Source organism: Lactuca virosa, chromosome 7 (genome assembly GCF_052849685.1).
Source record: "Lactuca virosa cultivar CGN04683 chromosome 7, Lactuca_virosa_CGN04683_v6, whole genome shotgun sequence".
Classification (NCBI taxonomy): Eukaryota; Viridiplantae; Streptophyta; class Magnoliopsida; order Asterales; family Asteraceae; genus Lactuca; species Lactuca virosa.
In genome coordinates this window covers 119,410,962-119,483,050 of record NC_136432.1, presented here as the reverse complement: position 1 = coordinate 119,483,050, position 72,089 = coordinate 119,410,962, and the positions used below count along the sequence as shown (strand labels likewise).

Below are 72,089 nucleotides of genomic sequence, written 5' to 3'. Positions count from 1 at the left end.
TTTCATCTGACGATGAAATTGCTGATGTCTTTACTAAGGCATTAGATGAAACCAAATTTAACGGTTTTCTGAACAAAATGGGTATGATGATGCCTGATCCTCAATCCTTTTACCTGTCTTTTTGACTAATTGTCCCTTGAGTTTTTAAGCTGTACAGTTTATTCTCTTCTTCACGATTATCAAGATCAACCATCATCCAGATCACCATTTCAGAATTCACTCCGGAAATTTTCAAAGTGCACCGGAATTTCAAACTTGCTCCGGAATTTCAAACTTGCTCCGGAAATTTCAATTTGCTCCAAAATTTCAAACTTGCTCCGGAATTTCAAACTTGCTCCGGAAATTTCAATTTGCTCCGGAAATTGTCAAAGTGCTCCAGAATTATCAAAGTGCTCCGGAATTTTCAAAGTGCTCCAGAATTTTTAAAATCTTGCTCCGGATATTTCAATTTGCTCCGGAATTTCAAAGTGCTCCGGAATTTTTAAAATTTGCTCCGGAATTTCAAAAGTGCTCCGGAATTCTCAAAAATGCTCCGGAATTTTTAATTATGCTCCGGAATTTTCAAAATTGCTCCGAAAACCCTTTTTTATCATATATATTCCAGAACATTCCTTTTATCCTCCGGATCATGCACTGTCCGAAACAATCCATCCGGAATACCAAGAGGTAATAAGGTGAAAAGGTTTTCTCAACGGTTACTTTTTAGAAAGATCCTTATCCAATCTTCCTCGATTTGCGTGACACGATTGCACGTCCTCTAAAATGGAAAACGAATTGACGGTTACATTCCCCTCTTTTAGACCAATTGCCTTGCCCTTTCACCTCAATTGTCTAATCTCAATTTCCCAACATTAAATGCGACCCGATGGATCTCGGATCCTCATCATTACCTTTTTCGACCCGACCCGTATTTCCCTACCTATAAATACTTTACCACATTTACCATTACCACTTTACGATCTCTCAACTCTCAAACCTTCCAAAAACCCTCACAGTTCTTCGTGCTCTTCAAGTTTTCATCATATTCTTCAATGGAGTCCTCCAAGAACCCAGCTTCTACTGCTCAAACTCCCAAGAAATCCATAGCCAGGAAGAAATCATCCAAAGGATCGAAGGGATCATCATCGTCTGCAAATCAAGAACCCTTTCTTAGGGACACTACCCAACTGTTTTCCTTAAGCCCCCTTGACTACGACGAATCAATCAGGATAATGATTAAGTTTCTTGCTCATCATCCTCTCTCCATTCCACTTACCAAAATTCCCGATCCTCCACTCCCTCTTTCTCATCTTCATCGTGCATTTGCTAGCATCAAACTTGAAGATGATGTTCTGTTAACCTCCATTATCGATGATCGCACCATTCTCGTCTACAAAGCAACCTTTCTCAAGGCCATTGGAATTTCACCAAACCCTGCTGGTTTCAAAGTGGTGGAACCAACAGCTGAAGAGTTCCAGACGTTTCTCAACTTCATCGGGTACAATCAAGACTATAGGGCTAAAGATTTCAAGAAAACTGCAGTTTCAGGGCTCTGGACCGTCCTTATGCATTTTATCATCCGTGGACTATCGGGCAAGCACGACGGTACTGATACCCTAAGGAAAGACTGGCTGAATGTGGTATTCAGCATCTATTCCGGACGCAACAATGTTGTCGACCTTCCGGAAGTATTATCGCAAGACTTTCGCAAATTTGCCATCAAGAGGAAACCGAACGAGATTTCGAGCCCTAGATTTTGGTCCCTGACGGTTGAACAGATCTTCAAGGAACTTAACATCCCCATTCCAGTGAGCACCATTCCTTCGGAGGTATGTGTATCTTTCCAACTGGTTAAGACTTACAGATTCCGGACCAATCATCTTTTGGTCCGGTCAGACGAGTTCCAGACAATCTGTTGGCCCTCATTCCTTCTGCATCCCCATTTTTGAAACACCATCTTGAGACCTCGGTTGTGTTCGACACAACACAGCCTACCCCGGTCTCAGTTGAGCCTACTCCGGAAGAGGCCACTCACACTAAGTCCGGACCCAAAGTTAAGCAACCAACCAAACGAAAGGCCTCTCCCACCAAACCTAAGGCCAAAAAGAAATCCAAAGTCAGTGCCCCCTCTCAACAGGAGGGAACCCATGACATTACGGCTAATTCTGGCCGTCCGCACACCCCTCCTGCCCACTCATCTGAGGTACCCCTCAATGTTTCATCAACATAAGCACACACTCACGGGGAGTCCACACATATTCCACCCTCACCCTCCCAAAAGGGTGATGTCGGTGTTGAACAAAGTTCCTTCCAGCCCCCTGGAACACACCCACGTGTCACATTTGATAATCCCATTATTTCTTCCACACACACACACTCCGGAACCGTTGTTCCGGAACCCAAGCATCCGGAAGGAGGAGCAGTCTCTCCAACTTCCGATGCCACAACTGGTCTGATACCCGGAAGGCGTACAGGACGACCAGGTTCTAATGATCCTTTGTGGGAAGATTATGTGAACAGGGTTGCATCAAGGCGTCCGGACCTGACTCGTACTCAAGTTGAATCCACTCTCATCTCCATGAGGAACCGGGCTATCCAAAGCAATATGCCCTATGTCCATCCCTCTAACGATGACGCCATCAAAGAACTCACTTCCGAACTACCCCCAATCATCATTCATCAAAGCATCTTCCACACTGATCCAAAAGAGGAGATCTCAGAAGAAGTTATGTTGGAGGAAGAAGCAACAACAGTTCCGGATGCTCATCTCATGACCTCCATTCACTATCAATCCAAAGCATCTGTATCCAAGTCTGCCTTTGACTTCGGATCTTCCTCCACTACCACTCCGGACGACGACTACAACTCAAATCTTCAAGAAGACAATGATGCTGCCAAACCAGGTCCCTCCTCAAATCCAGATGCTCACCAACCTCCTCCACAACACTCAGATTCTGATTTCGAATCCTCTGCTGGTGACCATGTCGACCCATTTGCCTTACTGGAGATCCGCAACAATGTCTCAGACACTATGGCTAAAGTGTCATCTGTAGAGACATCCGTAACAGAGCTGAATTCGAAACTGGATCAAAACGTCTCCGGACTTGATTCAAAACTTGATGCCATTCTTCAGTCTCTCTCCCAACAGTCCGGACCAACCGTAGCAGAGAGAGAAGCTCAACTTGACCAGTTGATTTCCATCCGGCTGAAACACACTGTTGTGCAACTTGATTCCAAGTATGATGCTCTTGTCGACAATTATCTCAACACCATCTCTTCCATGCTCAAGGTTCATGACGATCTTGTGTCTGCTACCAACGACCTAATCAAGCAGACTCATGTTCGTCATGAGAAACAAATTCAACGCTTAGAGAAGGAGATCCGGAAGAAGGATGAGATGAATCTGATCATTCAACAAGTCCTCATCAAACTCCTGCGCTCAACTTGGAACATTGTGTATGTTCCGAACAGGAAATTTGATGAGATGATTGAAATCCTTAGCAGCACATTCAAGCATCTCTCCGAACAAGCTCCCACTTCCGAAGCCTATGACACTCTTACTCTTCAACTCTCCACCGGTCTTCAGAAGGTGTTCTCCCGACTTGACGATATCAAGGATGACTTATCGCTTGCACCGGTTTCAAGGGTCACCAATGAAAGAGGGGGAGAAGGCCCAAGCAGAAGATGGAAGCCAGCCTCGGAATTCACACTCCGGGATGAGGACCTCGATTCCGAAGAAGACGATGTCCAACTTGTCTCCCGAATTCTGGGTATTACTGAAGGAATAGAAGGAGATGAAGATTATGAAATTTACATTCCGAATGAAGCTCCCAAAGGAATTCTTGGTCTTCAAGCTCCAAAGCTGACTGCTCCGAAAGTGTTATCAGAAGAACAGAAGAGGATACGGTCCGCTGTCTCATGGCCATCCTCTCTTCCGGACGCTTTTGAAATGGCCGTCAAAATGGCTAAGGCAAAATCTTTCCTTACAGCTCAAGCCTTCCGAGCCACTACCTCCATGCTGCCTCCTACTCCTATTCCGGAACCAAAAATAGCCCCAATTTATCAAGGCTCTCCTCTCCGTACTCCAGATGAAATTCTGGAAGAACCGCTTCCAAATCCTACTCCGGAATTCGTCATTGACGAGAATATTAAGATGGTTATTGATGCTCTTTAGAGAGACAAAGGGAAGAAACCGATAACTTCCGAACCATAAGCCTTTCACTCTGGACCTCCCCTCAAACAAAAATTTGGATGGTCTGAGGAAGAAATTCAAAAGGCACTAGAGGACATCATCCAGATTCAAGCCTTAAAAGACCATCCTGATCCGATGCGTGGTATTTCTCCTCTTTGCCGTGAAGGCATACTTCAAGCAAAGGAAATCATCCCAGCACTCTTCTATGAACTTCCCTCAAATGATGTTGATCAACTGGATCTTCCTCTCTCTTCTTTTAGCAAATTCTACACGAAGTTTGCTCCGCTCCACCCAACCGATGATCCGGATGTGATCATCCGGACAGAGCGTGAAAGGCTCAAAACCTTTTACGACAAGAATGCTCAACCTTTCAAGGAAGTATGGACAAGAAAGAGGATCACCAAAGTTCATGGCTTTGGAAGAAAATTTTGGGTAAAATTCGAGCTGCACTGTCCTCTGTTCCGTTTCCATCTCCTCCGAAACAAACCTGCTCCAAAGACTGTTACTGATGCGGATTTTCCTTCAATGAATCTGAACGACATCCTTACTCTTGCTGCTTACTCCAGAGAAAATCAAAAGGATGACATCAGTATGGGTGCCTATCACGCAGCTCTCAGCTTTCTCAAGGACTATGTTGCTGAGTTCTGCCGCTGTGATTACGAACTTGCTCACCTCTACGGAACCGAACAATTTGTTGCCAAAATAGACTTTGTTCTTCCGGAAGCTGAAATTCTTGCAGATGGTCTAATCGGAGAACCAGTTCTAGGGTTTGTCTACACCACCAGAAGAACAAACAAGAAGGACTTCTTCCGAGTCCTTGACAAAAACCTGGTTCCTACCAAAGCTCTGCAGAAGTTCATATCCCGAGCGTCCAAGTCTCATGCTCCGGAACAGGTTAAGGCGAAGTTTGTAAGTCAACTGACTTGGTACATTGCGATGCGAGAATGGTTGTTCCGAGCATACACCTTCATCAAGGAAGAAATGAACTAAGCTCGATGGATTGCTAAGTTCACTTAGGGGGAGATTGTTGGAACCTGAAAGTGAACCTCTAGCAATCCTAACTACATATTCCGAAGGTTGTTGGTTCCGAAGGAAGATGTGATCCGGAACTTGTCCGGAGCTGGAGAAAAGGAGTGAAGTATTTTGAAGAGGAACACATTCCGGAGTAGATCCTAGATTCCAGAATGCTTGCTGATCCGGACCAAAGTTTCATCTCCGGAACATTACTTGTCCGGAATGAAGTTGTTTTGTCTCTTGTGCATTTATTACATTTGTCTCGTATTTTGATGTAACGTTTCATAGGACTTAGTCTAAAGTAGATTTAGGACAATCAGAATGTCATACTTGTATCTTTTGTCCGGTCCTATGTAAACACTTGGGTTAATTCGCTGTAACATTCTCTCCTATATATAGGAGCATTCAATACAAGTCAATAACGGATCTTTCACTCAGTTTTGGCATTTACTCTTATCTCATTTAAAACATTCTTCTTGCTTCTCATTTATTAACTTTACCTTGATCACTATTTACTTATTCTCAATTTATGTCTTGATCATTTGTTGAATTGATTATCTAAGACTTGACTGGTCTTTCCAGTCTCGACTTGAACATCCATTATTAAGCAGACATTGATCTCAAGCATTCACTCAAGGTTTGAGTTCTCAAACCTTGTCCCTACGCAAAGATCTTGTACTCACACTTAAGCACACCAAGAACACACTTTTTAGTTCAAACACCCTCTTAAGCGACTAGGGTTTGCCAAAAACGACTCAAAGGGTATGGAGGCAGAAAAGGTGGGGTGAAATGAGCCATAATGATGCTTATATACCACCCAAACCCTAAAAGTTAGGGTTTTCTCCTGACAAGAGTACGCCCCGCGTGCATAAGTGTACGCCCAACATACTAGGGCACGTCGTAGTACGCTCAGTGTACCCTCATGTACGCTTAGCGTACTCATCCTGCTCAAATTACCAAACTGCCACTAGACTTCAAGGCTCATTCTCATGGACTTAGGGATGAATTTAGAAGTACTTGAATCGGGATGTTACAAGGGATCTTCAGGAATTGCATGATGGAATTGCCTGATGTTTGATACCTGATAGCCTAGGGTTACTTCTTGTATGAATTTGAAATCATTATTATAGTTGCTTAGTGTATGCATCATGGTTGTACATAACTATGATTTTATAGCCTGAGAATGTTTGGTTTAGCCTTTTTCATGTTCCTTGTTTGGTTGTGGGCTTAGGATTACTTCTTGTATGAATTTGGCTTAGCCTTGTTTGGTTTACCCTATTCGACTGTCTATAGGATCCAGAGATATGTATGATTAGCATATGCGAATGTTGCAGGGTTGGTGAAAGTTTCATGGATGAGTATATGTGTGAGCAGTTGGTCGGATGTGGAATGTTTAGCCACTCTCGAGATAGTAAGGATAGGATGTATGCGTATCCTAGTTGTGGTAGTTGTGTTGGGCGGTTGTGATAATCATTGATACAAATACGGATAGTTGTGGAAGGTAGTATGGGCATGTACTACTGAAAGAACAAGACCTGTATGCATGACAAGGAAGTCACACACCCCAAGGTTTTAGTCTTGTCTCATGATTGTAGAAATGTGCATTGTGGCTTTTCTGATGTGTTTTGGTTCAATTTCAAAATCGTGGTGCCGAGAGGATCAGGGTTTGGAGCGGTTGGCCAGGATAGGTCAGGATTGACTGATGATCAGATTCGGGAGATCATCGCCACTGAGGTGGCTGCTGCTTTCTGGAGGTCTATCTCAGAGACGTTCGGGTCTATCAAGAGAACTATGATTGAGCTCTTTGATGATCGTTTTGTTGTTCTTTCTGAGGCTGCTGTTCTGGCAACTACCACGACTGTATCTAGGTTGGGGATTTGAGATAGAGATCATTCCAGTACCAGGACTTCGACAATACGAATCCCCCAGAGTTTGATGGGTTCAGGGACCCAATTGCGGCGATGATGTGACTTTATGATGTGGAGAGTTGTTTCTTCACATGTTCTTGCCTTGCTGACTAGAAGGTTAAGTGCGCCCTGAACCTTCTTTGGTCTGGGAAAAGGATTAGTGGATTAGTGGTTAAGTGCGCCCTGAACCTCCTGAGCAGAGAGCTGCTGTTACATGGGAGCATTTTTCTGAGATGTTTCGCACGAGGTATGTTCCCTTGGTGGAGAGGGAAAGGTTGGTTTAGGAGTATCTGGATCTGAGGCAAGGGATAGAGACGGTGATGGAGATCACCAAGATGTTTACTGAGAGGGCTCTTTTTTGCCCTGAGTTTGTTGCTTCTGAGGAGGCTCAAGACGTATACCCAATATTTTATGTCCACTCAATATTATGGTTCCCTCGCTGAGCTTCAGGAGGCCATGAGGAGACGGGAGCTTGAGATAGAGCTCCAGTCGAGGGAGTTGAGCCAGGCTCCTGTTCAGTCTCAGCCTGCGGAGAAGCGGTTCAAGCCCGCTGATTCGAGATTTGGGGGACAAAGGGGCCGCACTTGTGGGAAGTGCGGCAAAGCATGAGGGTGTTTTTTGGTCTTCTTCTTCTGCATGCCACAGTTGCGGCTGGGAGAGACACTTTGCGAAGGACTATCATCAGCAGACACCTCCGCTAACCAGCAATATATGCTATCATTGTGAGTAGGTGGGCCATGTGAAGGCCCGATATCCCTTACTTACCGCCAGGCCTGTGTAGGCGCTAGCTACTGCTACCTCGAGGGTTACGGATGGACAACAAGGTAGGGCGGAGCCCCTGAGGGCTCGAGGACGTGCATTCCATCTCACTACAGAGTAGGCCAGGGCTGCATCGGACGTTGTTACTAGTATGTTTCCACTTATTACTCTGTTATTTGTTTTAAGGTATGCTTACGTTTATGATTCTGCTAGGTACCTTCTTAGTTAATTCCTTGTCTGATCTTGTGCTTTTTGACTCGGGTGCGAGTCACTCCTTTGTATCTCAGTCTCTTAGTAAGGGTTTTGATATGAATCTTGGAGAGTTGGAGTGTCCGTTTCAGGTTTCTATCACCAACGAAAACGGGATATATGCATCGAGCGTTTACCAGGGTTGTGTTTTGGAGATTTTTCGGGTGCCATATTTGTTTGATCTGATTCCTATCCCCATGGGGGTTGTATGCGTGATAGTAGGAATGGATTGGTTGAGTAGGTTTGGGGATATGATTGACTGCGAGCGTCAGCGCGTGGTTGTTCGAACCCCAAATGGGGGAGAACTGGTTATTTTTTGGAGAGGGTACCAGGATTAGGTCAGCCTTTTACTCTACTATCAGGGCTCAGCAGTATATCCAACATGGTTGTATCGGCTATCTTACGTATGTGGTTGATACTTGAGCTGGGAAGCAGGTTTCGGTTTCAAATGTGCCTGTTGTTAGAGAGTCTGCGGATGTGTTCCTGGAGGAGTTACCCGGTGTGCCTCCCAAGAGGCGGATTGAGTTCAGGATTGATTTTGTTCCTGGTGCAGCTCCAATTGCCAAGGCGTCGTATTGTTTGGCATCGCCTAAGATGTAGTAGTTGGCCTCTCAGATTCAGGAGCTATTGGACAAAAAGTTTATGTGACATCCCCTAATTTCTCGGCCAGAAAAGACCGATTTAATTTATGCTTTTTAAAATAAAATCAGAGAAATCTTTTCAAAAGATGTTGCGGAATTGGTCCCCAAACAACATATGATAAAAGTTTATCAAAACCCTTCTTTAAAAAGGTATATATTTCCCATATATATATCAAAAATCGGGATGTCATGTTCCGATACAGATCAAAAGCATAAACAAGACATTATAAGCCTTTCAACAGTTATTTACAACTACTGGCCTATAATCAAAAATCTCTCATCGTCCTCCGACTATGCTCGGGGTCCACTACCTGTAATCATAAAAAGCTGAGTGGGTCAGGCTTGGGAGCCTGGTGAGCATATAGGGTTTTCAACCCACAATAATAATAACATATTAAGTTCACCAATCAACAATAACCCTGATTACCCATTCCCGTTGTCCTCACTTTACGTCCCTAAACACTTAACACAAGGGACTTAGCCTAAGGAATATCATCGGGTTGGACACTACTGCTAAGGGGATTCCTCAGCCATACATGTCCTAAAGGCAACCATGAGGGGGATTGGAGTACACCAATGATCATTTAGTTCATCAACGCCTACAAGTTGCGAACTTGCTAGTGTACCACTGGACTGTCTAGAAAGGTCCGTGATCGTCATCTATACTCCGCTAGACGACTACAACGATAACACCAACAACAACACCGACACCGAGGCCTCTCATCATTTTTAACACCCACCAACTATTTTGTCTACCCATGATTTGCCCAACATATTTGTAGATAAAATACATATACAGTTTAAAACTTGTATAAAACATCAATTCAACAGTCACCTCAAATAAACAATTAACATATTTACACATAACACGTATTTTAAGGTAAATACTTCATATCTATGTGTAAATTGAAAGTAACTACACACTCACATGATTTGATGATAATCGGGCAGCAATTCGTTTCCTAAAACGTTCGTTTCTAATAAAACCAGGAGTTTTATTGAGAAACCGGGCTCTGCAAAAAGTCGGGCTTCGAAACCGAAAAGATAAATTTTACGGGCTTCACGGGCACTTCGTGGCGTATTCCGGGGCTTATAATTGATATCGGGGCTTCGGGGGATGATAATATGAAAGAAATATGGAGAAAGGGGCTAAAAATGACAAGTTTTCAAAATACCCCCGGGAGGTCTCGCACCCCCCTATTTATACGGGCCGAAGCCCCTGATCCAACCGCTGAGAAGAGGCCACGCGTCGCTGATCCGGAGTTCGCAGGGGAAGGCTCGCACGAGGCTCGCACCTGCGAAGGCTTGCTGGCAGCCTCCTACTGGACCGAGGTCTACTGGTCTGAAGTCGGTTCTGGTGGTAGGGTCCGCAGGCGAGGGTGCGCAGATGGAAGCACGTGCGAGGGCCTCGGTGGCAGTTTCTGATTGGACCGAGGACTCATGACCCATGTGCGAGGCTCGGAGGCTAGGCGGTGCGAGGTTCGGTCCATGTGCGAGCTTCAGATTGGGCCTCCCTTCGGTCGAATGAAAATCCGACATGCAGCCGCTGTTCATGCGAGGATCACACACCAATTTCGGACACGTGGCACCTTCTAAGCGAGGGTGACGTGGCAAATCGTGACTATGCGAATTTTCTTGGTTTTTGTGCAAAAATTTCTAAAATCCATAACTTTCGTATACGAGCTCCGTTTTTGACGTTCTTTATATGCACGCGTAGGTAAAATTACGCTCTACCACTTCCGTTTAGACTTCGTCGGCTAATTTTGACTTTAATTTTTATATTATTATTTTTAACAGACCGGGACAGGAAATCCGTTAAAAATTCATAACTTCTTCATCCGACGTCCGTTTTCATCAGACTTTTTACCGTTGTGCTACTATTTACGAGACCTTCGATTCTTGTTTAGGTCTGTCGGCTAAAAATCACTCGATCTAAAATTCGAGTTTTTAGCTGTCTACTGCTAAGCTGAAACTTTGAAAAATCATAACCTCCTCATACGAAGTCAGATTTGGGCGTTCTTTTTTTCGAACTTCTCAGTTTAACGAACACTACGAGTTTCGTTTAGATCACTAAGGCTAAAAAGTAGTTTATCGAAAACTCACTTTTTACGACATTCAGCACCGAGCCGGTTTTGTCGTGAAACTTCGACAGGTCATAACTTCTTCGTTATAACTCGGATTTCGGCATTCTTTATATATCCGTAATCCTTGTGACGACCACTACAACTTTCTTAATAGATATCGACTTTATCTAAAATTTAATTTTTGACGCTCATTTTTATTCTTATTTAATTAACTCCTAGTAATTAAGCATAAAACACGTAAAACACATAGAATTCACATAATTCCTTTTTCATTTCTTCAAAATGAGTTACAAAGGTTAACCTAGACTATCACCTTAATATTAATGCGTAGGTTAGAAACACGAGTGTTACAATTCTCTCCCCCTTAGGATGATTCCGTCCCCGGAATCACACATCACCAAACAACTGCGGGTAGCGACTCATCATGTCACTCTCCGTTTCCCAGGTGAGATTTGGTCCATTCGTATGTTTCCAACGCACAAGCACTAAATCAACCATCTTGCGTCGCAACTTCATAGTCTTATGGTCAACTATTGCCTCAGGTTCTTCAATCAACCTTTTGTTTTCATCCACCTTTAACTCAGAAATCGGAATTATGTCGGGCACATCTCCCGTGAACTTCCTCAAATAACACACATGAAATGTGTTATGAATACCCTCCAGTTCTTCTGGTAATTCTAGCTTGTAAGCTTGATTCCCTATCCTCTGAAAAACTTTAAATGGTCCAATAAACCTTGGACTCAACTTTCCCCTTTTACCAAATCTTATAAGTCCCTTCCACGGCGAGACTTTAAGTAAAACCGAATCTCCAACTTCGAAGGATATCGGTTGTCTTTTTTTGTCAGCATAGCTCTTTTGTCGATCTTGAGCAGCTAACATCCTCTCCCTTATCACTTTCAACTTTTCAGCAGTTTGATGGACTATTTCAGGTCCCATAAACTGCTTTTCCCCAGCTTCCAGCCAACATGATGGCGTTCGACACTTTTCCCCATAGAAAGCGTGATAAGGTGCCATCTTAATGTTTGAGTGGAAACTATTATTATAGGAAAATTCTACTAGAGGTAAGTGTTCATCCCAGTTACCTTGGAATTCTAGGGTACATGCTCTCAGCATATCCTCCAATGTTTGAATCGTTCGTTCGCTCTGACCATCGGTTTATGGATGGTAAGCTGTACTCAAACACAACTTGGTACCCAATTCCTCTTGTAGACTCCTCCAAAACCTTGAGGTAAAACGGCTGTCACGATCGGATACAATCGTTAACGGAACACCGTGTAGCCTCACAATTTCCTTCACATAAGAATTCGCAAGTTTATCCATAGACCATTTCTCGTTAGCGGCTATGAAATGCGCACTCTTAGTGAAGCGATCAACGACCACCCAAATCATGTCGTGACCGTTCCTTGTTCTGGGTAGTTTAGTCACAAAATCCATGGTAATGTCCTCCCATTTACCCATGGGTACTGGTAAAGGTTCTAAACTCCCATACGGTTTCTGATGTTGTGCCTTAACCCTAGCACAAGTTACACACTCAGCCACATACTTAGCAACATTGAGCTTCATCGTCGGCCACCGGTAATAGGGTTTTAGGTCCCTATACATTTTCGTATTGCCGGGATGAATCAAGTACATGGTTTTGTGAGCTTCTTCCATCAAAAGACCTCTTACTCCTCCCGTCTTAGGTACCCAAATCCTATCTTTGAATACCTTCAATCCTTGACCGTTTGTATCAAACACCAACGTTTTACCCAAACGTTCCTCCTTCCGGTCATTTTTCTCTAAAGCTTCCTCCTGAGCTTTCTTTATACTTTCCACAATTATAGAGACAACTTCAATCTTCAGCGCTCTTGGCCTTCTCTTTTCAAGATTTACCTTCCGACTGAGAGCATCAGCAACAACATTTGCTTTACCAGGGTGGTAAAGTATCTCACAGTCGTAGTCCTTGAGTAGTTCCAGCCAGCGCCGCTGTCTCATGTTCAATTCCTTCTGATTAAAGAGATATTGAAGACTCTTATGATAAGTGAAAAGTTTACACTTAGTACCATAAAGATAATGCCTCCATATCTTTAAGGCGAATACTACCGCTGCCAACTCCAGATCATGAGTTGGGTAGTTCTTTTCATGCTCTTTCAACTGCCTCGATGCATACGCTATCACTTTATCCCTTTGGGTCAGAACACATCCTAACCCAACTCCAGAGGCATCACTATAAACTGCAAAGTCATCAACTCCTTCAGGTAACGAAAGAATCGGTGCTTCACACAATCTCTTCTTTAACTTCTCAAAGGCTTACTTATGCTTCTCATTCCAAGCATAAGTAGCTCCTTTGTGGGTCAAAGCTGTTAATGGAGTAGCGATCGAAGAAAAGCCTTGGATAAATCGGCGATAATATCCGGCCAATCCTAAAAAGCTTCGAATCTCCGTGGGACTTTTTGGTTGTTCCCACTTCATCACAACTTCAATCTTTGCTGGGTCAACCATTATTCCATCTTGGTTAACCACATGACCCAAAAATTGGACTTCTTGAATCCAAAATTCACATTTGGAGAACTTTGCGTACAACTTCTCCTTTTTCAAAACTTCTAGCACTTCACGCAGATGCTTCTCATGCTCCTGCTTGCTTTTCGAATAGATCAAGATATCATCTATGAATACTATCACGGATTTATCAAGGTATGGTTTACAAACCCTGTTCATCAAATCCATGAAAGCTGTTGGGGCATTGGTTAATCCGAACGACATAACCAAATATTCATAGTGTCCATATCTTGTTCTGAACGCGGTCTTCTCGATATCCTGCTCCCTCACCTTTAGTTGATGGTACCCCGACCTAAGATCGATCTTCGAAAAATAGCTCGATCCTTGCAACTGATCGAACAAGTCATCGATCCTCGGCAACGGGTACTTGTTCTTTATCGTCGCTTTATTCAGCTCTCTGTAATCGATGCACATTCTCATGATCCCGTCTTTCTTCTTTACAAATAGCACAGGGGCTCCCCAGGGTGATGAACTAGGTCGAATGAAACCTTTGTCCAATAACTCCTGAAGTTGTGTCATAAGTTCTTTCATTTCGGTTGGCGCTAATTGATAAGGTGCTTTGGCCATTGGCGTCGTTCCTGGTAACAAGTCGATACGGAATTCTACTTGTAGATCAGGGGGCAATCCGGGAAGATCTTCGGGAAAGACTTCCGGATAATCACACACCACTGGAATATTCTGCACCTCCTTCTTTTCCTTCTGAGCATCGATCACGAATGCTAGATATGATGTACACCCCTTGGCCAAACACTTTCTGGCTTTCATTAAGGAAATGATTCCAGAATTTACTCTGCGTTTGTCTCCATACACCATAAACGACTCTTTCCCTGGCGGGTTTACTTTTACTATCTTCTTTCTACACAATATTTCGACATCATTGGCGCTAAGCCAATCCATTCCTAAAACTATGTCGAAACCATTTAACTCGATAGGCAATAATTCCTCGTGGAACTTATTCCCATCCAAGTCAATGATGATGTTTTTCATACGATAGCTAACAGGTACAAACTTGCCACTAGCAATTTCGACTAATAAAGCATTAACTAGTCTATCAACAGGCAAAGCTAGTTTTCTACCAAATTCATGCGATATAAAGGAGTAATTGGCTCCAGAATCAAACAAAATTTGGGCGGGCAATTCGTTTACGAGAAAGGTACCTGAAGCGACATCGGCTTCTTCTTTCGCAGCTTCGAGTGTCATCTGAAAGGCTCTCGCCTTCGGCTTTGGTGGCAGATTGGGTTTCGCTGCGTCCTTCTTCTTCGGGCAATCCCTCAAAATATGCCCTTCTTCATGGCACCCATGACAGACGTTATTAGTGAAGGTGCAATTATTGGCATAATGCCCTGGCTTTCCACACTTGTAACAAGTGATTTCCACGCTACACTTCCCAGCATGTTTCTTCTTGCACCTGTCACACCATTTGGCTTCGGCTCCTCCTCCGAATTTTCTCGAACCAGACTTCGAGAATTTGTTCTTTTTATTGGAACCTGACGTTCCTTCAAACTTTCTCTTTTCGCCAACTTCAACCTTGCTGGCGGCTCTCCCCTTGATCATATCTTCAACAGACTTGGCAGCCCAGATAGATGCCTCCAAAGTAAGTGCCTGACGTACTGGCACCGCATAGTCCCATGGAAGTCCCTTTGCGTACCTGTCAATTTTCGCCAGCTCATCTGGGACAATACGCAAAGCAAACTCCATTTTGTCTGTGAAGTTATTCGTATACTCGTCAACAGTCATACTCCCCTTCTGCAACGTTAGAAATTGGTTTTCTAACTCAAATACGTTTTGGGCCGAGCAGTACTTGCGCTTAAAGGGCACCAAGAACTCTGCCCAAGTCATTTGCAATGGCTCATTAGGGCTTAGGGTTTTCCCCAATGTGTTCCACCAACGAGCAGCACTACCCCTGAACTGACGTACTGCAAAGGTAGTTTGTAACTTGCCTTGGCAATCACAAGTCATGAAAGCCAACTCCATTTCCGAGATCCAGTCCATAACTCCGACAGGATCTTCTTTTCCAGTGAAGGTCGATGGCTTGCAAGTCATAAAGTCCTTATACTTGCACCCATTTCTCTCCACTCTACCCTCGTGGTTATTCCTCCCAACCACAAGCGGTTCACTATGACCAACCGATCTGCTGTTGTTCCCTTCTTCAGATCGATCGTCATTTAGTTCACGTTGTTCAACAGGAACTGAAGGTTCATCCCTGTTGTTCAGCAACATTTGCCTCAACTCCTCCCTCTGATCAGCCAACATGGTCTGAATCATAGTTCGTACTCCAGCCATAGTGATGGGTTCTGGTGCACCTCCTACTATAGGCACCTGTTCCATCACTTGGGGTTGAGGTTGTTGGTTTGCATTTCCCGCTCCACTTCGAGTTCTTGCCATTACAATCTATATACCGAATAAGGCGAATTTAGGTCTTTATCCTTGTTAGACATGTCAATTCCCTTATCACTCTGAAACGTTTACATGTTAGTTCTAATCTCGTAATCATACGCTTAGAATCCCACACACAAAAGGTTTCCAGATCCGGTCGTCAACAGACCATAGATCCAAACAAATAATGGCATATATGGCAACATATAGCATTTAGCACATAAAGGCATTTTAGGCACCTTTCCTAAAATAAACTAGTGCTCATGTCTAAAATATGGTAGATACTCACCTCACAATCATCACTTAGCATTCTAAGTTTAAGTCTAGAAATCGTAGGATATTTCTTAGTTCGCTTAAACTAATGCTCTGATACCAACTGTGACATCCCCTGATTTCTCGGCCAGAAAAGACCGATTTAATTTATGCTTTTTAAAATAAAATCAGAGAAATGTTTTCAAAAGATGTTGCGGAATTGGTCCCCAAACAACATATGATAAAAGTTTATCAAAACCCTTCTTTAAAAAGGTATATATTTCCCATATATATATAAAAATTCGGGATGTCATGTTCCGATACATATCAAAAGCATAAACAAGACATTATAAGCCTTTCAACAGTTATTTACAACTACTGGCCTATAATCAAAAATCTCTCATCGTCCTCCGACTATGCTCGGGGTCCACTACCTGTAATCATAAAAAGTTGAGTGGGTCAGGCTTGGGAGCCTGGTGAGCATATAGGGTTTTCAGCCCACAATAATAATAACATATTAAGTTCACCAATCAACAATAACCCTGATTACCCATTCCCGTTGTCCTCACTTTACGTCCCTAAACACCTAACACAAGGGACTTAGCCTAAGGAATATCATCGGGTTGGACACTACTGCTAAGGGGATTCCTCAGCCATACATGTCCTAAAGGCAACCATGAGGGGGATTGGAGTACACCAATGAACATTTAGTTCATCAACACCTACAAGTTGCGAACTTGCTAGTGTACCACTGGACTGTCTAGAAAGGTCCGTGATCGTCATCTATACTCCGCTAGGCGACTACAACGATAACACCAACAACAACACCGACACCGAGGCCTCTCATCATTTTTAACACCCACCGACTATTTTGTCCACCCATGTTTTACCCAACATATTTGTAGATAAAATACATATACAGTTTAAAACTTGTATAAAACATCAATTCAACAGTCACCTCAAATAAACAATTAACATATTTACACATAACACGTATTTTAAGGTAAATACTTCATATCTATGTGTAAATTGAAAGTAACTACACACTCACATGATTTGATGATAATCGGGCAGCAATTCGTTTCCTAAAACGTTCGTTTCTAATAAAACCGGGAGTTTTATTGAGAAATCGGGCTCTGCAAAAAGTCGGGCTTCGAAACCGAAAAGATAAATTTTTCCGGGCTTCACGGGCACTTCGTGGCGTATTCCGGGGCTTATAATTGATACCGGGGCTTCGGGGGATGATAATATGAAAGAAATATGGAGAAAGGGGCTAAAAATGACAAGTTTTCAAAATACCCCCGGGAGGTCTCGCACCCCCCTATTTATACGGGCCGAAGCCCCTGATCCAACTGCTGAGAAGAGGCCACGCGTCGCTGATCCGGAGTTCGCAGGGGAAGGCTCGCACGAGGCTCGCACCTGCGAAGGCTTGCTGGCAGCCTCCTACTGGACCGAGGTCTACTGGTCCGAAGTCGTTTCTGGTGGTGGGGTCCGCAGGCGAGGGTGCGCAGATGGCAGCATGTGCGAGGGCCTCGGTGGCAGTTTCTGATTGGACCGCGGACTCGTGACCCATGTGCGAGGCTCGGAGGCTAGGCGGTGCGAGGTTCGGTCCATGTGCGAGCTTCGGATTGGGCCTCCCTTCGGTCGAATCAAAATCCGACACGCAGCCACTGTTCATGCGAGGATGACACAACAATTTCGGACACGTGGCACCTTCTAAGCGAGGGTGACGTGGCAAATCGTGACTATGCGAATTTTCTCGGTTTTTGTGCAAAAACTTCTAAAATCCATAACTTTCGCATACGAGCTCCGTTTTTGACGTTCTTTATATGCACGCGTAGGTAAAATTACGCTCTACAACTTCCGTTTAGACTTCTTTGGCTAATTTTGACTTTAATTTTTATATTATTATTTTTAACAGACCGGGACAGGAAATCCGTTAAAAATTCATAACTTCTTCATCCGACGTCGTTTTCATCAGACTTTTTACCGTTCTGCTACTATTTACGAGACCTTCGATTCTCGTTTAGGTCGTGTCGGCTAAAAATCACTCGATCTAAAATTTGAGTTTTTAGCTGTCTACTGCTAAGCTGAAACTTTGAAAAATCATAACTTCCTCATACGAAGTCAGATTTGGGTGTTCTTTCTATCGAACTTCTCGGTTTAACGAACACTACGAGTTTCGTTTAGATCACTAAGGCTAAAAATTAGTTTATCGAAAACTCACTTTTTACGACATTCAGCACCGAGCCGATTTTGTCGTGAAACTTCGACAGGTCATAACTTCTTCGTTATAACTCGGATTTCGGCATTCTTTATATATCCGTATTCCTTGTCACGACCACTACAACTTTCTTAATAGATATCGGCTTTATCTAAAATTTAATTTTTGACGCTCATTTTTATTCTTATTTAATTAACTCCTAGTAATTAAGCATAAAACACATAAAACACATAGAATTCACATAATTGCTTTTTCATTTCTTCAAAATGAGTTACAAAGGTTAACCTAGACTATCACCTTAATATTAATGCCTAGGCTAGAAACACGAGTGTTACAGTTTATTAGACCGAGTAGTTTGATGTGGGGAGCACCGATTTTTTTCGTCAAGAAGATAGATGGGTCACACCGGATGTGCATTGATTACTGGATGTTAAAAAAGTTGACGGTGAAGAACCATTATCCCCTTCCACAGATTGATGACCTCTTCGATGGTCATTACGAGTTCGTGGTGATGCTGTTTGGGCTCACCAATGCGCCTGCAACCTTTATGAATTTGATGAATCGGGTATGATTGTCGATGCTCGATCGATCAGTTATTGTTTTATTGATGATATCTTGGTATATTCCAAGACCAGGTATCAGCATGAGGAGCACCTTCGAGAGCTTCTAGGAGTTTTGAGGTGAGTTCGGCTGTATAAAATGTTCTCGAAGTGTGAGTTTTGATTACGAGAGGTCCAGATCTTGGGGCATCTCATTAACCATAATGGGATTTTGGTCGATCCTACCAAGATCGAGGTTGTGATGCAGTGGGAGGTTTCAAAGTCTCCCTCGAAGATCAGGAGTTTCTTGGGTTTAGCAGGGTATTATCGTAGATTTATTTAGGACTTCTCTAAGATTGTGGTACCCCTCACTTGTCTGACGAGGAAGGGCGTGGATTTCAGTTAGGGGCCTGAGCAGCAGGTTGCATTCTAGACAATACGATAAAAGTTGTGTGAGGCCCCAGTGTTGACCCTCCCTGAGGGTGTTGAGGATTTTGTGGTATTTTGTGATGCATCCATCACCGGCCTAGGGGCAGTTCTTATGCAGCGAGGGAGGATTATTGCTTATGCTTCTCAGCAGATGAAGCCGCATGAGGGTCGTTATTCGACTCATGATTTGGAGTTGGGAGAAGTGGTGTTTGCTCTCAAGATTTGGCGGCATTATTTGTATGGGGTCCGGTATACTATCTACATGGATCATAAGAATTTGAGATATCTCATTGATCATCCGAATCTGAATATGAGATAGCATAGGTGGCTTGACGTGATCAAGGATTATGACTGTGAGATTCTATATCACCCAGGGAAAGCGAATGAGGTCGCCGATGCTTTAAGCCGCAAGACAGCTAGTTCTGCTATTGAGGGCCTATGTACGAGGATTTTAATTGATTCGCCATTTTTGGATTTGATTAGGGAGGCTCGGGTTGAGGGAGTCAAGAAGGAAAATTGGAAACCGGAGAGACTCAGGGGTGAGATTGACAGGTTTGCTACTGACAGTCGTGGATTATTGACCCGTTATGGACGGGTTTATGTGACAAATTTTGGTGGGATCAGGCGTATTGTGCTAGCAGAGGCGCACAAGTCCAGGTTTTCAATACACCCATAGAGCCACCAATATGTACCGGGATTTGAGACTTAGTTACTGGTGGACGTGCATGAATAGAGAGATAGAATGGTATGTTGAGAGGTGCTTGACATGTTGGATGGTCAAGGCCGAACACAAGAGGCTGCATGGCAAGTTGCAGCCATTGGAGTTTCCCATGTGGAAATAGGAACATATTACTATGGATTTCATCACCAAGTAACCATGGATGGCTAAGGGATTCGACGCGATATGGGTTATTGTGGACCGTACGACCAAGAGCGCTCACTTTCTAGCCATTCGAGAGAGTTCTTGGGCCGAGAAATCGACCAAATTGTACATGCGCGAAATTGTTGCTCGACATGGTATTACAATCTCCATTGTATCTGATCAGGATTTTTGGTTCACATCTTATTTTTGGCAGAAGTTCCACGAGGAACTGGGTACGAGGTTGCATCTTAGCACTGCTTATCATCTGCAGACTGACGGTCAGAGTAAGCAAACCATTCAGACACTCGAGCACATGTTGAGAGCTTGTGTCATAGACTTTGGTGGGATTTGGCACTCCTACCTTCCCTTAGTTGAGTTTTCTTAAAACAGCCGTTATCACTCTAGTATTGGCGCGTCTCCATTCGAGCTTCTCTATGGGAGGAAGTGTCGTACTCGAGTTTTATGGGGAGAGATTGGTCATAGAGTCATGGGAAAGACTGAGGTAGTCCTTTAGACGACATATCTTATTCAGCAGATTAGACAGAGATTTCAGACAGCTCAGAGGTGGCAGAAGAGTTATACCGACAAGCGTCGATCTGAGTTGGAGTTTCAGGTTGATGACATGATTTTGCTGAAGGTGTCACCCTGGAAGGGTGTTATATGCTACAGGAAGATGGGCAAGTTGGGGCCCCAATATATTGGGCCATTTCGAGTGATATCTAGGGTTGGAAAGGTAGCTTACAGATTGGATTTTCCTAAGGAGCTTAGTCATATTCACAACACCTTTCATGTATCTCAGCTTAAGAAATATGTGGTTGATGATTCAGCGGTTGTTCCTATGGATAATATCCAGGTTGATGACCGCTTGAACTATGTTGAGAGACCAGTGGTGATTTTGGATCAGAAGACGAAGGCCTTGCATAACAAGGTGGTGTACTTGGTCAAGGTTCTGTGGCAGCATCAGAAGGGTTCTGAATGGAGGTGGGAACCCGAGTCAAAGATGAGTGAGCATTACCCTATGTTGTTCACAGTAGCGGACTTTGAGGATGAATTTTAGATCAAGTGGGGGAGAATTATAACATCTTGATATTGAGGTATTTTCATTTTAAACCCTAAGTATGAGAATTTATTTCATTTCAGACCATAGATGTGAATTAATTGCGAAACTAGAACAAAATGGCATTTTTGTAATTTTGGGAGCTGGGTACGTACGTTGGGCATTCCCGTAGGAACGTTGGGCATAAGTTGGTAGAGTGCAAACCCTAATTTATAGGGTTTGGACCCTATTTAAGCATCCTTAAGTCCCCAACCTGCATTCTTTCATCAGCCTCCAACCTACTTTCATACCCAAGCAAACCCTAATCCATTCTAGAGTATTCTTAAGCATTTTGTGTGTGTTTTGGAAACCTTGAAGGAGAAAATAAGAAGAGAGTATCATCTTATATGAGTGGCACTCTTTGGATCCAGAATAGCAACATCATTTGACATCATTTAGAGGTAAAAAACTATGAACTTGATTAAGAGTTGTTTAAATCTTGTTTAGTTATGAAATGGTATTCTTTTGGTCCTATAAGCTTTGTATTATGAGTATAGTTTACTATAATCCATATAAGTTGTCCTTTCAGGCGTTTTGGAGCATCGAGAAGCATAAAAGTTTAATCTTGGTTGTTAGATTCCTTCCATGCATGAGTTACAAGGTCTGAATGGGTTAAGTAGTAAGGGTTATTGTGTTTGGGCACGTAATGTCCATGAAAGACCATAAAGTTGTAAACTTTATGGTTATGGACGTTATTTTAAGGTTAGATCTAGAATATGGACAAAAGAGCTTAAGGATTAAGCTCTTAATAAGAAAGGAAAGAAGTACGTCCCCAATGTTGGGCGTAGCCCAGGAACGCTTAGCGTTTATGGTCAACTCATCCCGTTTTGGTCAATGCTCGTGTACGCCAAGAATACAAGCTGATTACACTGGGCGTACTCAGCTGTGTTTACCAAGTTTGACTTTTTGAATTTGACCTGTTTTGACCAAGTTTGACATAAGGGTATTTTGGGTATTTTGAGTGGTATTTGAGACTGGTCATTATTTGATGAATAGGTTACCGTTTGAGCTGATATTCGGAGTTGTGTCCTGTTCAACGATCTTTTTCAGACTGAGATGTAAGTTTTCCTCGTTGTACTTGTGGGCCGAAGGCACCAAGGCCAGCCTATTGGACTTCTATCCTGATATATACTAATTGATGATATGCTGAGTATGTGGTAGATCTGCATGATTGTATGATTGTTGCTGATATGCGTTAGGCTGGTAGATCTGTAGGACTACCTGTGATTTTTGTATGTATAATTATTTGTCTGCTGAATATGCCTGTTATTTGTTATATGTTGACATGTTATGTTGGGGTTGAGACTACTGCTTTGTGTTGTTGGTGAATAGACTGGGGCAATCCAACCGGGAAGTTGTAGGCCTGGGTAATCCAACTGGGAGGTTGCGGGCCCATTACGTGACATGCATGGCAATCCAACCGAGAGGTTGTGGGCCATGGTAAGCGAACTGGGACGTTGTGGACCCAACATGTAGGATTGTATATGTTATGTGTTGTGTGGTGGTACATTGGGGGGGGGGGGGGGAACTCACTAAGCTTAGGCTTACAGTTTCAGCTTATGGCTTCAGGTACTTCAAATGATCGTGCCAAGGTGAAGGCATGATTGTGCACATCCTTCGGTTTGATGTTATTTGGATTTTGGGATACTCTGGTTACTTAAATACACTTTTGAAACAATGGTTTTGTAAACAATTATGGCTTTGGGTTGTTTTTGAAAAGTTAAAAGTTATTGTGATTTTTTGGATGTTACAAGTTGGTATCAGAGCCTTGGTTTGAGAAAAGTGGATGAACATTCATGTGAATCCATAATCAAACTACGGAAGTGAAAAAGTTTAAAAAAAAATTGTTTTCAAAATTGTTTTCAAAAGTAACCAAGGAAGGATGTGATGTGTACGATCAGCTGGAGAAAGAAAGTATACCCCAAGTTACCCCACAGTTATTTGATATGATGTTTATGATAGAACAACATGCTAGTAATAGGACAGGGATCTTCAGCAATTGCATGATGGAATTGTCTGATGTTTGATGCCTGATAGACCAGGGTTACTTCTTGTATGAATTTGACATCATTATTGTATTTTCTTTGTGTATCCATCATAGTTGTACGTGTTAGGGCCAGGATCCTTACGAGATTCTCGATCCTCAGCTACATGAGGATCCCGACTAATTACCGTTATTATTTTTATTTATATTTATAACGGTCATATTTTATCTATAACTAACACGTGTGCAGAAGGAGTCAAGGGAAGACCAATTCTCAACGAAGAATTATCTCAACTATGCTAAAGACCCGGAATACTTGGTCAAATAACGTTCATGAAGCTGGTCGCAGAAGATCCCGAAAATATCGGACATCTTGTTAGCTAGACTAGACTATAAATTGACACTTGTAATCTGCACACAACACATTGTTCTTTAGCTTAAGCTTACTCTAGGGAATTCTTTACTTATTCTTACTAAGAGCTCACTATAATCTTCAATTTTACATCAATAAAATCATCAAGGCATGTAATCATTATCACCTCCCAAGGTTTTATGTCAGAGATCCTGGTAAGGATCAAGGGCTTTCCGTGTAAACCATTGTGTCACTTTCTTTTACCACTTGCTATTACACAATCTGAACATCACAGCCTCTCATTCAATTTGGTTGATTAGTACTTGTGTAATTTTTTACCAAAACAATTTGGCACCCACCGTTGGGCCGTGGTGTTCAAAATCCTTGAAAAAATCATGTCTACTCAACTGATCCTCTCTTCATCCTCTGCTCTTTCCATTCCAACAAAAAACCTACCACCTCCTCCGATTGGACCCACCACTTAGAGAAAAACGCCTCACACTTCCAAGAAAAGTACCCCCTTAATCACTAATCCTGGAAGTTTGGGATCCTCAAGGCTCCAGGATCTAATTGCCTCAGTCACTACTGCAGAACTTTTCGCTATGATGAGGAAAATTACGCAACAGGTGACCCAACATCAGGAGGAGAATAGAGCACTACTCAAAGAAGTGGAGAGGATGAATGCGGAATTTCAGAAATCCCACGAAACAACACCCACAGTTGTGCAACCAAGGATCCTGGACTTCAATAATGCAAGATCCTCAGAAAAACGCCAGAGGGACGCGATTCCTACCATTGTGGCGTTACCCTAGGGAGTAACTATGGACCACCGAGCATCCATGATAAATGATCTCAATGAGCCTTTCAACACTCCTAGAAACCTTGATTCTAGTAAGTTCTAAAACAACAATTGTCACACCCCCAAACCAAGGATGGCGGAAACGTCCGGGGGTGGAGGACTTCATGTATAGTATCATAACAACAATTTTAATAGTGATCAAAGTAAACACAACCAACATAAATATAATTGAAAAAGTTACATAATAGTATATGTTTACATGTTTCCAAATCAATTACATTATGTTGACAAAAATGAAATGTTTGACGCCTTAACGTCCCATCCTCAAAAGCGCTTGTTTACCTGTTTATTTATTCCCTGAGAATACAAGTAGTTTGAAAGAGTGTCAACAATTAAGTTGGTGAGTTCATAAGCTTTTGAATGTAGTGATGAAAGCCTTTTCCTTTCTAAAAGTAATGTTTGTTCCAGAAAAATCCAATATTTTCCTTAGAGTGTGAATTGCAGCCTTAAATCCAAAGACCAAAATGTACAAGTAATTTCCATACTTATAGTAAAACAATGCAAGTTTAAATTGACATAAACTCGTTTGATTTAATGAAATTCGCATAATTCCTATGAGTTGTTAATACTTTATGTGAGTTATTATAACCATACTATGACTTAGATGGCCTGAAACGACGTTCTTCAGGCGTCGGAACTGTTATGACATTTGTCACCCGTAGACCTCGAGGTCCTACTGTAGCTAGCAGCAAGGTGTGGGGTGTCAATCCCAATATATATCTATACACAACTATCACGCTCTCCCTCAAAGAGACTCTGGTTACAATACATGACTTATAGTGCATTACTTGAAAAGTAACATGAAGCGAATGTCTCACAATTTAGTCATTAACGGATTTACGTGTGGTGAATGAAAACCCTTTTTGTGTAAATGAAACCTCTAGTAATGAACTTGTTGTGTAGTGCATCATACACTATACCTATTATAGTTTATCAAATGATAGTAGTAGTAGTGAACATAAACTATATTTACAATAGTTTATTAAAATGTTTGAATGCAATGGATATGAACTTTGTTTATTTTAAATAAATTACCATCTTTGTGGAGGTAAAAATCCATTTGTTTTCTGTTGTATATCTATTTACTAAGACAAAATGACATATAATATAACACATATATGCACATAATGATACACACCTTGCTCAACAAGTTACAAGGTGTGAATGAATAGATAACATTTTTCTAGTGTTAACATTTCTATTCCTGTTCTTAGAAGATTTATAGAAAAATCATCAAAAGTCCAAATCAGAATCTGTAAATTCTGAGAGTTTGGAAAATGTGTCTAATTTGTTCATAAATTTTATTATGATTTTTAGTGACTTCCCACTTGTGTGAAAAAGCCCATATTCACAGACTGGTCCGGATTTGTTCTTGAAATGATAGGCAGTTTTGTAAAAATCACCATAAATTGTAGAAAAATAGTTTGGTGATGTGCAAATAGTAATTTTAAAGGTATGAACCTGAACTATTTGCACCTAATACAGTTTTGAAAACTAAAATGCTTAAGTTGACCAAAACAGTCCGTGAATGGAGTTAAACTTTTCTGATGAAAGCTATGGGGTAAGTTTAGTTGTGTTCTTGGTGTTTTAACTTGTATCCCCCCCCTTAAAACTTAAGAAAAACATGAAAATATGGGGGTATGAACTCACCAACTTAATTGTTGACACTCTTTCAAACTACTTGTATTCTCAGGGAATAAATAAACAGGTAAACAAGCACTTTTGAGGATGGGACGTTAAGGCGTCAAACATTTCATTTTTGTCAACATAATGTAATTGATTTGGAAACATGTAAACATATACTATTATGTAACTTTTTCAATTATATTTATGTTGGTTGTGTTTACTTTGATCACTATTAAAATTGTTGTTATGATACTATACATGAAGTTCTCCACCCCCGGACGTTTCCGCCATCCTTGGTTTGGGGGTGTGACAGATTGGTATCAGAGCAATGTTTATAGTGAACTAAGTATATCGAACCACATAAGATATACAAACTATAAACACATTTGGGACTTAAGTCTCTGATTTAAAAATTTTCAAATTACTATACTTTTAGAAAGTAAACGGTTTCTTGTTATAAGTATAAGTACATACATGCATACCGGTTTAGTGCCACGTCTAAGGAAAACACAAAAATTAAAAAATATAAGAGTTGTGCAATGTGAATATGCCCTGGGATATGCAATCAATTCTGGGAGGAATATAGCATGATCAACTATATTCGTCCGAGAAGTGACTTGCATATATTGGGGGATAGTAGTAGTGGACAACAAATTTGACAACCTAACATCACCCTATAACGAATGCACTAAGAACCAAACATGACATTTAAAAGTACTATAGGAGTATTTTGTAAATTTATAATTCGACATTCTAGATTCATTTCATATCTCTTACACCTCTATTCTCGTACAGACAACATGGCGGGATTCCATCTACCTGGAGACCCTTACTTCCCTAATGAGGGAAACGCTGGATGGCTCGAGGCAGAACCCGAGGAGATGATCGAGGAGGATCCTGAGGAAGACCCCGAAGAGGTTGAGGAAGAAGAGGAACCCAAGGAGGAAGAGGAAATGGGGGACGAAGAAGAAGAAGAAGAGCCAGAGGAGGAAGTCATTAACCCTCCTTACATCTCCAGGGTGCTTGCGAACCGTTTTGGCTACAACGGGCCCGAACCCCGTTGGGCAACAGTGATCGAGCGATGGAGCCTTCAGCAACGACAACGATCACCATTTGGCGATCAACGAGGTTACTACGACCTCAGCCACGGGGGACCGGCTGACAGAGCACTTCTAGTCATGACTCAACAGATAACTAACGTCGATGATCGCGGTAGAGCGACGACGGACCTAATTCGGGAGCTGAGTGCAAATATAGAAGCTACTACTACCCGCACCAGAGACCTAGAGAGAGACTCTTACTTCAGGGACCAACTCATCAAGGACCTTCTTGCCGCTCGAGCAGAAGCAAGGGAATATCAAGAAAAGTACTCGGCACTCGAGGAAAGAGTGGTTACAGCCGAGCGACGATTGGCCGAACTCCAGGGCGCATCGACCTCGTCCCAAGCACCACCAGGGACTGATTATCGTGAGTAGAACTCATGCTACTCGCACGTCCTTGTAGAGTAGGTTTATGAGTATGTGTTGGTGCTACTCTTTTTGCATGTAAGCTAACCCTGCGATTAAGTGATTACACTACTCAAGGGGCTATGTTATGCCAAAATTTTCCGTTACATTGATGTAGACCTGCTTAAAGGTCAAATTCTACTAAACAATATGTATCCAATTATATCAATGAAATTGGCATGTATTTTTTTTCATTGCGAGTTTCTGATAAATCTCATAGCATGACAGTGCAAACACTTTGCTTTCGGTGTTTCTGAGATTCTTAATGTGCACCTCCTGGTTAATTGTAACTATGAGACTATCGACTTAGAAATGGTGAGTCCGCCTTAGGTCCTGTTCCTTGTTTGGTTGTGGACTTAGGATAAACTCATTAAGTTCAACGGCCTATTGGACCGTGATTACAAATAACTGGTGTGCATCGAGTGATCTTAGGAAGGGACCAGGCATGATCAAAGATTATAGAATTACGTTTGGGTCACTACTAAATTCAGGGAGTTTGAGCGCATGAACTTTCATCATAAATCACTTCTGAATGTTTTAAGTCGGGACATATAACAAATAATCAAATACAATAAACTCTGACTTGTCATTACAATTGAAGACTTACCAACTTTTCGTCTTTATAACTTTTGACAGAGCTATGCCGCCAAGGAAAAGACCCAGACCTTCCGGCAGCACAGCACCACCTCCTCCGCCGCCACCTACACAGTTTGATTTCGTGATGTTCCAGGCTGCAGTAACAGCAGTCGTGGCAGCCGCAATGTCGCAGATAGGTACAAACGGTGCTGGTGGTTCAGGATCTGGTGCTACGCACTCTAACCACGGGGACAGTACGGGGTGTACAAAATAGTGTTCTTACAAAGACTTCACGAATGGAAAACCTGATTTTTTTAATGGAAGTGGGGGAGTGGTCACACTAATTCAATGGTTAGAGAGGACTGAAGCAGTTTTCGAAATATGTGCTTGTCCCAAAACGAGCAAAGTCAAGTATGCGGCATTCACTTTCACCGGTAAAGCTCTCACTTGGTGGAATGGCCGAGTTAAGTCACTTACTCCTGCAGTGGCTAACTCTATAAGCTGGGAGGACTTGAAAGCTTTGATGCTTAAGGAGTATTTCCCGAGGGGCAAAGTGTAAAAACTTGAAGAAGAACTCTGGAACCTCAAGATGTCGGGCACAGACCTTGAAACTTATACTACCCGATTCAATGACCTCGCACTCCTCTGCCCAGCAATGGTCACTCCAGAAGAGAAGAAGGTGGAACGATACCTCTGGGGGCTATCATCCCATGATCAAGCTATCGACCATAGAGCCAGCCACGGAATTGGCACAACAACTTATCGACCATAGAGCCAGCCACGGTACTGTTACTACCACCCATGATCAAGCTAAGGAATTGGCACAACAACTTATCGACCATAGAGCCAGCCACGGTACTGTTACTACCACCTATGATCAAGCTAACGGGGGGAGCAATAAAAGAAAATTATGGAACAACAAAAAGAAGCAGTCGGTGCCAGACTCCTCCAAAAAGCAACAAACAGTTGCTGTCCGTGCTGCCACTACTCCTGCCACTCCAGCACCACAGAGGCAATATGCTGGAAACCTTCCCAAGTGCAACAAGTGTAATTTCCACCACACCGGTGCTTGTCGGGAAATGTTGTAGAGACCCATTTTTATAACGAACGGTGAGTGCGGAAGAAGGATATCTCGAGATTAATCATGTTTTTGGAAGTATGAACACGAAGAACATATTATGAGTTCATAAGAAAAGACTAAGAACAAAGAGAGAATAATATATTTCATGAAGAACATGGTGGGAGAGAAACTCTCCCTGGGTGGGAGAACCCACCAACTTTCTCTCTCTCTAGGATTACATTGTAAGAAAAGTAATCTCTAATCTAAGAAAAGAAATGAGCTAGCTAAAGTAATAAATGACCAACTCTCCCTTTATATAGGAGGGAGAGTATTTACACCACAAAATACAATAAAGGGAAAATACAACCTAATAAACACTCATTATTTGTGGAGCATTTCCATGCACCAACATTCTCTCCCTAAATGCTTACAAATGATGAGAGATCCAATAAGTGATACAAGGCTATAATACAATAATCCGACTAGCAAGTGTGGTAATAAAATGAAATCAAGTGCTGAAATGTCTCTGAAACTCTGAAGTGTCTGTGAAGTCTGAAACTGGCCATGAATCTCTAACAATGAAGGTCTTCGGCTTCAAAGCACAACCAATGAAGCAGAGAAAAAAAATAAGATCCAAATCTTCAAACCAGTCATAATCACCCGAAGAAGGAGGTCACCATGAGCAAGTAGAAGATCCAATAAAAGAAACACTTCGGCTTCAAATGTCTGAAAAACATCTCGAGTTCTCGAATCATAATACATCGAAATTCTTCAAAGAATAACCTGCTAAAAATGTGAAGCATCCATAAAAGGAAGTCCGGATAAAAATAATGTGAGTCCAAAAATATGGTCTAGCAATGCCGAAAATTTGATCCAAGGACCAAAAATAAGTGCCACGTCGCATTGCCAAAATAATCTTCGTCTTCAACATATCACAAATCCAAACTCGTGAAACCATAAGATCTGAACCGGATGCGAACACAAAATCATCCTATGGTAGAGTCCGAATAATAAATAATTTGAATCGGAAAACATCGAGTAATGCCAAAAAATTTGATCCGTAAAGACCAAAAAGAAGTGTCACATCGCATCACTAAATAAATAATCGTCTTCAGAAGTCTTCAAAATCCAAACTCAAACAATCATAATAACCAAATCCGGATAATATTCTCTCCCTATTTTTGATAACCAATGACCGGATATCAAAAATCAACAAATCATCGGATGGAGAGTGTCAGATACCAAGAGCTAATAGAGAAGCTCTCCCTAGATGTATGAAGGGTCTCGATAAGAAACGAGACAGAGTAAAAGAGATACTCTTGCGGTCATGAGGAGGCGGGTGACATAGTTGCTGAAGCTGTGCTGAGAATAATCTGTTGTGCCAAAAATATATCCAAATATCCAAACTGCGGTGCCGGAACACTTGAAGTGGTCTTCAATAGAGAATAAAGTTCACATGCTCAAGATACATGATTCGTCAACCAAAAATCAAGAGCGACAAGTCATAAAATCTCATAAAGTGAAGAATGCGAAACAACTTTGTTGATCAATCGCCGTTGCAGTGCAAGCATCACCAAAAATAATATGAAGTCCGACTGCGGTAGGAGTATTCTTCCAATAATAACCGGCATGAAATTAACCAATGTGACAATCCAAGGGTGCGGTTGTGGCAAAAATTGGTGTTAAATAAAATAATTGGTGTAAAAAAATAATTGGTTTTAATAAAAAAAATGGCTAAATAAAAATAATTGGCTAAAATAAAAAAAATTGGTGTTAAAAAATAATAATTGGCTTTAATAAAAAAATGGCTAAATAAAAATAATTGGCTAAAATAAAAAAATTGGTGTTAAAAAAATAATTGGCTAAATAAAAAAAATTGGTGTAAAAAAAATTTAATTAAAAAAAATAATGCAGAAAAAAAATCTGAATAATAAAAAAATAATTCTAGAAAAAAAGGGGTTTTAAAAAAAGGAAGGGGAAAAAAAAGGGGGGGAGGGGAGGAAAAAAAGGAGGAAAGGAGGGGGAGGAGGAGGAAGAAGGAAGAAGAGAGGGGAGGAGGGGAGGGGCTGAAGGAGGGTGGAGAAGGGAGGCGGGAAGGTCTGGTCGAAGGAAGGAGGAGGGTGCTGATAGAGGATGGTTGCGGGTGTAGTAGCTTGCGGATGAGAGGAGATGGTTTGGGTGGGAGGTGATTGCGGTAGGAGGTGACTGCGGGTGAGAGAGGTGATTTGGGTGGGAGGTGGTTGCGGTAGGAGGTGACTGCGGGTGAGAGAGGTGATTTGGGTGGGAGGTGGTTGCGGTAGGAGTGATTGCGGATCAGAGGGGAAGGTGGGGTTCTTGGGTGCGGATGGAAGGGTCTGGGTGCGGATGGGGCTGGCTGCAGTAGGCGATGCGATACAAGGGAGGTAAGCTAGCCGCGGTTCGAGACTGCAGTGGAGCGCCTGCGGTCCGAACCAAGATAGAAGACTGCGGTGCGAGAACCTCGGTCCGAGGCTGCGGTCCAAGCGAAGTCTATTGCGGTCCGAACCGGAGAAGGAGCACTGCGGTCCGAGGGGAGTCCGCATGAGGAAAATTCGGTCAGCAGGTTGCGGTCAGCAGGGAAGGGAAAGGAAGGCTGCGGTCCAAGGCCTGAGAGGGGCTGCGGACCAATGGCTAAGAAGGGCTGCGGGTAGGCTTCTAAGGGGACTCCGGTAGGCAGTTTTTGGCTGCGGTCCGGGGGGCTGAGAGGGGCTGAACAGGTGACGAAAAGTGCTATTTTTTTCTTGAAAAATGGTACCGCAAAGGCCATTTATTCGTATTTTAATGAGGGAATCTTTTTATAAAGCATTTTAAGTCAACATGTGGTCTTGGGAAGGCAAAAAGGAAGAGTGTGCAGGGGATTTTAGGGGGACAAAAGGTGATGGGATTTGTCATAGTCACATGGTTTTTGCTTGGGAAGGCAAATAAGAGTGAATTACTCTTTACCCAAAAGAGCAAAAAGGACAAAGTGCTTTATGCAAACACATATTACGTCCATTTTTCCTTCAATTTAAGATTCACAGCAAGAAAATGAGGAATAAAGAACTTCATACCTCAAGAAGATTTTCAAGCTGCTGGGTAAAAAAAAGAGCACCACTTCAAAGAAAATAAGCCCATTAATTGTGTCTTCTCATCCAAGAATAAGATACCTCCTGGAACAATTTCTTCAACATTTTGGAGACCATAAAAATAATTTCTTCTCCCATTTTTTGTACACTTCTTCAACAGAAAAGTAATAAGAACAGGAAGAACATCAATTTTCCAGCAATAATAGAACGATCAGCAGCAGCAACTTTTAATTTTGCTAAGATAGAATCACCCGAAAGATAGAAATAAGAAAGAACATCATAAAAAAAATTCCGGTTTGCAACCCGAAAAAAAAAATTTCTTGCAGAAACACGGAAAAATCACAAGATAATCACCGAACGGGAGTCGTTCCCTTGAAATAATCGTGAGATCTTCAAGGTACGGCTCTGATACCAATTGTAGAGACCCATTTTTATAACGAACGGTGAGTGCGGAAGAAGGATATCTCGAGATTAATCGTGTTTTTGGAAGTATGAACACGAAGAACATATTATGAGTTCATAAGAAAAGACTAAGAACAAAGAGAGAATAATATATTTCATGAAGAACATGGTGGGAGAGAAACTCTCCCTGGGTGGGAGAACCCACCAACTTTCTCTCTCTAGAGATTACATTGTGAGAAGTGTATTCTCTAACTAAGGAAAAGATAAGCTAGCTTAAGTAATAAATGACCAACTCTCCCTTTATATAGGAGGGAGAGTATTTACACCACAAAATACAATAAAGGGAAAATACAACCTAATAAACACTCATTATTTGTGGAGCATTTCCATGCACCAACAGTCGAGTTCATCCGGATTTGGTGATTATGACTGGTTTGAAGATTTGGATCTTATTTTTTCTGCTTCATTGGTTGTGCTTTGAAGCCGAAGACCTTCATTTAAGAGATTCATGACCAGTTTCAGACTTCACAGACACCTCAGAGTTTTAGAGACATTTCAGCACTTGATTTCATTTTATTACCACACTTGCTAGTCGGATTACTGTATTATAGCCTTGTATCACTTATTGGATCTCTCATCATTTGTAAGCATTTAGGGAGAGAATGTTGGTGCATGGAAATGCTCCACAAATAATGAGTGTTTATTAGGTTGTATTTTCCCTTTATTGTATTTTGTGGTGTAAATACTCCCCCTCCTATATAAGGGGAGAGTTGGTCATTTATTACTTAAGCTAGCTTATCTTTTCCTTAGTTAGAGAATACACTTCTCACAATGTAATCTCTAGAGAGAGAGAAATTTGGTGGGTTCTCCCACCCAGGGAGAGTTTCTCTCCCACCATGTTCTTCATGAAATATTATTCTCTCTTTGTTCTTAGTCTTTTCTTATGAACTCATAATATGTTCTTCGTGTTCATACTTCCAAAAACACGATTAATCTCGAGATATCCTTCTTCCGCACTCACCGTTCGTTATAAAAATAGGTCTCTACAATGTGTTTTTGTAAGTATGAACACGAAGAACATATTATGAGTTCGTTGAAGAAGACTAAGAACAAGAGAGAATAATCATAATATTGCATGAAGAACATGGTGGGAGAGAAACTCTCCCTGGGTGGGAGAACCCACCAACTTTCTCTCTCTCTAGAGATTACATTGTGAGAAGTGTATTCTCTAACTAAGGAAAAGATAAGCTAGCTTAAGTAATAAATGACCAACTCTCCCTTTATATAGGAGGGAGAGTATTTACACCACAAAATACAATAAAGGGAAAATACAACCTAATAAACACTCATTATTTGTGGAGCATTTCCATGCACCAACAAATGTACTGCAAAAATTGCAACAAGAAAGGGCATATTGCTCGCTTCTGTAGGGCGCCGGCCCAACCAATCACTCAAGTCGCTAATACGGGGGCAAGTCAAGCCTGTTACGGCTGTGGGGAGACAGGACACTTCAAAAGAAACTGCCCAAAGGCACAAACTCCTAATGCTGGTGGCGTGGGGAGAGTCCTGGCTATAGGACATAGAGAAGCAATCAAGGACCCCACGGTGGTTACTGGTACGTTTCTTCTTAATAACTCATATGCATGCATACTCTTCGATAGTGGAGCGGAGAGGAGTTTTGTGAGCCATCAATTCAAACAATTACTTAGACAAGATCCCCAATTACTAAAAGACACATACGTCGTAGAAATGGCAAACGGAAAGGCAGAGCGCACTAGCGATATATACTCAGGGTGTACCCTCACTCTAGACAATCATTCATTTAAAATCGACCTAATGTCGGTAACAATAAAAAGTTTCGACATAATCATCGGTATGGATTGGTTAAGTTCTCATCGTGCCGACATTCTATGTTACGAAAGGGCTGTTCGCCTCAATCTGCCAAGTGGAGAAACCCTTCTCGTCTACGGCGATAAACCCAGTGCAAACTGGCAAATCATCTCTTGCGTCAAGGCTCAAAAGTATCTCCGAAAGGAATACCACGCCTTCTTAGCCCACGTAGTAGATAAGAAACAAGAGATGAGGGATATCAAAGACATTCCAGAGGTGTGCAACTTTCCCGACGTATTCCCAGAAGACCTTCCAGGCGTACCCCTCGCACGGCAAGTCGAATTCCGAATCGACTTGGTCCCCGGAGCTACCCCAGTAGCCAAAGCTCCATACCGCCTAGCGCCGGCATAACTGCAAGAATTGTCCAGTCAATTGAACGAGCTGTTAAGCAAGGGGTTCATCAGGCCGAGCTTTTCACCTTGGGGAGCACCAGTCCTTTTTGTGAAGAAGAAGAAGGACGGATCTTTTCGCATGTGCATCGACTACCGCGAGTTAAATAAGCTTACCATCAAAAACCGATACCCTCTACCCCGAATCGACGACCTCTTCGACCAACTTCAAGGAGCAAGCTACTTTTCAAAAATCGATCTGAGTTCGGGCTACCATCAACTACGAGTTCAAGAAGAAGATATCCCCAAGACAGCCTTCAGAACTCGCTATGGGCACTATGAGTTTGTAGTGATGCCCTTCGGGTTAACAAACGCACCTGCGGTATTCATGGACCTGATGAATCGAGTGTGTCGACCCTACTTAGACAAGTTCGTGATCGTATTCATCGACGACATCTTGGTCTACTCACGAAGCAAGGAAGAGCACCGCCAACACCTGCGACAAGTGTTAGAGACATTGAGAGCTGAGAAGCTTTATGCTAAATTCTCTAAGTGCGAATTCTGGATCCGAGAAGTAGATTTCCTTGGTCATGTGGTCAGTGAGAGGGGGATACATGTGGACCCCTCCAAAATCAAGGCAATCGAGAACTGGTCAGCACCTACAACACCAACGGAAATCCGACAATTCTTGGGGCTTGCTGGATACTACCGAAGATTCATCCAAAACTTCTCCAAGATCGCTAAACCGCTCACCACCTTGACTCAAAAAGGTGTGATGTTTAAATGGGAAGATAAACAAGAAGCTGCCTTCCAAACGTTAAAACAAGCCCTGTGCAGCGCACCAATCCTGTCTCTGCCAGAAGGAACCGAAGACTTTGTAGTCTACTGCGACGCATCAAACCAGGGACTTGGGTGTGTATTAATGCAGCGAGGAAAGGTCATTGCCTATGCGTCGAGGCAATTGAAAACGCACGAGGTCAACTACGCCACGCATGACCTCGAATTGGGAGCAGTAGTGTTCGCCCTAAACATCTAGAGGCACTACCTTTACGGAACAAAGTGTACTGTCTTTACCGATCATAAGAGCCTTCAGCACATTCTCAACCAAAAGGAGCTCAACATGAGGCAAAGACGATGGGTAGAACTACTGAACGATTACGAGTGTGAAATTCGTTATCACCCAGGTAAGGCAAACGTAGTAGCAGATGCCTTAAGTCGAAAGGAATACTCTGGACGTCGAGTAAAGTCATTAACGATGACAATCCATTCACACCTGTCCACACAAATCAAAGAGGCTCAGTTGGAGGCCTTGCAACCGGAAAATGTGACGGGTGAGGCATTAAGAGGAATGGATAAAAACCTAGAAGTCAAAGACGACGGAGTTCGTTACCTCATGAACCGAATCTGGACACCAAAGTTCGGTGGTTTCCGAGACGTCATCATGAACGAAGCACACAAGACTCGATACTCCATCCACCCAGGTTCAGATAAGATGTATTTGGATCTCAAGAAGTTGTACTGGTGGCCAAGCATGAAAGCCGAAATTGCTACCTATGTAGGCAAGTGTTTGACCTACGCCAAGGTCAAAGTAGAATATCAGAAACCCTCAGGACTACTACAACAGCCTGATATAGCTGAGTGGAAGTGGGAACGGATAACCATGGACTTCATAACCAAGCTACCCAAGACCACGGGCGGGCTTGATACCATATGGGTAATCGTAGATAGATTGACCAAATCAGCGCACTTCCTGTCGATAAAAGAAACCGACAAGATGGAGAAACTGACTAGGACGTACATCAAAGAGATTGTACGATTGCATGGCGTGCCAAAATCCATTATCTCAGACAGGGATAGTCGATTTACCTCGCGATTCTGGCAATCACTTCAGAAGTCCTTGGGAACTAGGCTGGACATGAGTACAGCCTATCACCCACAAACCGATGGGCCAAGTGAGAGGACCATTCAGACGCTAGAAGACATGCTTAGGGCGTGTGTGATAGACTTTGGTAAAGCTTGGGATACCTATTTACGACTTGTCGAATTCTCGTACAATAACAGTTATCACACTAGCATCAAGGTTGCACCATTTGAAGCCCTCTATGGCCGCAAGTGCAGGTCACCTCTGTGCTGGGCTGAACTGGGTGACACGCAACTAGCTAAGGGACAAGTCCCTAATAGCACCCTCACTGGCCCGGAGATAATAAGAGAAACTACAGAGAAGATTGTTCAAATCCGAGAACGATTAAAAGCTTCTAGAGACAAACAGAAAAGTTACGCGGATAACAGACGAAAGCCCTTGGAATTCCAGGTTGGGGATCGTGTGCTATTAAAATTCTCACCCTGGAAAGGTTTAATACGTTTCGGCAAACGAGGAAAGCTGAACCCTGGATACATCGGACCATTCGAGATCCTCTCTAGGATTGACCCAGTAGCTTACAAGCTTCGCCTACCACAGGAACTTAATAACGTACATCCTACCTTCCACGTATCGAACTTAAAGAAATGTCTATCCGACTAGACCCTCGTGATACCACTCGACGAAATTGAAATCAACGAGAGTCTCCACTTCGTGGAAGAACCGGTAGAAATATTGGATCGAGAGATCAAAAGAACAAAGCAAAGTCATATTCCCATTGTGAAGGTCCGCTGGAACGCTAAGCGAGGACCCGAATTCACCTGGGAACGCGAGGATCAGATGAAACAAAAGTATCCACATCTCTTCCCAAATTCTTGAAGTCCCAGTCAAAAAGCTAATTTTGGGACGAAATTCCTTCTAACGGGGGGATGATGTGACAACCGTCAAATTCTGGTCAAGTCAAAGTCAAATAAAGTCAACAAGTCAAACCGCTCAACTCTACTAACCCTTATATACTAGGGTTCACTTTATGTAATTACTGTACAACTCGCTATTTTAATAAGAAATCATCACTTGAAAAGTTTGTATTTTAGATTTCTTGAACCCTAGTCGGGGTAAGTGAGGTAGCAAAGCGATAAAACACTATTACATACCCTTCGGGGGTGTGTAAGACTCTTAAACCTGGCTAAACGGGGTTGGCGGACCTTGCGTTACAAAGCCAAACACTCAAAAAGGTCACAAAAGAAGTCTCTCCCAATCTCTTTCACTCTATCTCTCTCTACCTCAAATCTCTCCCAAATCTCTCCAAGCATGTGAAATCTCTCCTAAATCTCTCTCTGAATGAGAAATCCCTCTAAGTATGTCAAATCTCTCTAAGTATGCTAAATCTCTCCAAGTATGTCAAATCTCTCTCAAATCTCTCTAAGTATGCCAAATCCCTCTAAGTATGTCAAATCTCTCCCAAATCTCTCTAAGTATGCCAAATCTCTCTAAGTATGTCAAATCTCTCCAAGTATGCCAAATCTCTCCAAGTATGTCAAATTTCTCCTAAATCTCTCTAAGTATGCCAAATCTCTCTAAGTATGTCAAATCTCTCCCAAATCTCTCTAAGTATGCCAAATCTCTCCAAGTATGTCAAATCTCTCCCAAATCTCTCTAAGTATGCCAAATCCCTCCAAGAATGTCAAATCTCTCTCAAATCTCTCACAACTTCTTATAATCACTCGGGGCATCCCGACCCTTAATTTAATCGAAAACCGCTCGAAAACGGAAGTTTACGCGAAAAACCCTCTTAAGGAGCCGAACCTTCTTAGGAGCCGAACCTCCTGAGAACCGAACCTCCTGAGAACCGAACCTCCTGAACCGAAACTACTAAGGAACCGAAAGTAACCTTCGGTCCGAGAGGCCACCTTCGGTCCGAGAGGACTACCTTCGGTCCAATGCTTCACCTTCGGTCCGAGATGCACAGCCTAAGGAGCCGAACCCTACTCTCGGTTCCCCCATCAACCTTCGGTTCTAAGGGCTAGGACCGAACCTCCGGCCAGAATTTAGGAAATTGGCAATTTTTGCCCGGTTTTCAATATTTTTAGCGTTTTGAGCTGGTTTTTCATGATTTTAACACGGGATTTTCACCCAAACTTATATTTTGACATATAAGACCCCATATTTCCATAATCTAATTACATTTTGAGGATAATCATTGTCTAAGATTAAAAATATAGTGGGTGAGATACTTGTGGTGGAGTGTTGACTTTGCCTTAGTGTATGACACAAGCAACCACCCCATGCCCACTCAATGACCAGCCCTTGTCCTTCCACCATACCTGGTCATTTCATTGTCCTTACCCACCATTTTTCCAACCACACTCTTGGTCAAAGGCTAGAAACCTTTACCCCTCCTCACATTTCTCTCATTTCTCTCATTCTCCACCAAAGAACAAACTCCGTTCTCTCTCACTTCTCTCTCTGAATTTCGAGATTTCAAGGCTGATCTTCAAGTTCTTCATCTACTTTTGGTAAGTAATATTATCCTTCATATGATTATTCCACCTCTTTCTACTCAAATCATAGGTTGCTTACACAAACTTCATCATATTTGTGTTAGTTCTTTGAATCTTCAAGCAACCTTCTAAGTGTTCTTGAGTTAAACACTACCTTTTCTTCAACATCCACCCACTGAAATCACACAAGGTGATTTCATACCCCTATCGTTTCATGTTTTTCTTAAGTTTTAAGGGAGGGGGATACAAGTTAAAACACCAAGAACACAACTAAACTTACCCAACAACTTTCATCAGAAAAGTTTAACTCCATTCACGGACTGTTTTGATCAACTTAAACATTTTAGTTTTCAAAACTGTATTAGGTGCAAATATTTCAGGTTCATATCTTTAAAATGACTATTTGCACATCACCAAACGATTTGTCTACAATTTATGGTGATTTTTACAAAACTGCCTATAATTTCAAGAACAAATCCGGACCAGTCTGTGAATATGGGCCTTTTCACACAAGTGGGAAGTCACTAAAAATCATAATAAAATTTATGAACAAACTAGACACATTTTCCAAACTCTCAGAATTTACAGATTCTGATTTGGACTTTTGATGATTTTTCTATAAATCTTCTAAGAACAGGAATAGAAATGTTAATACTAGAAAAATGTTATCTATTCATTCACACCTTGTAACTTGTTGAGCAAGGTGTGTATCATTATGTGCATATATGTGTTATATTATATGTCATTTTGTCTTAGTAAATAGATATACAACAGAAAACAAATGGATTTTTACCTCCACAAAGATGGTAATTTATTTAAAATAAACAAAGTTCATATCCATTGCATTCAAACATTTTAATAAACTATTGTAAGTATAGTTTATGTTCACTACTACTACTATCATTTGATAAACTATAATAGGTATAGTTTATGATGCACTACACAACAAGTTCATTACTAGAGGTTTCATTTACACAAAAAGGGTTTTCATTCACCACATGTAAATCCGTTAATGACTAAATTGTGAGACATTCGCTTCATGTTACTTTTCAAGTAATGCACTATAAGTCCTGTATTGTAACCATAGTCTCTTTGAGGGAGAGCGTGATAGTTGTGTATAGATCTATATTGGGATTGACACCCCACACCTTGCTGCTAGCTACAGTAGGACCTCGAGGTCTACGGGTGATAAATGTCATAACAGTTCCGACGCCTGAAGAACGTCGTTTCAGGCCATCTAAGTCATAGTATGGTTATAATAACTCACATAAAGTATTAACAACTCATAGGAATTATGCGAATTTCATTAAATCAAACGAGTTTATGTCAATTTAAACTTGCATTGTTTTACTATAAGTATGGAAATTACTTGTACATTTTGGTCTTTGGATTTAAGGCTGCAATTCACACTCTAAGGAAAATATTGGATTTTTCTGGAACAAACATTACTTTTACAAAGGAAAAGGTTTTCATCACTATATTCAAAAGCTTATGAACTCACCAACTTAATTGTTAACACTCTTTCAAACTACTTGTATTCTCAAGGAATAAATAAACAGGTAAACAAGCGCTTTTGAGGATGGGACGTTAAGGCGTCAAACATTTCATTTTTGTCAACATAATGTAATTGATTTGGAAACATGTAAACATATACTATTATGTAACTTTTTCAATTATATTTATGTTGGTTGTGTTTACTTTGATCACTATTAAAATTGTTGTTATGATACTATACATGAAGTCCTCCACCCCCGGACGTTTCCGCCATCATTGGTTTGGGGGTGTGACAACAATGCTATTAATATTAACTATGCTAACGTTGATGTTGGAATAAACCCAAACATGGCCAGGGAAATTCAGCAATTAATACAAATGATCTCCAGTGTACCTGGAGTGGTCCAACCATTACCAAATGCATCTCTTACAAGCCACAGGATCTCGAGATTTGCTCCTGCGATAGCCGATACTGAAGTTCCTAAGCGCTTCCAAACCCCCAACATGAAGCTATACGATGGAACTACAGATCCTAAAGAGCATATAGCCCAATGCAGAGAAAGGATGGAGATCATTCCCATCCCAGGGCACTTGAAGAAAGCTTGCCTATGCAAGGCTTTGGTTCAACCCTCACAGGATCAACCCTCAAATGGCTGCTAAATGTTCCCCCATACTCTATAACTTCATTTGTATACTTAGTCAATATCTTTAATAACCAGTTTTCTTGCAGCAGAACCTTCAAGAAGATCACTAGTGATCTCTACCGGGTGGTTCAGGATCCTAAGGAAAAACTTAGGGACTTTGTTAACAGGTTTGGCAGAGAAGCTCTGAGTATCCCCAACATCGACATGGCCACCGTCGTGGAAGCCTTTAAAATGGGATTAAGAAAGGATTCACCCTTCTATGAAGACCTTGTGATGACCCCATGCAAAAGATTGGATGAAGTCAAGTGTCGGGCGTTGAGATTCATAAGGCTCGAAGAGGATAGAGAGATCCAGAAGAGAAGCAACCCTTCGGATCAATATGAGAACCCCAACAGATAGGCCGAATCCTCAACTCAAAGATCCTACAAATCGAAGCCCTATTCTAAACCGGATCATCACAGGGTTAATGCCCTGGAAGATGGAGGAGAAGTAGAAGAGCTTCCTAAAATCACTGACTATTGTTTTTATGTAGATGTTTCATGTGTAATTCATGCTATGCATGATCTTGGAAATAAAGCAAGATTTCCAAAGAGAGACATCAAGTCCACCGCTTGGAAAGACATGTCCAAATGATGTGCTTACCACGAAGACTTTGGCCACATGACGGAGGACCGCATAGCCCTATGAAAAGAAATTAGCTACCTCCTTAGAAAAGGACACCTCAAAGAGATCCTCGGGAGAAAAAGAGAAAAATCCAAGGAGAACAGCCAAGATGATCACAGGATCCCAGAGAAACCAGGATCTCCACCCTCTTACGCTAAGATAATTAACGTTATCTCAGGCGGATCTAACATCTGTGGTACCTATTATTCTCAGGCTAAAAGACGCGCCAATGTATCTAAAACAGAAAAGGAGGATAGACCATGAAAGAATACCATGGTTAGCAATGAAAAAGAAATCACATTTGACGACACTAATAGGGAAGGAATTCAGGATCCTCACCATGACGGACTCGTGATAACATTTTACATGGCCAACCATTTCGTCAGAAGGATCCTTGTTGACGGAGGATCCTCGGTCAATATCGTACTCCTAGACACGCTGAAAAGAATGAACATCCTAGAATCAGAGATAGTCAGAAGATCCTCAGTCCTCATAGGATTTAGCGGGGAAACAAAACACACAGTTGGAGAAATAAAGCTACCACTATACATAGAAGGGGTAAACTCCATAAAAAATTTCTGTTTTATTGACACCCTGTCTTCTTATAATGTGATACTAGGTAGACCATGGATCACGAGATGAAAGTGGTTCCATCAACATACCATCAGTGTGTGAAGTTGCCCACTCCTTAGGGGACAGTAAAGATCATGGGAGATCAACAAGAATCGAAAGAATGCTACAAAATCTCTATAAAATCTACGACCAAACCCCAACAAGCATAGCAATTAAGGCAGGGGCACGACATGTTCTAAATACAAAGGAACGAGACGTAAAGGAAGTGTCACTGGGTATCGAGGATCTTGAAGCTAATTTCCTCATAGGATCCTCAATGTATGAGTAGATCGAGCAAGATCTATTGAATTTCTTAAGAACCAGAAGCAAGACATTTGCATGGAAACACGAAGATATGACAGGTATAGACAAGCATATTATTACTCATAAACTTAATATTGATCCTTCTTTCAGACCAATACACCAAAAGAGAAGGAAGTTTGCACCCGAAAGGAATCAAATCATCCAAGAGGAACTAGAGAAGCTCCTCAAAACAGGGATGATCAAGGAAGTAAAGTTCCCAAGATGGCTAGCTAATGTGGTTGTCATACAAAATAAAAACGGCAAATGAAGAGTGTGTGTAGATTACACGGATCTTAACATGGCTTGTCTTAAGGATCCTTTCCCTCTACCACATTTGATTCTATGATAGATGCGACGGTTGGCCATGAACTACTGACCTTCATGGATGCTTCAGCAGGATTCCAACAAATCCAAATGGAACCATCAGACCAAGAAGATACTACATTCATAACACCAACATGTATATATTGTTACACCGCAATGCCTTTTGGTCTTAAAAATGAAGGTGTGACATATCAAATATTGTTGAATCGGATTTTCAAAGACAAGCTGGGGGACACCATGGAAGTTTATATTGACGACATGGTAGTGAAGTCAATGAAATCCGAAGATCAAGTCAGAGACCTTAAGGAAGCATTTGACATCCTGGACGAATACAATATGAAGCTGAACCCACTCAAATGTCACTTTGGAATGAAGTCAGGCAAGTTCCTTGGATACATGGTAACCAAAAGAGGGATAGAAACAAGCCCGGAACAGATCAAAGCAATCATTGAACTAAGATCCCCATCTGCAGCAAAGGACATCAAAAGGCTAACCGGAAGAGTAGCAGCACTCAACAGGATCATTTCAATATCCTCAGAAAGGTGCAAGCCCTTTTATGATATCTTGAAAAAGAACAAGAAATTTAAGTGGAAGGAGGAACATGAGAAAGCCTTCCAGGAACTCAAAAAATATCTAAGCTCTGCTCCACTACTAGTGAAGCCTATAGATGGAGAACCACTTATTCTCTACCTCTCAGTATCCTCAAACACGGTAAGTGTCGTTCTGGTCAAGGATCTTAACAGGGATCAACATCCTATCTACTATGTAAGTAAAAGTCTCCTGGATCCTGAAACCAGATACTCTCACCTCGAAAAATTAATTCTTGCCTTAGTAACTGCTTCTACCAAATTAAGACACTACTTCGAAACACACACTATACATGTAAAAACTAACTATCCTATCAAGAATGTCATGAGAAAACCAGAAATATCAGGAAGGATGGAAAAATGGTCGGTGAAGTTGAGTACATTTGACATCAGATATGAAGCAAGATTCGCCATAAAATCACAAGCATTAGCAGACTTTGTGGCTGACTTTAGTGATGATCTACAAAACGAAGTAGACATAGAAGCCAAGCAACTCCTAGAAAATGAACACCTAGGAAGATGGACGTTGTTCATATATGGAGCTTCAAATCAGAAAGGAACAGGCCTAGGGATCATACTAAAGTCGCCACAGGGGGACATCATACCCCAGGCAGTTAGTTGTGAATTCAATACTACCAACAACGAACCAGAATACGAAGCACTCATCATGGGACTACAATTAGCTAAGGACCTTCAAATCAAGGATCTTCAAGTATTTGCTGATTCTTTATTACTAACCAATCACTACAATGGATCTTATGCAGTGAAAGGTGAAAAATTAGCATTATACCTAGAGATCCTCAAAAAATTAGCTTCTGATTTCGAAAACTTTAGCCTAACCCAAGTTCCCAGAGAGGAAAACACAGAAGCAGATGCATTAGCCAATTTAGAATCCTCCCTTAGGATCCCACCAGACACGAAGATTCCTATAACTCACATAATAACTCCAGCAATAGAAACCCTCTCCGAAAAATTAGAAGATCCTAAGCATCCGACAGGCGTAGCAGCTATTGAAGATCCTAACCCTAGGATCCTTCCTCAAAGTGATCCCGACGAACAGGATCCTCAAAAAAGTTTGCGATCATGGATCCAAATCATTGTGGAGTATCTCCAAAATGGCACAATCTCAACAGGAGAAAAAAGTGAAAGAGCATTCAGGATGAGAGTCTCGAGATTCGTGTTGATCCAAGGTAAAATTTACAAAAAAATCTATGGCAGGTCCATACCTAAGATGCTTGGAATATCCTGAGGCTGCATAAGTCTTAAAGGATATACACGAAGGAGATTATGGCAATCACGCCGGGGACATATCCTTATGCTCCAAAATACTAAGAACATGATACTACTGGCCAACTATGAAGAAAGACTCCTTTCTACATGCTCAAAAGTGTGATGCTTGCCAAAGACACAACAACATCCTGCATCAACCGGCAGAACCTCTACATCCTATTATCTCCCCATGGCCATTCATGAAATGGGGGATGGATATTGTAGGAAAATTGCTAGTAGCCCCAGGAGGAAAAGTCTTCATGTTGGTGATGACTAATTACTTCTCCAAATGGATCAAAGCTGAAGCTTTTGTCCAGGTAAGAACAAAGAGGTATTATCATTTATTAAACGTAATATCTTGACCAGGTTCGGGATCCCGACTGAAATCATATGCTACAAAGGATCCCAATTTATTAGCAAAAGGACAAGAGACTTTTGCACAAGCTGGGGGATCAAAATGATAATGTCCACTCCTGCTCATCCCCAAGCCAATGGTCAAGCGGAGTCCAGAAAAAAATCATAGTTAACAATTTGAAGAAAAGGCTGGACAAAAAGAAGGGAAGATAGGCTGAAGAACTTCCTTTCGTTTTATGGGCAGATAGAACCACTTTGATAGTTTCATTTTATTTACTTCTTTTTATAGTTTATTTTAGCACATTCCATCTCATTTTAGTTAATCTTCATGCATATTTTCTCTTTTTGTTATTTTTCTCCTTTATCGGGTGCTTTCCAGTCTTTTGAGCTTATTTGCAGGCTTTTTCGAAGACTAATTGTTATTGGAGATATGGAAGGAGTGCGGGACTTTTGGAGGCTTGCGGTTTGCTTGTGGACTTGAAGTGGTGCGATTGATCTTGGTTTCAGCATAAACAAGAAATCAAGTTGGACTTAATTTTTGAGCGAGAATGATGATGAGGCGACACGTACTCAGGCTATGGAAGATTGAAGGAGCATTGGACCAATCATTGGAGGCTTTGGAATGGCACAATTGGGCTCTCAAGAGTTATGCATGTGGGCTGAAGTGTGAATGAGAAGATTGGGCTAGATTGTATTTTAAATGGCCTAAGTCCCACAATCAGCGAGACCCACGCGGTCCGCGTGGACCCATACGCTGTCCGCGTGAATTGTGCTGAATTGATCTCGAGTTTTGACTTGTTGACTCTACTTGTGGAAAGTTGGTGGGTAGCTTTTGTGCAACTTTTTGAATCCGGAAATGAGCCTTATTTGCTGGAGTTTTGGGGCATTTTTCATTATCACCTCTTGGAGAAAACCACTCTTTTGCTCTCAAGAACATTGGAGAAGAAGCTGAAGAATTGAAGATTGGTGTTATTTTCTTTCCATCTTGCAACTAGAACAATGTTTGGTATCACTAAACTATATTGCATTTCTTTTACTTTGGCCATGCTTGGCTAAACTTTCATTTGGTTGATTAGGGTTTAACCCATGGATGATTAGTTGCTTTGAAGACTTATTATTATCTTGTGTTTGAAGTTTATGGAAATGTTTTCTAGTTAAACATCTTGTTGTGTTTATTTATTTTTGATCATGAGCTTAGATGAATGAATGCTTATTTTTGTTGACTAATTTCTTGGTTAAGTAATGGACCCTCAAATTAGTAAGCAACAAATGTTTTATATGTTTGTTTTCATTTCATTTAGACCATGGAAATGTTTCCTCCATAATGATAATGTAAGCATCTGATTATCTTTTGGACTCGGTAACTCTTAGAACTTAAAGCTAATTGATTTTCACAAGATTATATGCTTCATTGATTTTGTGACTTTAATTAAGGAAATGTGTTAAGAGCTCCTCTAGCCATTTTAATAACAATGAAGGGTTGAGGTAATTTGTGCTTATGGATTGCTATAGCCAAGTTAAATTAATTCACAAGTGTTGTTCTATTTAGTCTAATGATAAGTCAACCATGTCATCCATGTGGTGTACCCAAAATCAACCAATTTCACTTCATTGAATTTAATCAAATCTTTTACTTGTTTACTTGTCATATTTACATTCTAGCTAGTTTTAATTTTGTCAAACAATCAAAATTAACTAACCCCCCCCCCCATTTTACTTTCACTTTTGTTTTACAAGTACTTGAACAAGTGATTTACATAGAGATTTAAATTGAACCAACCTCCGTGGATACGATCCCTTTACCACTATACACTATTTTAGTGTGTAACATTTAGGGTATTAATTTGGTTGGCCTCGACAACCACCAAATTTTGGTGCCGTTGTCGGGGATTGGTTTATTTTTAATCAATTTGTTTCTCTATGCCCAGATCTCAGCGTACAGGTGACTTGATTTACAACCCAGAAATTGAAAGAGAAGCAAGGTGTTTGGCGAAGGAAAAGCGAGTTGAACGTGGTCAAACATCCAACCCTCACAGGGACCCGGAAGTTGAAACCGCTTCATCAAGTGAAACGGAACCCGATTCTAGTCCCGACCCTCGCCAAGAAATTCCTGAAACACCACCCCTACAACAAAATCCACCCATTATTGAACCAATTGCAATGGCGGACGGAGGAGAAGTTCCCGAAAGAACTTTGAGGCAAATGATGGGAACCGATGTTACACAAACTCCAACCGGTATGAATTACCCGGTTTTGGAAGGAGGTTCGGAATTGAAGTCAAGTTTAGTTCATCACCTCCCAACTTTTCATGGATTGGAGAATGAAGACCCTCATAAGCATTTGAAGATGTTCCACATTATTTGCACTATCATGAAGCCACAAGGGTCAACCGATGACCAAATCAAGCTAAGGGCATTCCCCTTTTCATTGGCCGATAGATCAAAGGATTGATTATTCTATCTTCCCCCGGGGTCGATCAACTCATGGACCGATATGGCAAGAGCTTTTCTTGACATGTTCTATCCCGCTTCAAGAGTCTCAAGTCTCAGAAATGAGATTTGTGGAATCCGCCAAGGTCAAAATGAGACTTTTCATGATTATTGAGAGAGGTTCAACAACTTGTGTTATAGTTGCCCACAACACCAAATTCCGGAACAACTCCTCATTCAACACTTCTATGAGGGATTGTTTCCAATGGAGAGGAGACTAGTTGATACCTCAAGTGGTGGTGATGTCTTTAGTAAAACTCCACAACAAACAAGACAACTTTTCAACAACATAGCCGTGAATTCTCAACATTTTGGCCCGCGCCAAGATATGAAAAGAGACACACAACACAAAGTCAATGAAGTGGGATCATCAAATCTCGAGTCTCAAATCAAATATTTAACCTCCGTTGTCCAAAAGCTAGCCATGGGACAAACTCCACAAGTGATGGTTTGTGGGATATGTACAACAATGGGACATCCTACGGATATGTGTCCCATTCTTCAAGAAGATGCGGAACATGTAAATGCCACGAGAGAGTTCCAAAATTACCACAACAAGCCATCCGGTTACCAAAATGCTTACAGTTCAAGTTGGAAGCCAAATCCCAACATGAGCTACAACACAAGACCATTGCCTCAAAATGCATTGGTTAGACCTTCCTATCCACTACCACAACCTCATTACCAACATCCACAACCACACTATCAATCCAAACCACACCCTCCACATCACCAACAACCTCCTCAATCCCAACCAAGTAGCTCCGGAATGTCCCTTGAAGACATTGTCAAATCCCTAGCCACTAGTACCCAACAATTCCAAAAAGAGACAAGAACTAGTATCTCCAACCTTGAAGCACAAATAGGAGATATAGTTACATCCATAAGCAAGTTGGAGTCCCGTGGTAAACTCCCTTCTCAAACTGAAAAGAACCCAAATGTCAATGTGGTGACCTTGAGAAGTGGCAAACAAACCGGGGAAAGTAGTTCAAAGAAGAAGCCAAGGGATGAAGAGGAAGAAATAGAAGTCATTCACATTGAAGAATCTATAGTCAAGAATGATGCACAAGCCGGAGTCCCAAAGAATACAACCCCTCTAGTGACTCCAATAGCCACTCAACCGTCATTCCCCTCCCGACTTGCAACTTCAAAGAAGAACATGGAGGAGAAAGAGATTTTGGACACCTTCCGTAAGGTGGAAGTAAACATTCCTTTGCTTGATGCAATCAAACAAATTCCTAGATATGCAAAGTTTTTGAAAGAACTTTGTACCAACAAGAGGAAGTTGAAGGGAAATGAGAAAATTTCTATGAACGAAAATGCATCCACGGTTTTACAAAGGAAGCTTCCAACTAAGTGCAAATATCCGGGAATGTTTACGGTTCCTTGCAAGATTGGAGATGTCACTTTTAGTAGTGCCATGCTTGACCTTGGTGATTCTATTAATGTCATTCCCTATTCAGTGTTTGAATCATTGAATGTTGGTCCTCTAAGTGAAACTGGTGTCATAATCTCTCTTGCGGATAATTCAAGTGTCTTTCCTAGAGGTGTTTTGGAAGATGTCCTAGTACAAATAAACCAATTAGTCTTCCCGGCGGATTTCTACGTGATTGATCTAGATGAACAAGCGTCCTCAAAGTCGGGTATAATTCTACTTGGGAGACCATTCTTGAAGACGGCTAGAACAAAGATTGATGTGTATGCAGGAAGCTTAACGATGGAGTTTGATGGTGAAACAGTAAGTTTTAACATTTATGATGCTATGAGATATCCTAGTGATGTTTTGTCCTTGTGCTTTGTTGATGTTGTTGAACCATTGACCCAAGAATTGTTCGAGTTGTCTAATGGTGACGTGTTGGAGATGATTTTGAGTAAAGGATTTGATTGTGGTAAATTAGCCAAGAAGTTAAAGCTCTACTCACTAGACCCCGAAGTTGAAAGATTGGTTAACAATTTGGAGATCAAGAAAACCACTCAATTTAGTGTGAAGCAAATTGAATTACCTCAAACTCACAAGAGATTGCCACCCTCCCTTGTTCAACCACCGGAATTAGAATTGAAGGTCCTTCCTCAACATTTGAAGTATGCGTACTTAGGAAACAACGAGACTCTTCCGGTCATCATTTCAACTCACTTAACCGAATGTGAAGAAGGGCAACTCCTCAAGGTGTTGAAGGAGCATAAAGAACCCATGGGTTGGACGATTGCGGATATCAAAGGGTTGAGTCCCTCCACTTGTATGCACAAGATCTTAATGGAGAATGAATGCAAGCCAAGTAGAGACGCGCAAAGAAGGTTGAATCCGCCAATGATGGAAGTGGTCAAGAAAGAGATTTTGAAGCTCTTAGATGCGGGAATGATCTATCCGATCTCGGATCGCAAATGGGTGAGCCCGGTCCAAGTCGTGCTGAAGAAGACGGGGATCACGGTGGTCGAGAACAACAAAGGTATGATGGTCCCCACCCGTGTGCAAAACGGGTGGAGAGTATGTATTGACTACCAAAAACGTAATGCTAGTACACGAAAAGATCATTTCCCATTGCCTTTCATTGATCAAATGTTAGAAAGGTTGGGCGGGAAATCTCATTATTGTTGTCTAGACGGGTATTCCGGTTTTCACCAAATCTCGGTGGCACCGGAAGACCAAGAAAAGACAACATTTACATGTCCATTTGGCACTTTTTCATACTGGAGAATGCCATTCGGATTATGTAACGCCCCGACTACTTTCCAACGATGCATGGTTAGTATCTTTTCGGAATATGTTGAAAATATAATTGAAGTTTTCATGGACGATTTTACGGTATATGGAAACTCCTTTCAAGAGTGTTTAACCAATCTCACAAAAATTTTGAAAAGATGTATTGAAACAAATTTGGTTTTAAACTTTGAAAAATGTCATTTTATGGTGAGTCAAGGTCTTATATTGGGTCACATTGTGTCAAAGAAAGGAATTGAGGTAGATAAGGCCAAGATAGATATTATTCAAAGCTTACCTTACCCGACTTGTATTCGGGAAGTTCGTTCTTTTTTTGGGCCATGCAGGTTTCTACCGGATATTCATCAAAGATTTTTCAAAGATAACATGACCCATGTGCCAACTCTTGCAAAAGGATGTTGATTTCGAGTTCAATGAGGCGTGCAAAGAAACTTTCGACAAGCTCAAAGAGTTGCTTACATCCCCCCCCATCATGCAAGCACCAAATTGGGATCTCCCCTTTGAGATCATGTGTGATGCAAGCAACTATGCAATAGGCGCCGTTTTGGTTCAAAAGAATGGACGAGCCTCCCATGTGATCTACTATGCATCGAGAACACTAGACAATGCTCAAAGCAACTACTCTACTACAGAGAAGGAGCTATTGGCCATAGTGTTCGCCTTGGAGAAATTTAGACAATACCTACTTGGTACCAAGGTCATTGTGTATTCGGATCACGCAGCTCTTAAGTACTTGATGAAGAAGAAAGATGCAAATCCTAGACTCATCCGTTGGATTTTATTGTTACAAGAATTTGATTTGGAAATCCGGGACAAGAGTGGATGTAAGAATCTTGTTGCCGATCACCTAAGCCAGATCACTTCAAATGAAACTCCTCTCCCTTTGCGGGACGAGTATCCGGATGAGCATCTCTTTTCCCTTACTCAATCTACTCCTTGGTATGCCGATATTGTTAACTTTTTGGTCACAAAGAGGTATCCTGACACATTTTCACGTGCTAAAAAGGACAAGCTCAAAAGTGATGCAAAATACTATGTGTGGGATGAACCTTATTTGTGGAAACATTGTCCCAATCAAATCATTAGGTGATGTGTGCCCCAACAAGAGCATAAATCCATTTTACAATTTTGTCATGAATTTGCTTGTGGGGGACACGTCGGACCTAGCCGGACCCTGAGAAGGGTGCTTGAATGTGGACTATTTTGGCCAACCATGTCACGCGACTGTTATATGTTTTGTAAAAATTGTGAACGGTGCCAAAGGACGGGAAACATTTCGCAAAAGAACCAAATGCCACAAAATCCCATCCTTGTTTGTGAAGTTTTTGACGTATGGGGGATTGATTTCATGGGCCCATTTCCCGTTTCATTTGGCAACGTTTATATCTTGCTCGCGGTTGACTATGTTTCTAAGTGGGTTAAGGCCAAAGCTACACGATCGGATGATGCCAAAACAGTTATCGAGTTTTTGAAGTCTAATGTTTTTATGAGATTTGGTGGGCCTAGGGCCTTGATCTGTGATAGGGGGACGCACTTTTGCAACAAGATGATGGAGGCTTTATTGAAGAAGTACAACGTGGCCCATCGTGTCTCAACCGCCTACCACCCCCAAACGAATGGTCAAGCGGAAGTTTCAAATCGCGAGGTGAAGAGTATTCTTGAGAAAACCGTGAATCCTTTAAGAAAAGATTGGAGTTATAGGCTTGATGATGCCTTGTGGGCCTATCGGACCGCATATAAGACCCCGATAGGAATGTCTCCATTTAGGTTGGTTTTTGGCAAACCATGTCATCTTCCCGTGGAATTGGAACACCGTGCATTTTGGGCGGTCAAGCAATACAACTTCAACATCGATGAGGCGGGAAGGCATAGGAAGCTTCAACTTCAAGAGTTGGAGGAGTTAAGAAATGACTCCTATGAAAACTCAAGAATTTACAAGGAGAAGACGAAGCTTTTCCATGACAAGTCCATTACGCGCAAGCATTTTGAGCCGGGACATAAGGTTTTGCTTTACCACTCGAGATTGAAATTATTTCCCGGAAAGTTGAGGTCAAGGTGGATTGGGCCTTTTTTTGTAATAAAAACCTTCGAGCACGGAGTGGTTGAAATACAAAGTGAAGAAACGGGGCAAATTTTCAAAGTCAACGGGCATCGTTTGAAGCCATTTTATGAAGGTTTTAATGCGAATGCCCTTGAAATCATCCATTTGGATGTCCCAAGGTGTTAAACCAAGCTAGAAGGACGTCTCGCCAAAGACGCTAAAGAAGGGCATTTTTGGAAAACTTAAAGTTTTCATCGTTTTCTAATTCCGAATAAAAGTCATAGATAGATCCTTTTTGCACTTCACACTTCTTCTTCTCCCTTCTTGCATTAAGAAAGTGTTGGATTTCAAGGCCCGGTTTTCGTTTTGGTCAAGAGCAAAAATTGAGAAAAATTGCAACAAAATTCACGGGGACCGCATGTACTCAAGGGCATGTCTGCGTTAATAAAAAATGGTCCGCGTGTGGTCCCCTAGAGTGTCCGCTTCCATCTTCAGAAAACAGAAGCAGTTTAGTCTAATTCACGCGGACCACGTGTACTCGCAAGTCCGTCCGCGTGGGTTATTAAAACAGACCGCGTGCCACCTCCGAGTTCGACCGCGTGTAAATAATGCAAAGCAGAAAAGTTCCAGGTTTATTCACGCAGACCGCGTGTACTCGCAGACGCGTCCGCGTGAGATGTTGACTTTCGTTGACCACGTCTTGACCAAGTTTGACCATGATTTTAACCCCTAAACACTCCAGCCGGCCCTTCTTCCTTCCCACTTCTTCTTCTTCCTTTCCCTTAACCTCCATTAGAGCACCTCCATCTCCACCACTAAAACTCAGTTTCCCGTCAAACCACCGGTCGGAATTTCGCGAGACCACCAGCCATTCTTCACCATTTTTCATCCTCTACAAACCCCACCCAAAATCCGGTTCGATCTATGGTCGGAATTCTAGGCGCCACCACCACTCAACCGCCACTTTCCGGCCATTTTCCGGCCACCTCTCGCGATTCCGACACCACCATTGTGCTCCTCTTGGACAAGGCTACAAACCCCACCAAAAATATCTCTCAAAGCTCACCGGAAAATTTCACCGGAATTTCAAGTCGTTGCCGGGTTTCTCGGGTTTTCGCGGTAAATTGCTTCTCACGGGATATTGAACAAAGATTTAAGCTTGGGGTGGAGAGTTGCAAGATTTTCAAATCCCAAATTTTCGCGCACAAAATTTTCAAATTTCAAAGAACGGGTACATTCTTTCCTTGACTTATATGCATGTTTTAGAACAACAATTTTTATGGTATTGCAACTATTGAGTCTAGGAACGTTTCTTGCATTGATTTTTGAATTGTTTTAGAAGTCCATAGGGAGTCGGTTGGGAAATTGAATTGAAAACATCATTTGTTGGGATTGGATTCGTGTAGTTGTTATTCTTCTTGCAGGTAGACCAAGTCCACGTCTAGAAAACGCCCGGTTGCCGCCCGAGGCAAAGCCCCAGCTAGAAATCAAAATGATGCACGCGACATTCCAAGATTTCGGGATGCCAAGGCGGCCGAAAACTACATGAAAAGCCTGCCTAGAAAGGTTGTATCCACCAAATTTGTGTGCAAACCCACACTTATCTCCTTAGGGGTTCTTGAGGGGGTCACCCAATTGTTCCGTAACATCGGGTGGGAAAACCTTCTCAATCTAATGGCGCACACTTACGAGCTCCCTACCAGAGAGTTTCTTGCCGATTGAGGGTACGATAGCGAAAAGAAAAAAAGCCGCATTCCAACTTCTGGGGGACCGAAGGTATATTGATTTCGCAATAATAAACGACATCTTGGGCTTACCTTCTTCGAGCACATCCACGGTTTTCGACATCCTATCTGCCGAGTTCAACCATGAGACCTTTTGGACGGAGATCACCAGGGGTATCTTTTCATGTGCCGGTCTGGATAAAGCAACTTCCATCATTCACCCGTGCCTCCGTATTGCCCATCGCATCTTGGTGTGCACTGTCTTTGCCCGAAAAGAAGCCGGTCAGGTCACAAAAAATGATCTTTTCTTCCTTTGGCGTATGACACGACGTGAAAACCCACCAATCCTGGACTTTGCTTCATTCTTTTTCCATAAATGCGCACTCATGAGAACCAAAGCGTCCGGTGATATTTGCATTGGTGGATTTGTCACCCTTTTAGCCCGCGGTCTTGACATCGAGCTCCCAGACGAATACCAACCTGTTGACAATAAAACTCTTTTGGATGAGCATGTTCTCACAAACATGCATCACATCCGCCGAAGGAACAGGAACAGTTTCACATGGTATTGTCCTCAAGGGTTCGGATATCTCATTATTCCCGACCCTCGAGTCACCAACTTCACCTTCCACGATCGCACTCAGTGGAGACTCGCGAGGACCATCACTCAGTCAGTCAATGATGATGCGCTCCAGGATCAAGATGATGACGCGATGCATGTGGATGACAAGCCCGGCGATGAGCCCACCCATGGTCCATAGCACGCCCATCCCCAAGCACCTCCCGGATATTACCCGCTTCCCCCCAATTTTGCCGAACGGTTCGAGGCTCTTTGTGTCTCCAACAAAATCATGTCCCAACAAATGCACCATATGTGGGGGTGGCACCAATCATAAAACCATTTTGAGAACGTCCCACTTCCTCCTCCCTATCCATACCCTCCACCCACCCACCCACCCTTATCCCCCTCCACCTTACCCCTACCCTTACCCCTAATACCCATATCCTCCTCCCGATCCCCCGGTTTAGGTACTTTCGCCTCGCCCCAAGCATTGCGGACAATGCTTATTTCTAAGCTTGGGGTGGGGTATTCCCTTTTTCTTTTTTCTTTCTCATGCATTCTAACTTAGGTTGCATAACATTTTAGCCTTAATTTGCATTCATTTTTTTTATAAAATTCCAAAAAGATTGTATTTTCTTCTTTTTCACTTTTTATTTTTACATGACATTTAGCTTAGGGCATTAGCATTCATGCATTTTTATTATCTGTTTATTCTCACCCCCTTTGGATGCCATGGAACAGGTTCATAGTTATTGTATCATTATTGGTCCAGGATCTTGTTGTAATCTCTCCCATCGAACCGGGACCAGTAGCTGCAGTTTGGAACTTCATACTTGGGATCAGATGCTGGAAGCTTAAAGGGGTAAGTGATCATGGCTAGGTAGTTTCACGAAGAACTATGCATGCACTACTAAAAATTGTAGGATATACTATAGCAATGGATGTTCTTAGCCTTGCGGTCACTACCACCGAGAGGATCGCACTTGATCATGTTTGAACCGTTAGGATGAAGCACTGGTGCTTGTCCCCGAGTAGAATCCATATCCGGTCTCTTTACATCGCCATATTTTCTTTGCGATTTTCTTAGGATTTTAGAGAGTCTTTTAGTCCACATTTGGACATTTTCTTTATTTTTGAAATAAATCACAAGTTTAAAAACGAGCTTGCATATTTACGCTCCACACATGGTCATTTTCACACTTAGACCATTCGGATTATTATCGTTACTCTCTCGGTTCCACTTACATAATTTTGGGAACCAAATTTTGAGTCAAAAAGTTTTCTTGATAAAAGCAAAAATTCAATATGTTAGTGCATTATATTCTAGTTAAAAAATATTTATGGAGAGAAAGGTTCATGGCTATAATAATCTTAGATAGGTGACCGGTTCAATTATTGAACAAATTTTCCTACATTTTGGTCACCCGGCGTTTGATACTTATTTATTCATTTAGGTATGTTTTATTGTATATTGATCGAGTTGTTTTCGCAAATTGGTGATGTTAGGCAGACAGTTGAGTCGGATACTACTGGAGGTTTGGGCCAACACTAAGTGAACTGATTCCTACAACGATGCCCAAGCGATGAAACCCAATCACAGTTGAGAGTGGCCGACAGACGTGAGATCACGCAACTTTCGTGATAAGAGTGTAAAACTTAAAGAAGAGCTCCACACGAGCCCATCCAGCTGCTTTCTCCCTACTACAGATGTTCTTCATTGTATGCATGTTCCATTGGGGCTGCGACTGACCATCCCTCCTTACTCACCTAAAGGAGTTGTCCTAGCTGTGGGTTACGGTCCCATTGTTATCGGATGAAAAATTCATGAGATAATAGCAAGATTAATTATGACCATGTTGACTAACGGTGATCAGGTTCCGTGGTTCTATCCATTATTTTTATTTTCTTAGGATAGTTCATCCCGAGTTCATTTTAGTTTTGTCTTACTTGAGGACAAGTAAGGTTTAAGCTTGGGGTGATTTGATAGTTTCATTTTATTTACTTCTTTTTATAGTTTATTTAGCACATTCCATCTCATTTTAGTTAATCTTCATGCATATTTTCTCTTTTTGTTATTTTTCTCCTTTACCGGGTGCTTTCCAGTCTTTTGAGCTTATTTGCAGGATTTTTCGAAGACTAAGTGTTATTGGAGATATGGAAGGAGTGCGTGACTTTTGGAGGCTTGCGGTTTTCTTGTGGACTTGAAGTGGTGCGATTGAGCTTGGTGTCAGCATAAACAAGAAATCAAGTTGGACTTAATTTTTGAGCAAGAATGATGATGAGGCGACACGTACTCAGGCTATGGAAGATTGAAGGAGCATTGGACCAATCATTGGAGGCTTTGGAATGGCACAATTGGGCTCACAATAGTTATGCATGTGGGCTGAAGTGTGAATGAGAAGATTGGGCTAGATTGTATTTTAAATGGCCCAAGTCCCACAATCAGCGAGACCCACACGGTCCGCGTGGACCCATATGCGGTCCGCGTGAATTTTGCTGAATTGATCCCGAGTTTTGACTTGTTGACTCTACTTGTGGAAAGTTGGTGGGTAGCTTTTGTGCAACTTTTTGAATCCGGAAATGAGCCTTATTTGCTGGAGTTTTGGGGCATTTTTCATTATCACCTCTTGGAGAAAACCACTCTTTTGCTCTCAAGAACATTGGAGAAGAAGTTGAAGAATTGAAGATTGGTGTTATTTTCTTTCCATCTTGCAACTAGAACAATGTTTGGTATCACTAAACTATATTGCATTTCTTTTACTTTGGCCATGCTTGGCTAAACTTTCATTTGGTTGATTAGGGTTTAACCCATGGATGATTAGTTGCTTTGAAGACTTATTATTATCTTGTGTTTGAAGTTTATGGAAATGTTTTCTAGTTAAACATCTTGTTGTGTTTATTTATTTTTGATCATGAGCTTAGACGAATGAATGCTTATTTTGTTGACTAATTTCTTGATTAAGTAATGGACCCTCAAATTAGTAAGCAACAAATGCTTTATATGTTTGTTTTCATTTCATTTAGACCATGGAAATGTTTCCTCCATAATGATAATGTAAGCATCTGATTATCTTTTGGACTTGGTAACTCTTAGAACTTAAAGGTAATTGATTTTCACAAGATTATATGCTTCATTGATTTTGTGACTTTAATTAAGGAAATGTGTTAAGAGCTCCTCTAGCCATTTTAATAACAATGAAGGGTTGAGGTAATTTGTGCTTATGGATTGCTATAGCCAAGTTAAATTAATTCACAAGTGTTGTTCTATTTAGTCTAATGATAAGTCAACCATGTCATCCATGTGGTGTACCCAAAATCAACCAATTTCACTTCATTGAATTTAATCAAATCTTTTACTTGTTTACTTGTCATATTTACATTCTAGCTAGTTTTAATTTTGTCAAACAATCAAAAAGAACTAAACCCCCCCATTTTACTTTTACTTTTGTTTTACAAGTACTTGAACAAGTGATTTACATAGAGATTTAAATTGAACCAATCTTCGTGGATACGATCCCTTTACCACTATACACTATTTTAGTGTGTAATATTTAGGGTATTAATTTTGTTGGCCTTGACAACCAGCACACTTCCAAAGTGGCCACAGGTCAGACCCCCTATTCCTTAGTGTTTGGGACAGAAGTAGTAATCCCTACTGAAGTAGTGATCCCGACGGCAAGACACTTGCAACAAGACCAAGAGAATAATGATAGGATTATAGCAGAGGATCTTGACACTATTGACGAGCTTAGGGATCTTTCCAAAATACCCATTGCTGCTCATCAACAAAGAATCACCAAGGCTTACAATAGGAATATAAGGTTCAGAAGGTTTCAAATAGGAGACTTGGTATTAAGGAAAACATTCCAAAACACCAAAGATCCTAGTGTAGGAAAATTGGCTCCCAAATGGGAAGGACCATATCTTGTAGATGCTAAAGCAGGAAAATGAGCATACTGGATAACACACTCGAATGAGACGTTCTGCCAAGATCATGGAATGACATACACCTCAAAGCATACTAAATCTAAGTAGGATCGAATGATCCACAACAAAACCAAGGTACACATGTTCTTTACCTTAAAACTTTTATTATTACTAATTTTCTCCTCGAACACAGTACTAACTTAAGCATTGGAGGGGCGTTAGCTAGAATAACGCCAACCCTTAGCTAACGTTTGCTATGCAGAACAACGTACAGTTAAGGATCTTCAAGAGTGAAGATCCTGAAACATCGAGATCCTCCCAATCGAAGATCCTAGAATGTCTTTATCCTCAAGTTTGAACACCCTAAAGCACAAGGATCTTGACACATATAGATCTCAATACTTGGTAAACTCCATTATATTTAACAACGTAATTTATAAACTATCATGTACACAAGCTAGAGATTGATCATCTCTCCCACGCCTAAGGGTACTTAATCCCCTCTATGGTTTAAAGACCTAATTACCTCTTTCACACGAACTAAGGTTTATACACCTCGCTTAGACGCATGATATCTAACTGTGTGATACAGGTAAGGGGATCATTTCACGATTCAGTGCCTTGGCAACCCTCTTATCTTTGAACACAAGTTGAGATCCTCAAGGTTTATAACACTTTCATGTCATCTAGAAATCAGGATCATTACCCCAGTGATTACTCCAGGTTTATAACATTTTTATGTTATTAGGATTTTACCCCAGTAACTACTTAAGGCTTATAACATTTTCATGTTATCAAAGATTGGGATTTTTGCCCCAGAAATTACGTAAGGTCTATAACATCTTCATGTTGTCACACGTTGGGAATGTTCCCCAGAGGATACGGTCAAATTGTAACATTTTAATGTTACCTATCCGATGAATTATATCACAAGTGGGGATCCTCCCAGGAATATAACATTAACATGTTATCTATTTTGTCTAAGTCTATAATCTAAACAGGTTATCCTAAGGATAAATTTCCCTTACGAGATCCAAGATCCTTATTTTTTAGGATCTCTGACAGTAAGGATCCTTGCCCTTAAGGATCCTCATCGACCTTCATTGGTAAGGGACCTCATTCCCAACATTGAATCAAAGTTCTCTCCTCGGTTGGAATTTATCCTCAGTAAATTCTAAAATTCAAAGACTCATGAAGCTTAAAAAGAAACTCGAAGACAATCAAGTTCCATTTTTCCTTAACTTTGAAGTTTTAAAATCAAGTATCCTAAACTTTCTAGGATCCTATACCAATCGCTGACATATGAATTTTCGCCACTTTGGAGTCATTCGCTATTTTGATATATTCACAGAAGTTTTAAAAGCGTATTAAAAACTCTTATGAGTTGCAAGTTAATCACTAAACCTCTAAAAGAAACTTTTAGATCACTTAACAAAGCCGGTTATTGTTATTTTTTAACTAATCATTATCAGTCCATTTTGTTTGAAGAATCGTTCACTTTTTTCAGGATCTTAACCATTCAAAGACCTTAGTATTGTATTATGCATGAAACGTTGAAAGACGAAAGAAAGATCAACCATTATATTCAAAACAAAAAGGCCTACAACCTTACAAGAGTCATGCGTCAAAATATTATGCTACCCTAATCACCTAAAAGGCTTAGACCTTATCCTGTTCATCATCATCCTTCTTCTCCCCCCCCCCCCCCCACCGGTCAGCCGCAGTACAGGATCCTGACTGGCGGTAGCAGACTTGCCAGTTAATTTGGCCAATACCTCGCGCCAACCAACCACGTCCCAGTATCCTGCATTTTTAAGATTCCCAGCCAGACGGATCTTGGCCTCCCAAACGGCCACTACAGCACTGACCTTTGCGTCGGAGATCACCTCCCCCATCTCGCGTACGATCTCCTCCTCTCTCTCATCCTTTTCCTTGATAAGCAGCTCCACCCTCCTCAGAAGATCCTCGTTAGTCGTCTTCCATATATTTTCCTGTCCCTGAAGGGCCTATTCAGCCCTCTCCGCCCGGATCCTTAGATCAGCGGAAATATGATTAGAGACCTATGATGAAAATATGGTAAGTTAGCGAAAAACAAAATGAAAGATGGAGCGAAAATGAAATCAACACTTACAGTCTGAGAGAAAGAGACCAACTTCTGGAGCGCTTCCTCAGCTCCAAGGCTCTCCAAAGATAAACCTGTGGATTCAGTAGTTTTCCTCTTTTGAGATCCCGAAGTTTTCACTGTCAAATCTACGGTCGACCTTTTAGGAGGAAGAGAGGACGAACTCTTCTCATTCTTCACTACCAGCTGATCTCCTGACATAGCTATATCAAGATCATCAAGAGTGAAGCGAGCACTGGAGCGAGTGACCTTGGATCCTGTATACAACAAAAGATTATTAAAGATCCTCATTACAAACAGAAAAAAATTAAGGATCCTTACCCGTCGACATGAGGTCAGTAGCGGAGAAGCTTTCCTGTGGGATGGCTTGATCGAATCGGAAGGATCTCTCGACTTCAGATAAGGACAAGAACTTCTCAATCTTCTCTTCTGAATCCTCAGCAACGGGAACAAGTTCCTCGAACTTGAAGGCTGCAAAGGAACAAACAAAATAAGAATAAGATTCCAGGATCACAAGGTAAAGCATTGAAATCCTACCCTTCTTAACCCAATCAGTGGGCAAGAGATCCCAATTGGGAACAGATTCATGCCTGATAAAGAGGTATCTCCTTTTCCAAGCTCCATCATTGTGCTTGGTTTTCAAGATTAGAGAAGATCTGAGGGTTTTAACCTTAAGAAGGAAACGATAATTCCCAAAGGTTGTGAGATCGTATACACAGGCCAACTTAGAAAGGCCTATGTCAAGACCTTTTGATTGATTTATCTGGTCGACCCAATATAGGATCCTCCAGAAAATTGGCATGGCCTGGATATACGAAATCCCAGCCACGCTAAAAAAATCGGAGACGATCCCGGGGAAAGGATATCTCAAGCCTAAGGAGAAAGGATACTCAGGAAAGCACACCCAAGTGGAAGAGACGAAATGGGGCTGAATCAGAGGATCGAAGGGCCTGAAAACAGCACTGAGAGGAAAGGCCCCATTGAGTTTTAGAGACTCGATGTCGTCATCGTCAAAAGAGCATGTCTCCTCATAAGAGAGGATCCCCTGGTCGATGAAATCATCGTCGGGAAGGGCCAAGATGCTTTTACGGGAGACAACCATTTTTCGACCCATGGTAGAAAGAATAAAAGCATGGAAGAAAAGTTACCTTCAAATCGCAAGATGGCACAAGAAAAGAAAAGAAGAACGAATAGGAGAATATTAAACTGATCCCTCATATTTATATTGGGCCGGTGAATATGATTTAACTGCTAACGGCTAGTAAACTATCCGTTGGAATTTAAATCACCCAGTCGTTATGGTTAAAACTGAAAATTAGTATTCTATCTTCATTTACCTATTTACTTTAAGTTATTCCTTTAATATTTACAAAAATAACCCCGATATTTTCAGGAATAACTTGGGGGCAATTGTTAGGGCCAGGATCCTTACGATATTTAGGATCCTCAAATATCCAGGATCCTCAGCTACATTAGGATTCCGACTAATTACAGTTATTATTTTTATCAATATTTATAACGGTCATATTTTGTCTATAACTAACACATGTGCAGAAGGAGTCAAGGGAAGACCAATTCTCAACGAAGAATTATCTCAACTATGCTAAAGACCCGGAATACTTTGTCAAATAACGTTCATGAAGCTGGTCGCAGAAGATCCCGGAAATGTTGGACATCTTGTTGGCTAGATTAGACTATAAATTGACACTTGTAATCTGTACACAACAAATTGTTCTTTAGCCTAAGCTTACTCTATGAAATTCTCTACTTATTCTTACTAAGAACTCACTGTAATCGTCAATTTTACATCAATAAAATCATCAAGGCAGGTGATCATTATCACCTCCCAAGGTTTTATGTCGGAGATCCTAGTAAGGATCATGAGCTTTCCTTGTAAACCATTGTGTCACTTACTTTTACCACTTGCTATTACACAATCTGAACATCACAGCCTCTCATTCAATTTGGTTGAGTAGTACTTGTGTAATTTTTGACCAAAACAGTACGTAACTAAGATTTTATCGCCTCATGATATTTGGTTTAGCCTTATTTCTTGTTCCTTATTTGGTTGTGGGATTAGGCTAGAATCAAGTATTTGAATGTCTATAGGATCCAGTGTTATGTATGTTTAGCATACGCGAGTGTTGTAAGGTTGGTGGAAGTTTCATGGATGAGTATATGTGTGAGGAGCCGGTCAGATGTGGAATGTTTAGCCATTTTCGAGATAGTAAGGATACGATATATGTGCATCCTAGTTGTGGTAGTTATGTTGGATGGTTGTGATGATCATTGAGACAAATACCGGTAGGTGTGGAAGGTAGTATGGGCCCGTACTACTGATAGCACAGGACCTGTATGCATAATAAGGAAGTCACACACCCCAAGGGTTTAGTCTTGTGTTGTGATTGTAGAAATGTGCATTGTGGCTTTTCTGATGTGTTTTGGTTCAATCTCAGAATCATGGAGACGAGAGGATCAGGGTTTGGAGCGGTTGGCCAGGATAGGCCAGGATTGACTGATGATCAAATTCGGGAGATCATCGCCACTGAGGTGGCTGCTGCTCTCCAGAGGTCTATACCGGAGACGTTTGGGTCTATCACGACCGTTATGGTTGAGCTATTTGATGACGTTATGCTGCTCTTTCTGAGGCTGTTGTTGTTGTAGCTACCGTGGCTGTTTCTACAGTAGGGATTCAAGGAGAGAGATCCTTCCAGTACATGGACTTCGACAATACGAAACCCACGAAGTTTGATGGGGTCAGGGACCCAATTGTGGCGATAAGGTGACTGTCTGATGTGGAGGGTTTTTTCTTCATATGTTCTTGCCCTACTGACCAGAAGGTTAAGTGCGCCCTGAACCTTCTCCGGTTAAGGGCGAAGGATTGGTGGAGATTGGTGACTGGCTTTTACACTCCTGAGCAGAGAGCTGCTATTACTTGGGAGCAGTTCTCGGAGATGTTTCGCACGAGGTATGTTCTCTTGGTGGAGAGAGAGAGAGAGAGAGAGAGAGAGAGGTTGGCTCAGGAGTATCTGGATCTGAGGCAGGGGACTGAGATGGTGACGGAGATGACCAATATGTTTACTAAGAGGGCTATTTTCTTCCCTGATTTTGCTGCTTCTGAGAAGGCTCAGACGACCCGGTACTTGAGCATGCTCAAGACGGATATCTGACAGTTTATGTCCACCCAGTGTTATGGTTGCCTCGCTAAGCTTCAGAAGGCCGTGAGGAGATGGGAGATTGAGATAGAGCTCCAGTCGAGGGAGTTGAGGCAGGCTCCTGTTCAGTCTCAGCTTACGGCGAAGTAGTTCAAACCCACTGATTCAGGATCTGGGGGACAGAGGGGCCGCACTTGTGGGAAGTGCGGTAAGGTTCATGAGGGTGTTTGTCGGTCTTCTTCTTTTGCATGCCGCAATTGCGGCTGGGAGAGACACTTTGCGAAGGATTGTGATCATCAGGCTCCTCCGATAAGTAGCATGATCTGTTATCATTGTGAGCAGGTGGGCCATGTGAAGGCCCAATGTCCCTTACTTACCTCCATGCATGTGTAGGCGCCAACTACTACTACCCCGAGGATTACGGATGGATACCAGGGTAGGGCGGAGCCCCTAAGGGCTCGAGGTCATGCATTCCAGCTCACTGCAGAGTAGGCCAGGGCGGCGTCAAACGTTGTTACTGGTATGTTTCCACTTATTACTCTGTTAGTTGTTTTATGGTATGCTTATGTTTATGATTCTGCTAGGTACCTTCTTAGTTAATTCTTTATCTGCTCTTGTGCTTTTTGACTCGGGTGTGAGTCGGTCCTTTGTATCTCAGTCTTTTAGAAAGGGTTTTGATATGACTCTTGGAGATTTGGAGTGTCCATTTCAGGTTTCTATCAACAACAAAAACGGGATATCTACATCGAGCGTTTACCAGGGTTGTGTTTTGGAGATTTTGGGGGTGCCTTATTCGATTGATCTGATTCTTATCCCTATGGGGGATGTGTGTGTGATAGTAGGAATGGATTGGCTGAGCAAGTTTGGGGCTATGATTGACTGCGAGGGTCAGCGGGTGGTAGTTCGAACCCCAAGCGGGGGAGAACTGGTTATTTTTAGAGAGGTTACCATGATTGGGTCAGCTTGTTGTTCTGCTGCCATGGATCAGGAGTATATCTAACATGGTTATGTGGGATATCTTACGTATATGGTTGATACTCAAGCTAGGAAGCAGGTTTCGGTTTCAGATGTGCCTGTTCTTAGAGAGTTCGTGAATGTGTTCCCGGAGGAGTTACCCGGCGTGCCTCCCGAGAGGCAGGTTAAGTTTAGGATTGATTTGGTTCCTGGTGTGGCTCTGATTGCCAAGGTGTCGTACCATTCTGTTGGATTAATGTCTAAGTCCATAACTATATTTGGTATGTACTTGACCCGACCCGGCATGGTCCATTTGGGTTGCACTTCACCGGCACAATTTATATGGATAGTCTTTTGAGAATAGTATATTTATGATTTATATTAATATATTATAATTTCTAATATATTAATATGGAATCATATTATTTAATTAGTATTGATCAAGAATTAATTTAGAATTAATTAAGTGATCAAAAAGAACTAATTAAATATGGACTCTTATATATATGGAATGGGCCAAGTTCATTTAGGTTGGGCTAAGCTTTCATGGATGGTCCATGGAGCTTTTAACCCATGGATCCTATGTAAATGAAAGGTCATGGGTATTAGGGTTTACATGGATGTAACTCAAATCCTCCATAATATATAAAGGGGTCCTTGGCTCACAAAATTGGAACAAGTGTGTGAAAATAAGAGTGGGCCGATTTTAGTGTGCATACATATTCTCACAAGTTCTTCCAAGGTGTTTTGGTGATTTGTGATTCCATTTGAGGCTTCCACACTATTGGGGCTAAGCTCTTAAAGCTTGAAGACATCAAGCTACATCAAAAGGTATGTCATCTAACTAGAACTTTGTAGTATAGGTGATTCATAATATGCTAGTTAGGATGAAACCTTGGAATAGTTAATATGTGCATGTATAATAGAGAAAACATAGATCCAAGGCTTCTAGGGTTGCATGTACACCATAGGAGTGTTAGAATGCTCAAAACCCAACAGTGGTATCAGAGCCATGGGTTGTTTTCTGTTATATTGATGCAAATGTTTTATTTTCAAGTTGGAAAAAAAGGAAACAAAAAACATGACGTTTGTCAAATTTTAAGATAATTACTTGTTTTGTGAAAAACGAATTATTTGTAAAATTTGAATCATTTGTTATATGAGTTGAATTAGGTCAAATTTAGTAAAAGATAAAATGATATGATTATTTTATTAGTTTTAAAAGTTTGATCTAAATGTTTTAAGGAGTTACATATTTTGTCATAAAATTTTGGAGCTCAAAAGTTTTTTTTAAAGTTGTGATCTTAAGGGTTTTTGAAACTTCCATAAGTTATGGATATGAAAGTTTTTTTTAAAAAAAAAATTGATTCAAAGTTTTTATGGAGTTACAAAATTTGGTGTTAATGTTTTAAAGAATTCCATAACTTGTTCTTAAGTTATGGAACATGGAAAGTTTCATCATAAAACACCATTAATTCCATAAGTTATGGAATCCAAAGGTTTTCAAGAATTACAAAACTTGCCCTCAAGTTTTGGAATTTGAGAAAAGTTTTTTATGAAAAAAAGAATTGAATTCTAAAACTCTTGGGATCATAACTTAAACAATTAATTAAATGGTTTTAATTTTGAGTTTAATAATTGGAATTATGATGTTTTGTTGAATAGTTCAAATTAACTCTTATGGACTTTATTAATAGTTAATTAAAGCGTTTAATTAAAAGAGTATTATTAATCCATAAATATATGGTTTGAGTTTAATTAAATTAAAAGTCTAGTTTAATTAATAGATTAAACCACCAAGTATTTTAAATGTCTAAAATACACCCTTATACTATTATAATATTAAAAGTTTAATATATTATATGTATAAAAGCAAGTCGTCTTACCATTAGTAGGCCTCATTCACGAAGCCGGTCTATAAGGGGGTATAAGCTTACTGCCTATAAAATGGCAGTTTAATGGGTGTCCACTCTCACTCACCGCTTCCTTGACCGGTGGAGGGTCGTTAGCCGAACAGGTAGGACAAGGACTATAATTCTCCCTTCATTATAAGTATAATGATAAATACTAAGTAACTAAACACTTATAAATTCTCAATCTTAGTTACTTAGGAAAATGTGAATAAGGTGCTAATCCATGAAATTACACTTTGCACTTTGTTTAAGCTGTTAGTGGAGCGTGTGTGGTTAACCGACACACTAACCTGGACTTAACAAGGTAGGCAAAGGGTAACTTAATGTTTATCATAGTATCGTTGGAGCGTGTGTGGTTAACCGGCACATCGATTGAGGGGTAAATATTAAGGGTACCAAGTATATTTGCATGGTTACTTCACACCTTGTTTTGTAATCCTCGGCATCCCAGTCACAAAACCTGAAGGGCACACTCGAGATTGAAACATGCCATTGAAAAGTTCAATGAATCTTAAAAGAATCTAGGAGTTTCAAAACCAATTAAAACCTAATAATACATTTCGTTTATCTTGGTGGAAATTAGTGAATCGTCATTCACCTACCTTCAAATATTTTATAGCTTGGATTACGGCATCCCTCTTCCAAGTTATAAAATAGTTTGTTGGGTCCTAGCCTTAATATATCATATTGGGTGTTATATTAAGGACTTAAATCAACTTTACGTGAATTTCTCCCATTGTTGATGTCTGGTTTAGACAACAATGATCTTCCCAAACCAAGCTTTCCTAATGAATATGACTTCCCGAGTTTGGCTCATGGAAGTCATACTTCTCTTCCTCCACCTCCTCCAATTATTCTCCCTAACCCACAAGTTCAAGGTCACTCAAGCCCTAATGGCAAGCAAGGTCTATGTGTGATCACATCTTAGAGATGAAGTCACATATTGACAAGCCGGGAGAGTTGGGTGTCAAAGTCTTGAGAAAGTTGGATGTTCAATCACTTTCTAAGTCACATAGTGAGTTCCTTTGGGACTACTATGAAACAGACTATGACATGAACCTTAATGATCATATCTATTTGCTTGGTGCTGCTGAATCAGTAATGATTTGGAACGATAGTAAAGCAAATTTGATTAGAAGATCAACTTCCCAAAAACTTTATGGACAGTGACAATGGTGACACTGGAAATCCAGAAAAAGCATTCTCTTCCCAATGGAAAGGGATTGGCCATAGTCAACCCGGTTGACCAAATGGTAAAGAGAAAGGCTAAGTCTGAGATAGTCCCATTACCAAAGGGTCCATATGTTTATTTTGCCAAAGGAAGGGGCGTTGATTGCAAAGCTGCCAAATTTACCTAAGGATGTTAAAGTCAATAAGTTTGACTCTACATCAGGTAGAGCCCATTATCTAACTCTGTTAAGTTCTATTCTGAGATCCTCATTACATGATGTGACTGGGTCACATGTTGATGTTTTAAGATTCAAAGAATAGAGAGAAATCTTAAAGGAAGTATATATTGATTCTGATCGCGAAGGTGGATTTCGATCGCATCAGAATTTTGAGCAGTTGCTTAAGAAGTTATGATATATTGCTAAGGAATAGATAACAACAATTTTCCATGTGGATTGTAAGGATAAGTTTTTCCGCAAAGTTTTAAAATAATAGAAAATTGTTTAATTTTATTTATTTGAAGTATCCTTACAATGGCATTTGTGGAAAATTGTTGCTTATATGATTCCACTGACAGTAATATTGGAAAATGGATTTGATTCTTTCATTTGTGGCAGTGTCTAAATTTACCAAATCAGGAAAGTTCCTCATCACCCAAGTTTCAATTGGACCGAAACTTGGAATCATGCAAGTTGAATAGTATGATGAATGAGAACTTTCAAGCATTGGAAAATCAAGACTAATTACTTGTTCACATGGATGTGTGAGTCAAGTGAAGGACTAAAGGGATCGAGTACACATTCTTGTGCACTGGTCATGTCCACCACAAAGCTCGTTAAGACTATTTGATTTACTAAAGTTTAGTAAATATGATTATACTTACAAGTTTAAGTATAATTCTGAAACATTGGAAAAGTCTCAATGTATGGCAGAACGAATGGGAAGAATCAAATTAGGCAGAAAGATAAAAGTTTCTCAAATCTGAAAAGTTGGGAGAGTACTTTAGTATCATGTTTGTGATCATCTTAATGATTTAGAAATCATATCACAATTAGTCCTCTAAAGGTCATCTTAGTGCATTCTTATGACTAAGAAGAGGAGTCATGAATTGTTGAAATGGTTAGATCAGGAAGATGAGTCATACTTCGTTCCAAAACAATTCTTAGAGTCATACTCCAAGATTGTAACTTAAGTGACACATCTTAAAGAAGGTTTATTAACACTAGTGAAATGTAAGAGTAAAAGGTTTTCTACTCTTGTACATTTGAATTTGGTAAGTTGTGATGTTTTGGATAAAACAGAGACCAACTTAGGCCAATTGTGTTAAGTGTTTGTTGTGATTAGAATCCACACTATCTCTTGAATATTTGGCAAGAAAGTCTTATAGGTCAAGGAGACAGTGGGAGTCTAAAAGATCCTGAAAGGGTTTCAAGAAGTAATCAAGAATAAAACCTGTATTTCATCACTAGCACACAACTAGAGATTTATAACCTATCGTGTTGACATTTCTGTGCCCATTCCAGTTAAAGTTGGCTTTGCATAGGAGTCCTGAAAGTTCTCAATTGGTTGCATAACAACTTGGAAGCAATGGCAGGCCCTGTACTGGCAGGTGGCAAGAATTTAAGATTGCATAAGTTCAGTCCATATGAGTTTGGATTTGTCATTATCTGTGTCTTGTGACTATGGTTTTGACGATTCACATGGATAAGAACACATACACCATAAAATCTAAGGGTCATAAGGTTTTTCTCTGATTCATGAAAATGATGGTGAGGAAACACTTCCACCAAGTAGATTTGAAGCAGATGGCAAAAGGTCTAAACAATTGAGACTATAATTACGGCATCCCTTTTCATAGTTCTGAAATTGTTTAGAAACACATGCATGCTATCTAAGGAAAGGTGTATGATTTTGATAAAGTTTTATCAAAGCATCTCGTATCAGAAATCTGAACTTTGGTAAGAAAGTCAATAAAGTATTGATTTCTAGAAGTCCAGCTAATTTCTGAGTACATGTCAAAGCTAGTGGGAGCATAAGTGTTATGCTAATAATCATCATGTAAGTGGGAGCATGATAATTATTGTTAGTGTTGCAAGTTAGCAATGTTAATTATAGAAAACAAAAGTTTCAATTCGTGAGGCTGCAGGGATTGAAAAAGTTGTTTTGCTATAATTAAGGGAGAGGATATACTTCATTTCAGTTCTAAAGCCTTAGATTGAGACCTTAATCATCTTTAGTCAAGAATATATATATGAATTTCATGTTGGATTGGTTCAACTTAAGGAAATTCTATATATTGCGTTCTCAAAATTCGATTATGATTACGGCATCCCTCTTCATAGTCAAATTTTGAAAACATGGCAAATAAAAATATTGTAGCAAAAGACTGGTCTAGAATCATGTCTTTATGTGAGACATCATAAATCGTGTACCATTTGCTTTGGGTACAAGATCGATTGCATGTGCTATAATATTTGTCATTTCTAAATTTTTCCAAATGCCCAGAGGCAGTAAGAAGGGAAAAGGTCTAGAATTGGATATGACTAAAATGATTAAGCAATTGTCGAGGACAATCTGAGGTTTACCAAAGATTGGTTGCTCATGGACAGTTGGAAGTATAGTGCTAATTTTGGAAGGACCATATTGACATATTCTGAAAAGAGGCATCTCTTATTCAGAAGTGATAGTCAAAATGAGAATATGGAGTTGTCTCCATAGGTGGAAGTTATCTGTGTAAGATTAGAAAACTTAATGCAAGAAGCATGTCCAAAGCAATGTACTTTGAATATGAGACTTAGTTTCCATGGAGTTGATCTCCATTGGAATACCTTATAATGACTGTTGACAAGTCTTTGTGACTTTGTACATATTCATTACAGGAGGGTCAGTGCATATAAGTTTAAAATCTAAACAGATTTCGATAAATGATAGGAATTTGAAATTCTCACATTTTTCGATAAGGATTTGGGAGTGTGAAATTAGAATCATTGAAATTATATTCAATTGGTTTATTTCACAAAGTAAGGATCATAGACAAACATAGAGTACATACTTGGTGTATGGCAAAACTATTGTTTAAGAAAAACATAGTGTACATGCTTGGAGCATGGGACAACTAGTGTTTTTAATTCAAGTATAAACTTGATAAAACCGAAACAATGAATAATGAGTAATCAGTATGGTGATAAATAAAAGTGTTTATTTATATTCATAGGGTTTGATACCATATATGATTCATTTATTCTTGTGTTTCACTTTGCATGTTTTGACTTCCAGAATAACTAAGTCGCTCTTCCTGAATGATTAAGTTATTCAAACCATCCACAGTCGGTCATATGTTGGAAGTAGATATGAATCAAGACTGTCATGGGTTGGTTTGTAGAGGTCCAAGTTGGTGGACAAAGTGGTGCTACAACACTCATGAGTGCTCATAAGTTCTGAGTATTGGATTCAACCCACGCTCATTTGAATCACTTCATGGATTTTATCACGAGTGATCATGAGACGATAATATCTTATATTCTTAAAACCTAGAGATATGAGTTGTTACTATGAGTTGGTTATAGATTGATTGCACGAAAACGCATTGGTAACTCGATGTTATAAAACGTGCCTTTGTGTATGATTCAACAAGTAGTAGAACAAGCCATATGAGTCGAAGTTTATCCAATCCTTTTACCTTCGGGATAAAAGTGATATCTGTGGGCTCCTCGATGATTTAGCGATGACACATGTGAGTGCTTGGCCAAGCCAGGACTGATTTGATTTGTTCAATCAGTCAGTCATCATAAATCGAAAATCGGGAAACAACAAATGGACAGAGAGAATGATTATAATCCATGTCTCAGTCCATATGATATCTAGAATGGAGGAATATATGATCCCTTATCTAATGGA

At 41.0% G+C, this 72,089-nt stretch overlaps 1 protein-coding gene across 1 annotated transcript; it reads left to right on the top strand.

The window, feature by feature from the left end:
- The first annotated feature begins 43,362 nt into the window (after nucleotides 1–43,362).
- LOC145127079 (uncharacterized) lies at nucleotides 43,363–51,714 on the top strand. The gene is made up of 4 exons (XM_079062326.1): nucleotides 43,363–43,917; nucleotides 48,798–50,352; nucleotides 50,470–50,708; nucleotides 51,019–51,714. The coding sequence occupies exons 1-4, from the start codon at nucleotides 43,363–43,365 to the stop codon at nucleotides 51,712–51,714; spliced, it is 3,045 nt and encodes a 1,014-aa protein (XP_078918452.1).
- Nucleotides 51,715–72,089: the final 20,375 nt, after the last annotated feature.

Coding starts and splice junctions, on each gene's coding strand:
- LOC145127079 (XM_079062326.1), top strand. CDS start 43,363: ATGCCTTTTGGTCTTAAAAATGAAGGTGTGACATATCAAATATTGTTG. Junction 50,353..50,469: donor GGTGGTCGAGAACAACAAAG/GTATGATGGTCC, acceptor ATCAAATGTTAG/AAAGGTTGGGCGGGAAATCT. Junction 50,709..51,018: donor TTTTCATGGACGATTTTACG/GTATATGGAAAC, acceptor CTCTTGCAAAAG/GATGTTGATTTCGAGTTCAA.